Genomic DNA, 69,924 nt, shown 5'->3' with positions numbered 1-69,924 from the left:
GTCTCTATTTAAGCCTAAATTGATTGTATCTAGTTTGCATATCAAGTTCATCAGTTTCTCGTTGGAGTCTGTTTTTGATGCTTTCTGTTGCAAAATTGCCACCTTTAAATCTGTTACTGAACGGCCAGAGGTTGAAGTGTTCTCCTACTGGTGTTTGAATGTTATATTTCCTGACGTCTGATTTGCATCCCATTTATTCTTTTGCACAGAGACTGTCTGGTTTGGCCAATGTACATGGCAGAGGGGCATTGCTGGCACATAATGGCATATATCACATTGGTAGATGTGGAGGTGAACGAACCCCTGATGGCATGGCTGATGTGATTAGGTCGTATTATGGTGTCACTTGAATAGATATGTGGACAGAGTTGGCATCAGGCTTTGTTGCAAGGATAGATTCCTGGGTTAGTGTTGTTGTTCTGTGGTTGCTGGTGAGGATTTGCTTCAGGTTTGGGGGTTGTCTGTAAGCAAGGACTGGCCTGTCTCCCATGATCTGGGAGAGTGAAGGATCATCTTTCAGGATAGGTTGTAGATCTTTGATGATTCGCTAGAGAGGTTTTAATTGGGGGATGAATGTAAAGGCCAGTGGTGTTCTGTTATTTTCTATGTTGGGCCAGTCTTGTAGTAGGTGACTTCTGGGTACTCTTCTGGCTCTGTCAACCTGTTTTTTCACATCAGCAGGTGAGTATTGTAGTTTAAGAATGCTTGATAGAGATCTTGTAGGTGTTTATCTCTGTCTGAGGGATTGGAGCAAATACGGTTGTATCTTAGAGCTTGGCCATAGACAATGGATCATGTGGTGTGTCCTGGATGGAAGCTGGAGGCATGTAGGTAAGTACAGCGGTCAGTGGGTTTCCGGTATAGGGTTGTGTTTATGTGACCATCGCTTATCAGCAGAGTACTGTCAAGGAAATGGATCACTTGAGTGAATTGATCTAGGCTGAGGTTGATGGTGGGATGGAAATTGTTAAAATCACAGTGGAATTCCTCAAGGGCTTCTTTTCCATGAGTCCAGATGATGAAGATGTCTTCAGTGTAGTGCAAGTACAATAGGGGCATTAGGAGACGAGAGCTAAGGAAGCGTTATTTTAAGTCAGCCATAAAAATGTTGGCATACTGTGGGGCCATGTGGGTACCCATAGCAGTGCAGCTGACTTGAAGATATATATTGTCCTCAATGTGAAATAGTTGTGGGTGAGGACAAAGTCGCGAAGTTCAGCCACCAGGTTTGGCATGTAACTAGTTCACAAAACTAGGGGGGGGTGTTGGGAAATCACTGCTCATGCCCCTGGGCAGCCTATTTCCCTTTACCGCTCTGAAATGTGCCCCCACATGCAGACCCCGAAGCTGGGCCCGGGGGCGGAAGGACAGGACGAGCGTGTCCTTGCGAGGTAATTGTCTCTCTGGAGGTGAAAGTCATCAGTGCGGGGTGCGAAGGGAAGTGGCCGTCGAAGGAGAATGCAAGGCATGTGGCGGGCAGGCCAGGGATTTCTTTGTCCCCCTTTCAAAAGGGGTCACACTCCCCATCGGGGAATCAAAGCCCGGTCTCCTGCATGACAGGCAGGGATACTCATCACTATACTAACAAGGAAAGGGGCACATTGAGTGGCCCTAACTCCCACAGACTAGCTATGGTCAGCGTACACCTACACCGTCGCATGGGCCCCAGCAGGCAACAACACCCCTGGCCCTCTTCTGCTTCCCAAAGGCTTTGGCCGCAGCAACAGCCCTGGCCCTCCTCACCTGCCCTTCCCCAGCAGGACGCCTTTTCGGGCCTACACAGCTCCTCACACAACACCCGCCTGGGACCTTGCCCTCCCCTACCAGCTCAGCAGCACCTTTTTTCCTCTCAAAACCTCCTCTTGCCACCCTCCCCCTTCCACACTTCACACTCACCTCATCACAAACTCACCCACGGCCCCTTTGGCTTCTCAAGCGCCTCTGGAGGGACACAGCTTCCCTGGCACGCAGACCCTTCCCTTCAACGCGCACTGGACGGACATTCGAAACACAGCCCTTTCAAGGAGGGAATGCGCTGCTTTTGGACCCTGGCGCCCAGCAAGAAGTCCTGGGACTCTTTTTCTGACCGATGGACCCCACTGACTTGCCTTTACCAAGCAGAAACTGAGGACCGGCTGATGGCTCTCTTTGCAAACGGACGCCATCAGACTGAGCCACGAGGCGTGCTGCAGGATAGCCCTCCCACCAAAAAGCAATGCCGTGACCCGGATTTGAACCGAGGTTGCTGCGGCCACGGCGCAGAGTACTAACCACTATACGATCACGGCCAGGCGCTGGGAGCAGCCCACCGGAAAATGCTCAGCTCTGCGCTCTCGGGGCGGCCACCTACCTCGCCAGCGGCCACAGGTCTTTCTCAAGTCTCCCCATTACAGTCACAGGTCAAAAGCTGAGCAAAGGAAAAAAGACAGGAAGCCAATCCCATGCCTGTCCCTTTTTCTGTCTTCCTCCACCCCTGGACCAAGTCCCTCCCCGTTTGTCTGGGCCATTATCCTCATGGCCCTGGCCAGCCTATTTCCCTTTGCCGCTCTGAAACGTGCCCCCACGTGTAGGCCCCGGGGGAGGCTTTGGCTAGGGCGAGCATGTCCTTGCGAGGTAATTGTCTCTCTGGAGGTCAAAGTCATCAGTGCGGGGTGCGAAGGGAAGTGTCCGTCGAAGGAGAATGCAAGGATTGTGGCGGGCAGGCCAGGGATTTCTTTGTCCCCCCTTCAAAAGGGGTCACCCTCCCCGTCGGGGAATTGAACCCCGGTCTCCCGCGTGACAGGCGGGGATACTCACCACTATACTAACGAGGAAAGGGGCACGGTGAGTGGCCCCAGCTCCCACAGACCAGCTACGGTCAGCGTACACCTACACCGTCGCATGGGCCCCAGCAGGCAACAACACCCCTGGCCCTCTTCTGCTTCCCAAAGGCTTTGGCCGCAGCAACAGCCCTGGCCCTCCTCACCTGCCCTTGCCCAGCAGGACGCCTTTTCGGGCCTACACAGCTCCTCACACAACACCCGCCTGGGACCTTGCCCTCCCCTACCAGCTCAGCAGCACCTTTTTTCCTCTCAAAACCTCCTCTTGCCACCCTCCCCCTTCCACACTTCACACTCACCTCATCACAAACTCACCCACGGCCCCTTTGGCTTCTCAAGCGCCTCTGGAGGGACGCAGCTTCCCTGGCACGCAGATCCTTCCCTTCAACGCGCACTGGACGGACATTCGAAACACAGCCCTTTCCAGGAGGGAATGCGCTGCTTTTGGACCCTGGCGCCCAGCAAGAAGTCCTGGGACTCTTTTTCTGACCGATGGACCCCACTGACTTGCCTTTACCAAGCAGAAACTGAGGACCGGCTGATGGCTCTCTTTGCAAACGGACGCCATCAGACTGAGCCACGAGGCGTGCTGCAGGATAGCCCCTCCCCACCAAAAAGCAATGCCGTGACCCGGATTCGAACCGAGGTTGCTGCGGCCACGGCGCAGAGTACTAACCACTATACGATCACGGCCAGGCGCTGGGGGCGCAGGCAGCAGCCCAGTGGAAAATGCTCAGCTCTGCGCTCTCGGGGCGGCCACCTACCTCGCCGGCGGCCACAGGTCTTTCTCAAGTCTCCCCATTACAGTCACAGGTCAAATGCTGAGCAAAGGAAAAAAGACAGGAAGCCAATCCCATGCCTGTCCCTTTTTCTGTCTTCCTCCACCCCTGGACCAAGTCCCTCCCCGTTTGTCTGGGCCATTGTCCTCATGGCCCTGGCCAGCCTATTTCCCTTTGCCGCTCTGAAACGTGCCCCCACGTGCAGGCCCCGGGGCAGGCTTTGGCTAGGGCGAGCGTGTCCTTGCGAGGTAACTGTCTCTCTGGAGGTGAAAGTCATCAGTGCGGGGTGCGAAGGGAAGTGGCCGTCGAAGGAGAATGGAAGGCATGTGGTGGGCAGGCCAGGGATTTCTTTGTCCCCCCTTCAAAAGGGGTCATCCTCCCCGTCAGGGAATCGAACCCCAGTCTCCCGCATGACAGGCGGGGATACTCACCACTATACTAACGAGGAAAGGGGCACGGTGGGTGGCCCCAGCTCCCACAGACCAGCTATGGTCAGCGTACACCTACACCGTCGCATGGGTCCCAGCGGGCAACAACACTCCTGGCCCTCTTCTGCTTCCCAAAGGCTTTGGCCGCAGCAACAGCCCTGGGAAAAGCCCTGGCCCTCCTCACCTGCCCTTGCCCAGCAGGACGCCTTTTCGGGCCTACACAGCTCCTCACACAACACCCGCCTGGGACCTTGCCTGCTTAGATAAAGATTGTAACTCTATGAAGTTAAGTTTTAGTCACTAGAAAGCTTGTTTTGTTTGTTTTACTTGTAATGATATCTGTGCCTTCTGTTCTTACTGATTATCATGTAAGCCTGCCTGCCCGGCCCGGGTCCAGCGGGGCAGGGGCGCGGCTCCTGCCTGCCCGGCCCTGGGTCCAGCGGGCCGGGGGGGCAGCTCCTGCCTGCTCGGCCCCGGTACACCCGCGGGGGGGGGGCGCGGCTCCTGCCTGCCCAGCCCCGGGTCCAGCCGGGGTGGTGCGGCTCCTGCCTGTCCGGCCCCGGGTCCGGGTCCAGCCGGAGGTGGGAGGGGGGCGCGGCTCCTGCCTGCCCGGGGCCGGGTCCAGCTGGGGGGGGGCGGCTCCTGCCTGCCCGGCCCCCGGGTCCGGGTCCAGCCAGGCGGCGCGGCTCCTGCCTGCCCGGCCCCGGGCTGGCCCGGGTCCAGGTAGGACGGTAAGGGAACAGGAGGGTGTGTTGGATAGAGGGCAGGGAGTTGGGGAATGGATTAGTGTCGGAGCGGTCAGCGGGCAGGGAACAGGGGGATTGAACGGGGCAAGGGTCGGGGAGGCAGTCAGAAAGGAGCAGGGGTTGGATGGGGCAGTGGGGGGGCAGTTAGGGGTAGGGATTCCAGGGACAGTCAGGGGACAGAGAGAAGGGGTGGTTGGATGGGGTAGGGGTCCCAGGGTGCCATCAGGAATCAGAGAAGGAGTTGGATGGGGTGGCAAGGGGCAGTCGGGACAGGGACGGGGGTGGATAGGGCATGGGTCCTGGGGTGGGGGCTGTCAAGGAACATGGCGGGGGTTGGATGGGGCAGGAGTCCCGGTGGGGGGCATGACCCCTCATGGGGTTAGGAGGAGGAGGAGGGAACCGGTTGTTAGCATTTTGGCAGCTCATCACTGGTGAAAACTATCAAGAAATGCAAATCCTCGAAGGAGCCTGTGCCAGAAACCGGGTGGTGCAGAAACCACAGCCCTATCCCCACCTCTGATCCACCCTTGGCTGGCACTGGATCGTGCCCCCTGTGCCCCCAATCGGCCCCGTGAGCCCTGGGGGGCAGGGAATAGCCATGGTGCTGGGCCCCCCATCCAATTGAAGTATTCAATGTCACAGTGACCCAAGGTGTGTGCACAGAATGGGGATGGGGTGTGTGGGTGTCAAGAGTGGGGCTGGGGGGAGTGAGGATCAACACTTTGTCACTGGCAGATCATGCTGGTCCCAGGGTAATTTCGGGGGGCTCTGATTCCCCACTCAGCCGGGGGGCTCCCCTCTGGGCTGAGGAGCCCTGGGGTGGGGCGGGTGCAGGGGCTGGGTGTGTGTGTCAGGCTGGGGGAGCTGCCTGGGCAGAGGGGCTGGAACCAGGGGCGGCTCCAGGCACCAGCACACCCAGCGCGTGGGGACAAGCTGCAGGGGCTCTGCTGGTCACCGCGAGGGCAGCAGGCACCCCAGCCCCTCCCCCACTCTACTCCCCTCGCCCCACTCCCCTCCCAGAGCTGGGGGAGAACCCAGGAGTCCTGGCTCCCAGCCCTGCCCCTCCCCCGTATTTCCATATGGCTCCATCCGACAGCCCCGCCCCCGAGTGGGGAGAGACGAGGCCAAGGGACACGCGAGTTCTCGTCACGAGCAGGAGAGGGGCGGGGCCGGGGCTCTCTGGGGGCGGGGCGGGATGAGGAGTTGAGTTGGGGGGGGAGGTGTCAGGTTGACCCAGGGACCCGCCCTTACCTGGGCTGGAGAGGACGGAGGCGCCCCGGGGCAGGCTGGGAGTTGTAGTTCCTGGCTCCTCTCAGAGCGGAAGTGACGCGACGGTTGCTCAGGCAACGTGCCCCCTCCCGGTGCACTCTGGGAAGCGTAGTTCTCTCTCTCTCTCTCTCTCTCTCTCTCGCTCTCTCACACGCGGCCTCTATTGGAGGAGGGGCCGTAACTCGTCCCTTCGCCGCGCCCCTCCCCGCTCCCTGATTGGCGGAGAGAGCGCGGGACAGAGACTCGGCGCGTGGGGGGAGGCCCCGGTTCCCTCGCCCCAAGGCTTCGCTGCCCCCCGCCCCCTCCCAGGCGCGCGCTGCGGCCGTTCGGATTCGGGCGGGGGGGGGGCACAGGGCAGAGGCAGCGCGGAGTGAAAGGGCTTCACCCCCACCCAGCTGGGCCTGGGGGGCAGCTCCGGGGGGGGGGGCTGAGCTGCCTGGGAGCAGCCCCACAAGCGGCAGCCTGGGGCCGTGGGGCCCCTTAGCCCCCCCCAACCTTCCCCCGCAGTGTCCCCCCCCCGCTGTGACCCTCCCGCCAGCCCCGCCCCCGGCGGCCCCTCCCCCCCCCCGGCTGCTCGGCCCGGCCCGTCCCTTTGCCCCCCACTCCTCACTTCCCTGGGGGGAGGGAGAGCTCAGTGGTTTGAGCATTGGCCTGCTAAACCCCAGGTTCTGAGTTCAATCCTTGAGAAGGCCCCTTAGGGATCTGGGGCAAAAATTGGTCCTGCTAGTGAAGGCAGGGGCTGGACTCAATGACCTTTCAAGGTCCCTTCCAGCTCTAGGAGATTGGTATATCTCCAATTATTACCTTTATTGCCCCGACCTCCTCCTCCCCCTCCTCACCACTCCACCCTCCTCCTCCCCCTCAGCGTCCCACCCCTAATTGCCTCCAGCCCATTTCCCCATAGCTGGGCCCCACTTTCCCATCCCCCCACCGGCCGAGTCCATCCCCAGGGTGTGAGGTTCCTCAGCTCCAATCTCTGCTGCCCCCCAACCTGCCGGGTTCCCCTTTTCAGCCACTGTAGGGTCCTCCAACCCACCTCCACCCATCCACTCTGGGCTCTCTAAATCCCACCTTCCCACAATGCACCTTGGTAACCCCACCCTCCTCTATCCCTAATCCCCCTAGTCCGCAGTCGAGAACCGGGGCTGGGAGTGGGGCCGTTGCTTGCTGGGGAGAGGGGTGCAGACAGGGGAAAGGGGGTCGAGGCCGAGCTGGAATCCAGGGGCCCAGGCTGAGGGTGGGGTTGGGGAAGAAGTGGGCCTGAGTGGTGCTCCCTCCATAGGGGCTGGCTCAGGCCCTGAGGTGCCCCCATGCATGTTCCTCTGTCTCCCCCTAGGAGTCATGCCCCACATTTTGGGAACTACTGAACCCTACTCGCTAAGCAGGGGCTAGTGATGCCAAAGCCCAGGGAAAGGGAGAACAAGCGTGGGGCCCCTAGCACTGGAGCCATGTGAGGGGCTGCAGAAGCGGGGCAATGGCTGGTGGCCCAGGGAGTTAAGGGCAAAGGGGGCACAGCAGGGGCAGGAGTTAGGGGTGAAGGAGGTGCAAGGGCTGGGAGTGCAGGAGCTAGCGGTAAAGGGGGAGTGGGATCGTCCAGGGGCAATGGGGAAGTGCCAAAGTACAAGCTTTGCCCAGGGCACCATTTTCCCTAATGCTGGACTGAGCAAACAATTGGAAATGACCCTTCAGTGAGACCAGAACCATAGTGTAGAAAAGCCCCTTTGTTAAGTGGTGGTGGCTGAGGGCTTAGGGAGATGGGTTAAACAATAACAGGCATTTTTCTGTGGAGGTTTGATTCTTGCCTGTTAGGCAAGGCTGGTGTGTGGTGTCTCCATGGCTGTACTTTCAGTGTCTGATCTGCCACAGGGAGCCAAGTCTAGACATATTCAGAGGTTCTATGCCAGGGTTTCTCAAACTTCCTTTCACTGCAACCCCCTTCTGCCAAAAAACCTCACTACATGGCCCTGGAAAGAGGATCAAGCACCAAGCCCCTCCCACTGAGCAGAGGCAGGGGAGACAAAGCCTGAGCTCTGCCCCAGTTAGGGGAGGGCAAATCCAGAGCTTGAGGGATTCAGACCTGGGTGGTGGGGCTCAGACTTTTGGCTTCAGCCTCAGGCACCAACAAGTCTAATGCCAGCCCTGGCAATCCCATTAAAACAGGGTCACATCTCACTTTGGGGTCCTGACACACAGCTTGAGAACCACTGCTCTATGTTGATGGGAGAGAGTTTTCTGTGGGTGCAGTTAATCCACTTCCCAAGAGGTGGCAGCTATGTCAGTGGGAGAAGCTATATCGGTGGGTGTGCAAGCTGTGGTGTTTACCACATTTAAGAAGTTTAATCAAACCCCATTTTTAAAACCACCTGTGGTCTGGGAATGGCAAAGGACCTCGATGAAGCAGGGTTTGTCCTTCAAAGTCCTGAAAATCACAATTCTCTATTCAGCTCATTGTGCTGGTATAGCTCAGTGGTAGAGTGGTTGATTGCAGCTCCAGTGATCCTCAGTTTAAACCCCAGTGTTCTCTTATAACCTTCTTTCCTTTTTTTAAAAAAAAGGAAAACATTTTCATTTCCATTCTCCATTCTGTTCAGGGGCTCCTCTATACGGGAGTGCTTGATATGAATGTAAACACTCAAGATTTCGCTGTCCAAATGCATAAAAACCTAGCGAAGCTGTCCATCAGCTGAAATCAGTTCCAATCCTCTAAGTGTCTAGTTTATTTTTTCATCAATTAAACAAAGGTATCATATGAATGCACATTTGCAGATCCCTCTTCTCCAGGAGCTGTGCTGTGCAGAAGAACAAGAACCACATACAGCTGTAGTTCAGGAGTCTGATGACAAATGTTCTGAGGGCTGGAAAAAATGCCTTCTAGTGAGCTATTGAACAAGTTCAACCTGTTTAGCTTATCAAAAGAAGATTGAAAGGTGACTTCATTGAAGTGTTGAAGGGCCTTAATGGAGAGAAAAGGTTGTGTATTAAAGGGCTCTTTCATCTAGCAGAGAAAGGAATAACAAGACCCAGTGGCTGGAAGGTGAAAAGAGACAAATTCATATTACAAATAAGACACAAATATTCAACAGCGAGGATGATTCACCACAGGAACAAGCTACCAAGGAAAGTGGTGGATTCACCATCTCCTGATGTCATTCAATGAAGACTAGATGCCTTTCTGGAATGTGTTTGCCCCAAAAGTAGCTCTTGTGTCATACAGGAGGCCTGTGATATGCAGGGGGTCAGATTAGATGCTCTACTGGTCTCGTCTGGCCCTAAAGTTGACTAATTTCTGAAAAACTGAGTGTAGCATTGGGAGCAGTGTCTGATGTTTTCCTGTCTAGCCGGCTTGTTGCCTAGAACGAACGTTTCTTGAGTGGGGTGATCCACAGGGAGTAGCTCAAACCTCCAAAGTGCCTGGCCAGGGGCAGGACATTAGCCCAGCAAGGGAGGGGTGTGGCAGTGACATCACAAAGACTTTTGCAGGACCTCAGACTGTTGGTCGAAGGTGGTGGGGAGGTGGTGACCTCACAGAGAGATGCTGACATCAGCCAGGCAGCATGGGTGGCAAGTTTGTAGAAATTTTGGTGGTGCCCAGAACCCGTGCCCCCCCAAACTCTGCCCCCACCCTAAGGCTCTGGGTGGGGTTTCGGGGGGAAGTATGAGGTGCAGGTCCTGGGCTGGGGGTAGGGGCATAGGAAGAGGTGAGGGGTGCAGGCTCTGGGAGGGAGTTTGGGTGCTGGGTGCAGGCTCCGGGCTGGGGCAGGGGGTGGGTGTGCAGGAGGGGGTGTGGGGTGCCGGCGTTGGGATGGTGTTGGGGTGCAGGCTCTGGTGTGGGGGTGGGGGAGTAGGAAGTGCATGCTCTGGGAGGGAGTTTGGGGATAGGAGGGAATGCAGGGGTGAGGGCTGTGGGGCTGCGGCTGCGGGGTTCATGCTGTGGGGGGGGTCTCAGGGCTGGGGCAGAGGATCAGGGTGCAGGGGATGAGGGCTCTGGCTGGGGCTGAGGATTAGGTTGTGGGGATGAGGGCTCCGGCTGGGGGCTGAGGATTAGGGTGTGGGGATGAGGGCTCTGGCTGGGGATGAGGATTAGAGTGCAGGGGGGATGAGGGCTCTGGCTGGGGCAGAGGATTAGGGTGCAGGGGGGATGAGGGCTCTGGCTGGGGCAGAGGATTAGGGTGTGGAGGGGATGAGGGCTCTGGCTGGGGTGAGGATTATGGTGCAGGGGGGATGAGGGCTCTGGCTGGGGCTGAGGGTACAGAGGGGATGAGGGCTCTGGCTGGGGCAGAGGATTAGGGAGCAGGGGCGATGAGGGCTCTGGCTGGGGCTGAGGGTACGGAGGGGATGAGGGCTCTGGCTGGGGCAGAGGATTAGGGTGTGGAGGATGAGGGCTCTGGCTGGGGTGAGGATTATGGTGCAGGGGATGGGGCTCTGGCTGGGGCAGAGGATTAGGGTGCAGGGGATGAGGGCTCTGGCTGGGGCTGAGGGGCCGGCGGGGATGAGGGCCCTGGCTGGGGATGAGGATTAGGGTGCAGGGGGGATGAGGGCTCTGGCTGGGGTGAGGATTAGGGTGTGGGGGGATGAGGGCTCTGGCTGGGGCTGAGGGTACGGAGGGGATGAGGGCTCTGGCTGGGGCAGATGATTAGGGTGCAGGGGGGATGAGGGCTCTGGCTGGGGCAGAGGATTAGGGTGCAGGGGGGATGAGGGCTCTGGCTGGGGCAGAGGATTAGGGTGTGGAGGGGTTGAGGGCTCTGGCTGGGGTGAGGATTAGGGTGCGGGGGGATGAGGGCTCTGGCTGGGGATGAGGATTAGGGTGTGGAGGGGATGAGGGCTCTGGCTGGGGTGAGGATTAGGGTGCGGGGGGATGAGGGCTCTGGCTGGGGCTGAGGGTACTGAGGGGATGAGGGCTCTGGTTGGGGCAGAGGATTAGGGTGCAGGGGGGATGAGGGCTCTGGCTGGGGCAGAGGATTAGGGTGTGGAGGGATGAGGGCTCTGGCTGGGGTGAGGATTAGGGTGCAGGGGATGGGGGCTCTGGCTGGGGCAGAGGATTAGGGTGCAGGGGATGAGGGCTCTGGCTGGGGCAGAGGATTAGGTGTGGGGGATGAGGGCTCTGGCTGGGGTGAGGATGAGGGTGCGGGGGGTTGAGGGCTCTGGCTGGGGCTGAGGGTACGGAGGGGATGAGGGCTCTGGTTGGGGCAGAGGATTAGGGTGCAGGGGGGATGAGGGCTCTGGCTGGGGCAGAGGATTAGGGTGCAGGGGGGATGATGGCTCTGGCTGGGGCTGAGGATTAGGGTGCAGGGGATGAGGGCTCTGGCTGGGGTGAGGATTAGGGTGCGGGGGATGAGGGCTCTGGCTGGGGCTGGGGTACGGAGGGGATGAGGGCTCTGGCTGGGCAGAGGATTATGGTGCAGGGGGGATGAGGGCTCTGGCTGGGGCAGAGGATTAGGGTGCAGGGGGGGATGAGGGCTCTGGCTGGGGCAGAGGATTAGGGTGCAGGGGGGATGAGGGCTCTGGCTGGGGCAGAGGATGAGGGTGCAGGGGGGGATGAGGGCTCTGGCTGGGGCTGAGGGTTTGGGGTGTTGGAGAGGCTCAGGGTAAGGGCAGCCTGCCTCGCCATTAGTGCGGGCAGGCACTAGGACCCTGGGGCAGCAGACAGCAGTTCTCTGGCAGCACAGAGCAGGCAGGGGAGGGGGGCGCGCTGCTTTCTGTCAGGCAGGGACGTGATGCTGAGCGGCGGGGGGGATACGTGCGAGGGGGTGGCAGGTGGGGGCTGGGACCTGCTCCAGGCAGGGTCGCGGCAGCGGGGAAACGTGGGGGCCGGGGCGCGATCCAGGCAGGGCCGGGGGAGAGACCCAGTTCCAACTGTTGCTGGAGCAGGGCACCCGGCCCTGAATATTCCTGGAGCCCGGGCACCGCACACAGATATAACCTGCTGCCCATGTGCGGAGCGGGCAGGACCCATGTGGGCGGGGGGTGGAGACACACGTGGGGCAGACACGCTCCTGCTGGGAGGGCCCGGGCCCGGCTGCCTGGTTCGCCCCTTGCCCGGGAGCTGCAGGAGGGACCTGGAGCGCGGCTCGGCTGCAGAGCTCAGAGCCCAGGCTGGGCCCAGGAGCGAGGGGATGGGGGAGCTGGGGGTGTATCGGGGGTTGGAGCCAAGAGTTGGGTGGAAATGGGGCTGTGCCACTGCTGCCTGGTGGGGGGGAGCCGCCGGCTTTTTTTTTTTTTGGCTCCGCCCTCCGCGTCCCGATATTTCATCTTTGACATCTGGTCACCCCAGCCTGGTGTGAATGAGGATGTCTGGACCAAGGGGCCAGGGACTGGCCTTTGCTAGAGAAACCACTGTCAAGTTTGAGCCAATTAGGACAAGTCAGTAAATAAGAACAACCTCAGGTCTCAGTAACTGCTGCAGGTAGCAAAGTCCTACAGGGAGCAGTTTCTGGCACTACACCTGCACAGCTCTGCTCCCCGGCTCTTCTCGGGCTCCTGCTCTCTCCTTAGCTCCGCCCCACTCTGGCCCAGGCAGTTCCAGCTCCCACGGAGGATGGGACCCCCTGGCCCAGTGACTCCCTCATTACACTGCCTGGCCTGTCAGTGTGGCTAACTTGGAGCTTTGGCCTCTCCCCATTGCCCAGGGGCCTGTCAGTCTCAGGGGCCTGATTTCCCATTGGCCCTTTCCCCTTCTATTGGTGCTGGGAACTAGCCAACAAAACCCCCCCCCCCCCCCCACACACACACTCACTAAGTTTTAGTAAAGGGCCAAGAGCCCCTTACACAAACCAGCCCCATGAGGGTCACCACTGTGCAAAGAAGGCAGTATGAGCTGGTCCCATGGTGTAATGGGCAGCACTCAGGACTCTGAATCCTGCAGTCTGAGTTCAAATCTCAGTGGGACCTTGTGTTGGTTTGTGGTAAAGCCCTGGAGCTCCCAGTGCTCAACTTCCCTGTCTCCAGCTGTGCAAGAGCAAATCTTTCCCCTCCTGCTGGGTGACTCACCCCTCCTAGAGCCAGGTCTGTGGCTGGGGTGGCCACAATGGGTTGGGGCTCTAGAACTTGCTACCCTGATGGTTGGGATTCTTGCTGCTTCACCTGGTGCCCACAAGTTTGGCCCTGGTGCTTCCTGCCACACTTTTCCTGGGGCCCACATGGCGCTTGAAGAAAGAAGGGCCAGGGTGGGGATTGATAGTCAGGGCTTGGCAGGAGGGAGGAAGAGCCCCAGGCTGGAGCCCCACACACCTTCCCTCCTCCTCTGGGCACCTAGAGCAGAGGCAGCCCAGCTCTGTCTGCTGGACACCTCGGCAGAGTAGGTGAGTTCATGTAAATACAGTCTGGTCCCAAAGCCTCCCCCAACCCTGGCTCATCACTAGCTGTCAGGGGAGAGCTCATTCACACCTTGCTTCCAAATCATCATTTGAAATTCTGAGGTTGGCCAACATTGCTGAAGCCAATGCACCAACATTGTCAGCAAACACAACAGCAAACACAACCAGGCTTTGTCCAGACTTTTCAATCCTATTTTACTTTCTCAGGTACAGGTATTTTTCATACGTTGGATCTGCTTTTAAAGTGTGTGTTAATGTTTCAATTTCCATTCAAATTTGAAACCACTGACAACATTGGCAGCGCTGCATGTAACTACCTGACCACTGGGGTTGGAGAAATTCGGGGAGGGTGCACAGCCCCTGGCTGGGGGCGTATAGGGAATGCCGGTTTCACTGAATTGAGACTCCTACTGCAGCACCTCAGTAGGTCACATCAGAGAGGAGCTGCAGTGTCTAGGCAGTGGGATGCCTGTGCCTTTAAGAGCCCAGCCCTGGGAAGCCCATGCTGAGAGGTGCTGCCTGTGGGAGGGGAAATAGAAAAGCCCCTCTGCTCCCCCCACCCTGTTTTTGCAAACACTGGACTCTCAGCCCCCCGGGGTAACTGTTACCCCTCTGCCCCTGCCTGTGCCGGGGTTTAACCCTCTGGCAGCGCCTCCCCCTGGGCTTAACTCCGGCTCCTTCCCCCCTCCCGGACTGTGCCCTTCAGCCCCTCTCCGAACTCTGCCTCCCGCTGCTTGACCCCCCGACGAGTCAATTTCCACCCCCTGCTCAGACCCTGGCCACCCCCCTCCTCTGATTTGCCCCCCTTTGCCCCTCTTTAATCCCTGTAAAAAGTAAGGGGGGGCTGGGTCCCATTCTCGGGGCGGGGGGGCTGGGATCCTGGCCCCTGCCTGCCCAATGCTCAAAGCGCCCCACGATCTTGCGGATGTTTGCCGAGTGCTGCAGGGTCACCTGCAGGGAGAGAGACATGCGGTTAGGAGGTGATGCAGCCAAGGGTGCCTCACCCAACACTGAGATGCAGCCACCTCTGGGGTGGGTTGCACAAGTCAGCAAATGAATTTGGAACCGGAAACGCACTGAAAGGACCGAGGCAGTTGCAGGAGATGGAGAAAACCAGAAAAAGCAGGAGCCCTGGATCCCAGCCCTGTCCCTCCCCCACTCTACCCCCTAACCCCGACTCCCCTCCCACATTTGAGGGGAGAACCCAGGAGTCCTGGTCCCCAGCCTTGCCCACCCCCATATTTCGATATGGCTCCATCCAACAGCTGCCCCCACAATTGCAGGGCAGCGCCATGGGGCACACCAGGGCCTCCCTGTTTGCACAGGACGGGTGATGTCAGTGACCCAGGGTGGGGAGAGATGATGCTAAGGGAGAAGCAGGCAGCAGACACCCCCACGACAGAGTAAGAAGTGCTAGGGGGCGCCGTGCTGCAAGGAGTGATGGGGGCTGGCAGGGAATGGGAGGATCTCCCCTCACAGCGGGTGCATCTGTCCCCCCCGCAATTCCTCCCCAGCCCTACCCCGGCCCAGGCTAATCCCGGCCCAGCTACCTTGGTTACATTTGGCCTGGATTCCCCAGCTGCTGTGGGAGGGGTGTGGGGCTGGGGAGCATGAGCCTCGACTCCCCCTTCCCCCGACACAGCTGCATGGGAACTGACCAAAGGAGCCTGCAGCACTGCTGCCTAGAGGAAACTGAGGCACCAGCCCATGACAGGCCTTGACGACAGATCACCAACAGATGGCAGGGCAGACTTCATACTGACCCTGCTTCAACTAGATTGTGGCAAAGATTCAAAAACACTGAACGTTAAAACTCACCAAACGCGGGTCAATCCATCCTCATCGTCGTATCCGCTCATTATACTCCACACCTGAACGTAGCCCTCATATGGACAACATACCCTCCTAACTCAGTGTCTGTACGTTAACCTTTTACCCCCAGTCAGGGCTATTGCAGATGACGTATTCCTTACGCCACCCGATCTTAAACCGAACTTTGCACCCCTTGGGTAAGCTGTACGTTGTTCCCTGAGCACCAGAAATTCTACGCCGAAACTCTGTACCGTACACTTTTTTTTATCTTTGAGCATCATCTTAATAAAATGTTGACTTTTGTTCGAGATCCCAGCTCCTGTTCCTTTGCAAGGTGTGTGCATTTGCTCCGGGTTTTAGTCTGCTAATACAGCGGGCGGGGGCGGGGATCATGCCAGACGCGCTTGCCTGCTGCAGACACGGATCCAAGGCTGAAACTTGTCCCCCCACAAGCTGAAGGCTTAACTGAAAACACTTTAAGAAGTGCTCCCGTCTCTGGCACTCAGCTACCCAGCTCCCAATGGGGTCCAAACCCCAAATAGATCCTTTTTACCCTGTAGAAGCTGTAAAATCCTGTGACCAGGGTAGCTGCCTAGCAGCCTGCGCATCTGCCTGCCAGCACGAGAGCGCGTAAGGCACTAATCCGGATGGCAGGCAGCACCAAGCACCCACAGAGTGGTGCAGTGGGAGCATACTGGGCCCATAACCCAGGGGTCAATGGATCAAAACCATCCTCTGCTACGTGTGCGCTTGTTTCTTTTCCCTCTGGGCCTTCAAGCGAGCCGGTGACCAGCAGAGCACCGAGAGCCTAGGCCATGAGGCAAGAGGTGGCTGAGGCGAAGCGGCCTGCCAGGGAGCTCCCTGGCACCTCTGGCTGCCTGGGCTGAAGGCAAGAGGCAGGCCTGGGCGTGGCGAGGGCCTCCTGTCCTGGAATGAGGCTGCAGTGCTTCCTGGTCCCCTTTTCCCACCCACACCGGCAGGCGGCTGCTGCGGGAGAACACGAGGGAGGCTCTCGGGGCGCTAGGCAGCGCTGTGTGTGTGGCTGTCGGGGGAAAGAGCCGAGGCTCCGGACTCGACCTGCCATTGACTCGCGTGGCTCTGCGCGGCCGTCAGCCGGGGCGGGGCGGGCCAGGCCGCGGACGTGACTCAGGCTTGGGCCGCATGGCCGTGCTTTCCTGACGAGGCATGAGGCAGGCCAAGAGCTTTGCACAGCGTACAGGGAAGTGGGAGGGAGACGTCTTTGAGCCGGCGTGTCTTCTCCGCTTCTCCCTTGCCGCTTGGGCGGAGGCGGGAAGGGAGCGAAATGTTCCCGGCTGAAAGTTTTTGTGCTCGGCCTTGAGGATTAAGCCTGAGCCTCCGGCACGGCTGCTGGCAGATGGGTTTCTGAATGGCATCCAGCCTGCTCTTCGGGCCACCAGCTGAAAGCACTGAGGCCAAGAGGCAGCAAAATGGGATCTTTGAGGCTCCCCCCAGGCCTCGGGGAAGTAAGGAAGTAGCACAGGCTTAGCACCATCCCTGGGTAGGCTCAAACCACCATCCTTTCGGTTAACAGCCGAACGCTCTGACCCACTGCGCCACAGAGACACAAGGCTGTTTTGAGCACAAAAGTCGGGAATCAGCTCAGGGTACAGTCTAGCACACGCATGCAGCGGTTAGACAAGCAACAGCAAGGCACTGGACTGGTATGGAGCGAAAGTTCTGTGGGAAGGAACCGAAAAGAGCACCGGGGCTGTGGTACAGCGCTCGCATACACTTTCTTTGGCCCGTTTTGCTGGAAGAGTTAGCAGAGCGAGATTGTTAGTCACAGGACAGTGGGTGGGTTTGTGCAAAGTAGGAGTGTACAGGGAACTGTCTTTGAACAGAAGGAAGGAGAGGAACCAGCGAGAGGAGGGAGGCTGAACTACTTCTCTCTTTGAACAGAATTCTGTGTTAATGGTTCTTGCTTTGAATTCCTCAGTTGGAGTCATTTCAGGGAAGTGATCCTCACATAAGTTACCTAATTTTCAAAGTCATGTGAATGGTGTTTGGTGCGTGTCTGGGAGCTCATCATGGTGAGGTAGAAAGCAGTGGGGGCAGAGAGGCTGTGTAACAGCCAAGGGTGTCAGCTTTGTTTTTCAGCTCTTTAGAACTCAGATCCAAGGGTATATTACTTCTGTTCACTGGATTGTTGGGTAGTAAGTCATCTATTAGACTTTGATTTATTGTCTTTTGTCTGCAGGTAGTAAATCAATCACCAAATGTGCTCCTGTTGATTCTGCAACTTTACCAGGGTAAGAGGTGGGAGTGGAGTGGATGGGGGAGCCCCACCTCTCAATCCTGTGCTGTGAGGACAGGAGGTAAGTCAAAATAAGATATATCAACTTCAGCTACACTATTCTTGTTGCTGAAATTTTGTGTTTTACATTGACCCTGTTCCCCCCCCCCATTGTAAACCAGGCCAAAGTGTAAGCAGTCTCTTAGCCTATCCATGCTGTGATCAAGTGTCTTGGGGTCTATCTACACTATGAAATTAGGTCAAATTTATAGAAGTGGTTTTTAGGAATTGTTTTTATACAGTCAATTGTGTGTGTCCCAACACAAAGGGCTCTAAGTGCATTAAGTCAGTGGACTGCGTCCACAGTACCAAGGGAGTGTCGACTTCTGGAGTGTTGCAATTTGGGTAGCTGTGGGTAGCTATCCCACAATCTCCGCTGTCCATTGGGATTCTGGGTTGAGATCCCAATGCCTGATGGGGCAAAAACAGTGTCGCGGGTGATTCTGGGTACATGTCATCAGACCCTCCTCGCCCTCCCTCCGTGAAAGCAACAGCAGACAATCATTTCACACCTTTTTTTCCTGGGTTACCTGAGCAGATGCCATACCACGGCAAGCATGGAGCCTGCTCAGCTCACCGTCACACTGTACGTCTCCTGGGTTCTGGCAGACATGGGACTGCATTGCTACACAGCAGCAGCTCATTGCCTTTTGGCAGCAGAAGGTGTGTGTTCTGATTAGTAGCCATCATCATCCTAGGTGCTCTTTTAGCTGATCTCAGTGAGATCAGTTGGGGTGCCTGGGCAGACAAGGGAGTGACTCAGCCAGCTCATTCCCATCTTCTGCCAAGCAGCCAGGCGATGACGATGGCTAGCAGTTGTACTGCCCCGTTTGCTACCAGCCTAAGATGTAAAAGCTAGATGGATCAAAACAAGAAATTGACCTGATTTGTTTTGTGAAATCAACGGCCTGCTAAACCCAGGGTTTTGAGTTCAATCCTTGAGGGGGCCATTCTGTGTGACAGTTGTTTGTGTTTCTTCTTGATGCAAAGCCACCCTTTTGTTGATTTTAATTCCCTGTAAGCCATGCCGTCAGTCGCCCTCCCTCCATCAGAGCAATGGCAGACAATTGTTTCACACCTTTCTCAGCGCAGAACCAGAAGCTGCAAAAGCAAAACCAGGCAAGGAGGCGACAGCAGTGCGGTGACAAGAGTGATGAGGACATAGACATGGTCATAGACTTCTCACAAAGTATGGGCCGGGCAATGTGCCCCGGCAATGTGCACATCATGGGGATGAACTCTGCATGGTCACCTGTGCTGATCAGCACACCACGCTGGCCAAACAGGAAACGAAATTAAGAAGTTTGCAGGCCTTTTCCTGTCTATCTGGCCAGTGCATCTGAGTTGAGAGTGCTGTCCAGAGCGGTCACAATGGAGCACTCTGGGATAGCTCTGGAGGCTAATACCTTCAAATTGTGTACACCACTACCCTAAATTCGACCAGGCGAGGCTGAGTTCAGTGCTAATCCCCTCGTCGGAGGTGGAGTAAAGAAATCGATTTAAAGAGCCCTTTAATTTGAAAAAAAGGGCTTTGTCGTGTGGATGGGTCCAGGGTTAAATCGAGGTAACGCTGCTGAATTCAACCTAAAGTCATAGTGCAGACCAGGCCTCCGAGAGATTTTATAGCTACTGGCTGGCTGGGTGTCCAAAAAAGGGAGCAACCCTCCCCCCCGCTTCCATTGATCACACTTGGTAACTACTAAGCAGAAGCACAGAATCATAGATTGATTTGCTGCGTCTCCTGCAGGCTTCCTAACAGCACAGCAGGGCTGCTCTTGGATCTGCACAATGTTGTTTCGTTTAGCAGTGACTGTGAAGGCACTTCCAGCTATTTGGCCGTGGGAACTCTGGTATTAAGTGGACACCCTGTGTATGGCTGTATTGCTTGTAGATTTATATATTCTGTATTGATGTTACCAAATGGAGTATTTTGTAGCTGTCTGCTATAATTTGTTTAACTTGTATGAAATATGAATATGCTCCTCAGACTTAACTACCTGCCTTTCACACACTCCCTGTCCCTCGCTCTGGGGTGGGAACAAGCCACCAGCATGTGTGTCCATTGGATTTTTATTTAATTACTTCTCATTGTTAAATTATTTATGAGTGGTTTTTAAATTTCATTGCAGTGCGTTTTCTTCCTGCCACTGTCACCTGGCAGCTCAGGGATGTGAGATTCTCCTCCATTGCGTTTCTGCCCATGGAAAAAGAAGAGAGACCACACGTCAGTACCTTTGGAAATAAAAGCAACCTGGAAACAAACCAGCTGTCTCCTCAGTGTGCAGTTTGTGTCTCTTTGCTGCAGTTGATGTGTGTGCAGCATGTGTGGTGGACAGGGGCACTGTGTGCTCACATGGGAATTCACCACCCTTGGTGCAGGATTTGACTTGTTCCTGGAGTGAATGTAGCGCTGTGGAGTGTCAGGCACAGGCTGCATGACCCCCTCCATTTATCCTTGGTGCAGATACAGCCCAGGCAGCGCTACTGCAACCTCCCATCCTGCTGCCCTCCACCATCATCTGCACAGCCCACCTGTCAAGGCAGGCGGGGAATGTTGCTCCATGGATCCTGGTTCTCAGATGGGACTGCCCTGGGATGGGCGGGGTGTGGTTGCATCCATTAGGTCACCAGACTGAGCCTTCTAATATCCTTGGTGACTATTCCCAAGATCCAGGACTTTGTGCTCAAACAAAGAAACATCTCCCAGCTTCCTGGTTGAAAATAAGGCCCTTTCCTTGCAATATACAGGAAAGAAGTAGATCTTCACCCCAGATTGGACTCGAACCCACAATCTCTGGCTTCAGAAGTCAATGCTTTATCCATTAGGCCACTGGAGCCTTGATGTACAGCTCCTCAAGAGATGGAAATTTCCTCTCATAAATGCACATTCCTCACATTTGCTTCAACACTAAATAGCCCCTTTATGTGCTTTACAGAAACATCTGCATCCCCTGGCAGCGAGGCACCTGGGCAGGTCGCTGACAGAGCTGAGCACCACCTTTCTGCCAGCCATCTTTAGAGAAAAACCCCACCCTAGAGTCACCCCTCCCTCCTTCAGCACCTCCACGGCTGTGGCTCTGAGTGGCAGTAGGATGATTAGGGGGCGAATCCGGGGCTGGAAGGGGGGTAAGGTCGGCCTGTAAGGAGTAACCAGGTGGGGCAGACCCAGGGGGAGGCTGTGGGCTGCTGGTTGGTTGTTGGGATCCGAGCTCTAGATCAAAGCTGCACAGTGACCTGACCCCAGGGTTATAGGGCCGACATAGTGACCCCCTTACTGGCCTCGGTGACCCTCAAACCCTTGTTACTAAGGGCATTGAGGAGTCTCTGTCCCTTAAAGCTTCTGGGAGCTCCCCAGCAGGCTGCGGGCGTCAGCCGCCTCCTGCCTCACAGGTTAGACTCTTGGCACCGTGCCAGCCACCCCCTCGCTTGCAGGCCCAGTGTAAGAAGCAGGAGGCCTGGTGCTGGCAGAAGAGGGTTTTGATTAATCAACCTCTGTGTGATGGGCACAGGACGCTTCCACTGTGTCCCTCTGCTGGCTTTTCTTCAGCAGCGCCTAGCGGCCCTGGCTCCAGGCTAGTGCCTGGTCAGCTCTGGCACTGGCAGGAAGCGCTGCAGGGTGCTGGGCAGCGGCCCTGGCAAGCCAGCTGCTGGTAGGTGTCTCTCTGGTATCATGGGTCAGTGAGTGCAGCTGTTAATGGAAAGGAGGGGGGGTTATGCTCCCCCAGGGATGCCACTGAAGGCTCCTCATGGGCTCCTCAAGGTCTGCTGGGAGCCGTGATGTCCCCCTTTTGCCACGTTGAAGGCTCCCTCCTGGACACAGTGGGGTCACCTGCTGCCTACAAGAGTGTGGGGGCCGCGCTGCAAAAGCGCATCTCCCAGCAGCCACGCCAGAGCCTCAGGTTTAATCCTCAAGGCCGAGCGCAAAACCTTCAGCCGGGAACATTTCGCTCCCTTCCCGCCTCCGCCCAAGCGGCAAGGGAGAAGCAGAGGAGACAGGCCGGCTCAAAGACGCCTCCCTCCCACTTCCCTGTACGCTGTGCAAAGCTCTTGGCCTGCCTCACGCCTCGTCAGGAAAGCGCGGCCATGCGGCCCAAGCCTGAGTCACGTCCACGGCCTGGCCCGCCCCGCCCCGGCTGACAGCGCGCAGAGCCACGCGAGTCAATGGCAGGTCGAGTCGGGAGCCTCGGCTCTTTCCCCTGACAGCCACACACACAGCGCTGCCCAGCGCCCCCAGAGCCTCCCTCGTGTTCTCCCGCAGCAGCCGCCTGCCGGTGTGGGTGGGAAAAGGGGACCAGGAAGCACTGCAGCCTCATTCCGGGAGAGGAGGCCCTCGCCACGCCCAGGCCTGCCGCTTGCCTTCAGCCCAGGCAGCCAGAGGTGCCAGGGAGCTCCCTGGCAGGCCGCCGCCTCACCCAGGAAATAAGGAAAAGGCGATGAATGACTAAGTCAGGCAATAACAAGGAAATGAAGAGGTTTGTCGAATGGGTTTCTGCCCGATTTAACATCTTCTCAGCTACCGCTCAAAGTTAAAGACCTAAAGTCGACCTATCGGCATAAGTACAGATGGTTGGATGGGAATTAAAAGGAGCTGCTGTCACAAGTGTTAGGTTCCTGCAAGCAGCATGCAAAGCGTTTAAAACCACCGCAGTTAGAGGCTCAGATGAAACGTTTGCCCTAAATCAGAAACGACAATAGGAGGACCAGCAGAAAGCCACTCTAGGTAAACGTCAGAGTAATGGAGGCCATTAGAGGCAAAAAGTCATTCCTTAAAATTTGGAAATCAGATCCTAGTGAGGATAATAGGAAGGTGCACAAACTCTGGCCTGTTAATTGTCAAAGACTAACAAGTCAGGCCAAGAAAGAATCTGAGAAGCAACATGCTAAAGACACAAATGCTAAGCATAATCCGGTCAGTGCGAGTCCTGGTCTGTCCCCGCAGAAAGGTGAACCCCCTCTGTGGCTGGAGTGAGCTCCTCCAAGCCGACCTCACTACAGACCTGCGCCAGGTAGTGCTCATTGTAAAAATGTTTCCTCTGAAGGTTGGGAAAACGGGACCAGCGGTGCTCAGGCCGGCTGACATAATTAACCCCCAACAACAAACACCATGCAGTCAAGAGGAAGGGAGCCTTTGATCTTCCCTCTCATGCCTTAACTGGGGACCATACACACTAATATAGCAGTAACCAGTGCCACAGAGCACAAAGCCCACCAGTAATGCCCTCCCTGGTCTAAGCTCCACCACCTTCTGTACTCGCACCGTGAATGTGAAGAACAAAACTCCAGCCCCATCATTCTTCCCTGTCCAGGAGGCCTTTCCTCCAATCACCCTCTGCCTATTGAGCTACCCTAGAATTGTTAATGTGCATTTCCTGAACACCCACCATGGCCAAGTCCAGCTGCTCCAAGGCACTGAACAGCAAGCACCTCCTCCTGGGCCCCCAAATCCCTGCCACCTTCCACATGGCCACTTTCACAGATGCCCCTTCCCTGGTACTGCCCTTGCTCAACTGCGCAGAGGAGTTTTCATCCCCAATGCCTGCCTGCCACTGCCCAGCAGCCCTCTGGCACCATTCCTGAGGGCCACCACATTCGGAAAGACAGCTCTCATCTCTCAGGGGCCCCATGAGAATACAGTATTGCAACTTTTTTAATGGAAAGGGCCCCCAAAATTGCTTTGCCCTAGGCCAGCTCTGCTCACCTTGGGTGCAGGCACCGCTGTGCTTCCAGAGAACAAGCTGCCAAAGGACTTGCCAAAGGCTGGGGTTAAACCAGGGACCTTTAAATCTTCAGTCTAACACTCTCCCAACTGAGCTACTTTGGCAGCTGCTTAAAAGTGTTTTGGCCTGCTGCTTCTCTGCTCAGGATGTTTTTGCAGCAGTTGAAAAGCAGGTAGGCAAGCAGGGCCAGCCCCCGAGTGGGGCCTCTGACCGTTCCCACTCAAGGGGCTCCTTTTGGCAGTGGGGCACGAGATATTTCCCACAAGAGGCTCCTACGCTGCCTCATCCCCCAAGACCCCTCCTCCCGCTCACTGCTCTCCGTCCCCTCCCCACCCTCACTCGCCTTTATGGTCATTAGAAAGTGGCAAGGCAGAGCCCTCCCATTTTTAAAAGCCCTGGGGTGTTGTTCCCCCCTGTTCCGGCACCCCTGGGGCCCTGCACTTCACACAGCTCTCCCTGATTTCAGTTGTTAGTGAGGGAGCCTCACTGCTAGCGCAGACTGGGCAGTTTCTTGCAGGAGAGACACTGTCCCAAAGCAGGACTAATGCTTAGAGCTGGTTATCAGTGATTTCAGATCTGTTGGGCTGCAGCAAGACTCTCCATTGAGTCTTAACCAGCTCTGCTATTACACAGGGAAGAACAAAAGGGTGAAATGGGGCCTGGAACCCTTAAGAAGAATCCACCCCACCAAGTACAACACTTGTCGCTACCTGCTCCCAGCCCCACTGAGAATGTTTTGGGGGTCACGCCTTGGCTTTATCAGCCTAGGGGGGGTTCAGAAAATACTATTCCACAGGTGCTCCAGTGGTACAATTGGTTAGTGCACAGTGCTTATAGGGCAGTGCTGAGAGGAGCTATGCTGAGGTTGTGAATTCAAATCTCACCTGGAGCACTGGTTTTCATTAACCACATGGCATCACCCCCTCATTTGGCCCTGTGGAATGTAGAATTCCAGCCCTGGGACACTGAGGAGGGGAGGAGTGGGAAATGCCCCCTTCAATTATTACCTCCTCTCCAGAGTGCAGGTGAGAATCTACAATCCTTTCTCCTCCTCAGCCCTGTGCCAGGATCCTCAAGCAGAGCCTGGAGTCCTGCCCTGGCGTCTGTACTATTGACAAAGACTAAGTGACAAAGACAAAACACTCAAATCCCGCCTGGTGCGGGAGCCAGGTTTGTTTCAGATTCTGTCGTTGGTACATTTCCAGGCCTGGGAATGTCCCACAACAGCATTGAATGGGAAGCTGCCTGCAGAACAGTTACACTGCACAGAGCTCCTGGAGGAGGGTGGGAATTAGTAACATTTTGAGGATCGTTTGGGAAATGAGCCTTTGCTGACAAGGTTTGTCTCTGTTCATATTTCACCTTCAGGTGTTATGTTGAGGATCTTTAGTATATTTTTGGGAAGTTAATAACTATCACGTCAACTTTATTTACTGAACTTAAAAATTGGTGTCACTTGATTTTTGCATCTCCTGTGAAAATACAACTGACACGTGTGGCTTTCTACACAGGGTCATGATGTTAAAGTTGGGGAATTCAGTCTTTGTACTTCTGGGGGGGGTGTTGCTTTTTTACAGCTGCCTCACTGCCAGGCACACCGGGCTGTTAGCTGCACCCACTGTCCTTGCCAGGGGCTCCTGCTGAACCCTGGGCAGCTGCACTGCAGTGCTGGGGTGACTGCAGGTGGAGAAGCTGCTGTGGAGCAATGTAGAGCAGGTGCAGGAAGGAGATGGGGTCACTATTCACATTCTGAGCTGCACAATTTTCCAAATTTGGGAATAGATTCATCGATTCATAGACTTAAGGTCAGAAGGGACCATTATGATCATCTAGTCTGACCTCCTGCGCAACGCAGGCCACAGAATCTCACCCACCCACTCCTGTAACAAACCCCTAACCTATGTCTGAGTTATTGAAGTCCTCAAATCGTGGTTTAAAGACTTCAACGTGCAGGGAATCCTCCAGCAAGTGACCCGTGCCCCATGCTGCAGAGAAAGGTGAATGTCCGATAACAATTCTAAGGGGAAGGTGAATGCAGAGCTGTGACATTGGAGATGCCCAGACCTCCAATGGGGGCAGCGTGGAAATTAATAATGGGAAGATCACTTGCAAAATTAGTCATCACTGACAAGCTTTGTCTCTGTTCCTATTTCACGCTGTGGTGTTAGTTAGAGGAATCAGTACAGATTTTTACTATATTAATTAAACACTTAATTTTATTTAACCAAGACAAAAACTTAGTGTCACTTATTTTTTCTCTGTCCTAGCAAGAATGAATTGAATTTTGTGACTTTCTGGAAAGTGCAGCGAGATTAAATGTGGGGAATTCAGTCTCTGTGTTTGTGAGCTGATGTTTTCCTCTCACAGGTCAGTGCCTGCATTGAAATACCAAAAGGGATCTAAGGGCTGGTGTACGCTGGGCACTTCACTGGCAGAGCAACGTCTCTCAGGGTATGAAACCCCCCGTCCACCCATATAGTTACAGTGACCTAAACCCTGGTTAGATAGTGCTAAAGAAAAGGAAGAATTTTTCTGTCAATGCAGCTATTACAGGGATGGGAAAACCTCTCCACTGACTGTCTACTCCAGAGTGCTATAGCAGTGCCACAGCAGCATTTTAAGTGTAGACAGAGTGAAACTAGATTTAGCTCCAGTTTGCACTGTGAATGCTCAGGCACTAAAACTACAGTAATCATAACAACAGTACAGAGCTTGCGTAGTTGGCAGGATTTGAACCTGCGCGGGGCAACCCCAATGGATTTCTAGTCCATCGCCTTAACCACTCGGCCACAACTACTTGAAGTATAATTGTTTTACTACACGATAATTCAGTTCTCACTGAATTGTCTCTTCAAATTGTTTGCTCAGACCAGCTTCCCCAGCACATTCATGGCTGTGCATCAGTGTAAGTGTGTCCTTGGGTGAACAGCGAGAATTCCTGCCCATTTCCCTTCCGGCTGGAGCAGGATGAGAGTGTGTTTGTGTTAATGACATTGCTGTAGATTGTTGTTCATTCCCCACTCTGACAACTCAGCCAGTCCCTTTCCTAGTCAAATCTCCAGCACATCATTCCAATATCAGGTGGCAGGATTTCTCTGGGGCACTGAAATTTTTCAGGGGGCTGTTACATGAACTGAGCCTTGCATTCCACCCTTGATGTTTCATGGACTAACAACAGCAGCAGAAAGAAAGAGCCGAGCCAATATCTCCCTGGCAGGGATGCAGGTGCCACGTCCCCTCTGTCTGACCATCACATTGCAGGAGAGAAGATTTCACTGGAATCGAATGCCCTGGCTCAGACCAGAGACACAGGGAGGTTTTGCTGTTCATGGATCTGTGCAAAGGAAATTGTGTCTCTGTGGGAAATGGAGGCAGGAAATGAAACACCCAATGCCCTAAGGAATGTGGGTGAAGGACTGGGCTGAGCAATGATTTAACAGGGTTTGTTTCAATTTATTGGCCTGATTAAAACTATGGCTAAAAGCCCCCTGTAACAGAGGTTGCGGGACAGGACAGGCAGTTCTGCGCACAGTGTTCAGAGCTGCCCCGTATCTGCCCTTTCTCTGCCCCGCCCCTGCTCCCAGAATGCACCAGGCCCTGGACTGAACTCTTCCCTGCCGGCCGAGCTGGTTTCGTTTGCTGTGATCCTGTTGGCTTGGCAGGGGGGGAAGTGACAGTCCCACCCCAGAGCCAACGCCCCCCTGTCACCCAGCCCCCTGACCCCCAGCAGGGCAGGTCAGCCAGGAGCTGGGCCCTGCCAGGCACTCAGGGCGTCTCCTGCAGCTGGGGGCTCTCCCCAGCGTGGTCTGTGGGAGCTCGCGCACTAACGGGGCAGCGGCAGCAGCCGCGTGGTGGGTTGGGCTGGTGACCCGGGTCCATCTCCTGGGGTTGGCTGGGTTCATGCTCAGGCGACTGGCCCCAGCCACCGGCCGAGCCCCACGGCCACGCTGCTGCTGTTACCGCACTAGCCCCTCACGCCCCCATTCCCTCACTGAAGCCAGGAGAAGGTTTGCAGGGAGGAGGGGGGGTTGACCCCAATATCCCAGAGCTGATTCTCCCCACAAAGGGGTGTGTGCATGTGGTGGGTGCCGTGTGCAGCGCCCTGTGCCCATGAGGAGGGGACCGGGGCTCTGCCGGCAGGAAGATTTATCCTGCAGGAGCCCTGCCTCCCTCCCCCAGGGGTTCCCCTGGAGCAGAGAAGCTTTGAATCCTCGCCGGAGACTAGAGACGCCTGAGCAGCACAAGCTGCCTGGCAGAGGTTCTGGATCAGGGCCTCACGGGCACATGGGGTTCATTCCCTCAGGGCTGCCCTGCCCAGTGCCAGGGCTGCTCTCTCCTCCAGCACAGAGGGGGCTGCCGGCTCTTTGCCAAGCTGGGTCCCAGCTCAAGGCAGATTTAACACTCAGCAGGGGCCCAGGTATGTGCTGGTGCCGCTCAGGGAGGGAATCTGGGCCAAAGACTGATTAGAAATTGGGTAACACTGAAGTGGAACTAGAAAGACCCTTGATGGGACGTGGCGGGTAGGTAGCCCCCATTGTGTATCGTGCCCTCACCGAGAAGTCTCTGGGAGTGTGGATTCTTCCTGATGCGCCACCAACACGACTCGTTGGTCCTGATGTCGGCTGCTCCTTTCTTGATACTGACAAGCTAGTTGTGGGCGTTTCCCACTCACCCCATAGCTCCGGGATGCACAGACAGCAACACTGGTGTGGAAGAAACGAACTCCACTCTCAGGTTTCAAGATCCTTGAGATCACTGACTTGCCAATGTAATTGTCAGGGGGTATAGCTCAGTGGTAGAGTGTTTGACTGCAGATCAAACGGGCCTTGGTTCAAATCCAAGTACCCCCTTAAAAGCCTAGCCCTTCAACAAAAGTAATTGCATATCCATTTCCATTATGTTCAGGAGCTCCACTGACTAGGGATGAATGGAAACACTCAACATTTTCCTGTGCAAATGCATAAAAATCTAGCAAATATGTCCCCCAGCTGAAATCAGTTCCAATCCTCTAAGAGTCTAGTTTATGTTTTCATCAATGAAACAAAGGCACATGAAGACACATTTGCAGGTCCTTGGCCTCCATGGGCTACAATGTGCAGAAGAACAAGAACCACATCCACTTGGGAAGCATGGACTAGTCTGTATTACATTTGGTAAGTAAGTTGCCATTGGGACTGAAAATTCTATTGGAGGTGGACAGGAGCCTGTTGAAAAAATAAAATAACCAAGATTTACCAAACTCCCTGTTACACATTCAATCCTCTCTTTTTTCTATTTTATTAACCTGGGAGCAAGTTACCAGTGACCCAGGGCTGGGGTGGAAGTAGGTGCAAGTGTGGGAGGAGCCCAGGGCTGGGGCAGCAGGGGTGTGTGGGTGGGGGAGCACTGGTAGGGGGGAAGGGGAGAGTCGAGAGCTGGGGCAGCACAGGGTGTGTGTGGGGGAGAGCCCAGGGCTGGCTTGGCAGGGGAGTGAAAGTGGTGGGAGGCCCAGAGCTGGGGAGGCAAGGGGTGCAGGTGTAGGGAGGGGAGAACCCAGGGCTCGGGCAGCAGGGGGATGGGAGGGCAGACAAATTTTTTTTTGCTTGGGGAGGCAAAAAACCTAGAGCCAGCCCTGCCTCCACATACCGTAAGGTAGGTCGGAGCGGATCATTATTATCCCTACTTGAAAGAGCGAGAAGCTCAGGCTGAGACAGGAGAATTGACTTGTCGTAGGTCACACGGCCAGCCAGTGGCAGAGCTGGGAATAGGACCCAAGACCCCTGATTTTCAAACTAACCATTGGATCTTGAATTTCATCCATTGAATGACCTGAATAAAGTGCTCTCAGATGAGCTCCAGACCAACAGTGCACAGTAATTATTCAGCAAGTATTTGAGGAGAACTGCAATGTTAGAGAGAATCATGACCTGCTCAGAGACCATTAATGCAGAGAAGCAGCAAAATTCATCAAACATATGACTGGTTCTGACTTATTTCCTTGGTCTTAAAAGAGAACAACAAGGACCTGAGTCTCTCCCTGTCAATAACCCCTGCTCAGCCAATCAGGTAGAGACTGAGGACGGGAGGCTGAGGGTTCTCAGCAGGGAGCCCAAAGGATGGTTCAGGTCACTGGTGGGGATCACTGCCTGAGCACTATTTCAGCCCCACAGTTTTGGTGGACCTCCCACAGTGGGAGCTGCCAAACACTCCCCACAACACATACACACACCCCGCTCTTGGTGTTGGGAGGAAACAGGTGAAAGGACAAAAGAAGCAAGAGAAGAGAAAGGAGGAAGGGATGGAGGAAAAGGTGAAACACAAAGGATAAACCCTAATGTCTCCAGTAATTTAGGGGACAAAATCCCTGGTGCGGAATAAAATTCTGCCTCCTTAAGCTCGTGTTTTCCATGCTTAGATTTCATCACCAGATGGATCAGACTGAACAGGTTTCAAACCTCAAGGAGGCTCTTAGCTTCTAAACAGGGACGGCTGGTCTCTAGTAAACTCCCTAAAAGGGAAGGAGAAAAGTCGAAAGAGGTTCCTCCTGGCGCTCAAGTACGTGAACCCGAATACTCCCTCAGTCCTCAAAGAGAGACCTGGAGAAGGAGACTTGCTGAAGCAAAGCCACAGGGTCTCTGAGGTTTCCCTGGCCCCTCGCTCCTGTCCTGCCTGGCTGATGTCAGCATCTCTCTGTGAGGTCACCACCTCCCCACCACCTTTGACCAACAGTCTTTGTGCAAAAGGCCTTTGTGATGTCACTGCCACACCCCTCCCTTCCTGTGCTAATGTCCTGCCCCTGGCCAGGCACTTTGGGGGTTTGAGCTACTCCCTGTAGATCACCCCACTCAAGGAGCGTTCGTTCTAGAAAGCAAGCCGGCTAGACAGGAAAACATCAGATGCTGCTCCCAATGCTACACTCAGTTTTTCAGAAATTAATTAACTTTATGGCCAGAAGAGACCATTAGAGCATCTAATCTGACCCCCTGCATATCACAGGCCTCCTGTATGACACAAGAGCTACTTTTGGGGCAAACATATTCCAGAAAGGCATCTAGTCTTCATTAAATGACATCAGGAGATGGAGAATCCACCACTTTCCTTGGTAGATTGTTCCTGCGGTGAATCATCCTTGCTATGGAATATTTGTGCCTTAGTTGTAATATGAATTTGTCTCTCTTCACCGTCCAGCCATTGGGGCTTGTTATGCCTTTCTCTGCTGGATTAAAGAGTCCTTTAATACACAACCTTTTCTCTCCATTAAGGCCCTTCAACACTTCAATGAAGTCACCTTCCAATCTTCTTTTGATAAGCGAAACAGGTTGAGCTCGTTCAATAGCTCACTAGAAGGCATTTTTCTCCAGCCCTCAGAACATTTATTGGCTCTTTGGTCATCAGACTCCTGAACTGCAGCTGGATGTGGCTCTTGTTCTTCTGCACAACATAGCTCCTAGAGAAGAGGGATCTGCAAATGTACATTCGTATGATACCTTTGTTTAATTGATGAAAACATAAACTAGACACTTAGAGGATTGGAAGTGATTTCAGCTGATGGACAGCTTTGCTAGGTTTTTATGCATTTGGACAGTGAAACGTTGAGTGTCTATATTCATATGAAGCACTCCCGTATAGAGGAGCCCCTGAACATAATGGAGAATGGAAATGAAAATGTTTTCCTTTAAAAAAAAAAAAGAAAGAAGGTTCTAAGAGAACACAGGGTTTTGAATCAAGGACCACTTGATCAGCAGGCAAGTACTCTACCACTGAGTTATACCCCCATGACAACAGGAATATAGGATTGTGATATCCAGGACTTTGAAGGACAAACCCTGATTCATCAAGCTCCTTTGCCATTCCCAGATCACAGGCGCTTTTAAAAATGGGGTTTGATTAAACTTCTTAAATGTTGCAAACACCACAGCTTGCGCACCCACCGATATAGCTTCTCCCACTGACACAGCTGCCACCTCTTGGGAAGTGGATTAACTACACCCACAGGAAAACTCTCTCCTCAGCACAGAGTGGTGATTCTCAAACTGTGAGTCAGGACCCCAAAGTGGGATGTGACCCTGATTTAATGGGGTTGCCAGGGCTGGCATTAGACTTGTTGGTGCCTGGAACTGAAGCCAAAAGTCTGAGCCCCACCACCCAGGGCTGAATCCCTCAAGCTCTGGTTTTGCCCTCCCCTCACTGGGGCAGGGCTAGGCTCTGTCTCCATTGTCTCTGCGCAGTGTGGAGGGGCTTGGTCCCTCATGTTCTCCCCCTGCAGCTGCCGGGCGGTGTGGGTGGGAAAAGGGGACCAGGAAGAAGTGCAGCCTCATTACATATCTGCCAGACAACCTTCCTCCCACTCCCTCCACACAATGTTCTTATTTGGAGGTGAAGCCAGGGAAACCACATGGAGGATTCTTACCTGGGGAACTGGGGGGACCCACTTACCACCAGAGATTCTTAAGGGCAGGAGGAACAGGGACTCCCACCTCTGTAGCATGGGGGTGGGTCACCTGCTGGGATCATCTGGGCATATTTCACCTCATCAGCTCCCTGCCATTGCCTTGGGGGCCCCTTGTTCGCTGCCTCTGGTACCCAGTTTGGCCTCCTTCCTGAGGGCTGAAACGCTTTGATCTATCTAAGGTCTGTGGGATCAATACGTGTCATGGTGTAATTCTGTGTTATTCGGGGGTCAGACTAGCTGAGCTAATGGCCCCTTCTGCCCTTAAACACCATGAAAACATTTCCCTGGTTTCTCCTTGCGTCTGACAGACACCACAGTGAGGGGCCCAATAGAAGATCCTGGACACAGCGCTCTGGCTCTTACGTTACTTGGGGACGTCAGCGCTTTCCTAGCAAAGCTGCTGCTAAAGCGCTGGATTTGGGGAACGGTTCGGCCCGGTTCAGAGATCTGCCTGCGGGGTGTGAACCTGCCACGAGGAGTGGGAAACGCAACCAGCAGCGGGAGGCGTTGGCTGAGCTCCGGGCTGCCCCCGTGTGGCCAAAGCTTAGAACTGAGCAGCAGAGTTTAAAGCTGGCACTGGGAGGGACCAGAACACGTGGGGCACAAAGGCTCCTGCGTGCAACGCTTGTTGGGTGAGCAGCTGAGCGTAGCTGATAGCTGGAGTTCAGGGCTGCACCCCGGGGTGCTGAGCAGGTGTCTGTGCTCAGGTTGGCCTCGCTATGATGGTTTCTGGGAAGTTTGGGGTCGCCAGTCCCCCTAGAGAGAGGGGAGCCAGCCCAGGAAAGGAGGCTTTCAAAACTCTGGTACCAATTGGCAGTGGGACTGCGCCTGTGAAGAGCCGCTGCAGCCCCGCCAGGGAGAGCCGGTCTCTTTATGCAGCCCCCGCCCCATTCCTCAGGACAAGGGTTGTGCTCAAAGATCTGTGCCCCGTGTTTTCACCTCCATGTGAACTGCACAGTGCAAATAACCCTCAGCGCATCAGCTCAGTGCCAGGCTCCACTTCCACCCGCTCAGAGCGCAGAGCTCCCAGGCTGAGCCTGAAGTTGGAAGCGGGAGACCCTGTAACCAGCCGGGCCCCGTGGCTGGTGCCTGTGATCCCAGCGCCTGGGGAGGCTGAGGCCGGCGGATCGCTTGAGCTCAGGAGTTCTGGGCTGCAGGGGGCTGTGCCGATCGGGTGTCCGCACTAAGTTCAGCATCAATATGGTGATCCCGGGGAAGCTTGGGGTCCCCAGGTTGCCTAAGGAGGGGTGAACCGGCCCAGGTTGGAAACAGAGCAGGTCAAAACTCCCGTGCTGATCAGTAGTGGATCGTGCCTGTGAATAGCCCCGCGGCGTAGCCTGGGCAAGACAGTGAGACACGGTCTCTTTTTATACAGTCACCCCCTGCAGAGCCTGGAGGGGGGGATGGGAGCACCCACACGCTGGGGATTCTGACCTGGGGGGAGGGACGCCCCCCTGCAACATGGATCTTGAAAAAGGGAACAGAGACAGCCACAGCTCCCGGATGGGGGCAGGCAGGGGAAACCACACACGGGAGCTAGTTCATGGGGTGGGGGACAGAGACACCCACCAGAGATCCTGGATGGGAGCACCCACATGATGGGGATCTTGAACTGGGAGCATGGAAGCACCATGTACCAGAGGTTCTCAAGGGGGAACAGAGACACCCACACACCAGGTGTCTTGCAGCAAGAGCTGCGGTCTTCATTTACACACAGCAGTGATGGGGAATTAACCACGTCCCTTGCGGAGCTTGTTCCACTAGATGATTAGCCTCATTGAAGTACCCAGACCTTTTTAACATTAAGAAGTGAAATGAAATGGCCACATGATGGCAACAGAACCTAAGAAACGTGTTAGTCTCTAAGGTGCCACACGTACTCCTGTTCTTTTTGAGGATACAGACTAACACAGCTGCTCCTCTGAAACCGAAGAGATGAGAAGCCATGTTCTTGTTCAATGTGCATTGAAGCTGAAAAGGGAGATGTTTCCTCTTTGATTCCTAAGCCCCCAACTCTAATCCACTAAACACCCCTTTCCTGCCACAGCCAGGACTAAAACCCAGGAGTCATAACTAGTGGCCCCCCTTAACCTTCTCTCTGTGAGGAAGAAGAAGCTCTGAGACCCTGGGCTGTCCCTTGCCACCCTGCCTGGGCTGCCCTTGAAACCCAATGGGGTTTCCTTGGGCAGTTCTGAATCTTGCTCCCAGGAAGGGTGTAATTTTAGGAGCAGGTTCCAAATAGTGCAATTAACCAGCCAGAAGGGGCAGCAGGTATCGGTGTAGGAGCCATTGAAATAATCACAGCAAAGTAGTTCAGGGAAACTGTTATTAATGAAGTGTGAGTGAAAGATGAGAATCTGATGGTGTCAGTGTCACACTAGAGGGCGCTGAGATGGTTTTAAATTTGTCATCCAAACCCAGCCACCACCTAGTACATGGTTTAACCTCTTCTTCTCTTACCGTTGCTCCTTATCAGGGAAGGGGAGAGAGCAAACGAGCAATAGAAACAGAGACCTAGTGACCGGAGCAAACATTTCTTTGCTCCTTGCTTGGCGCTGTCAGTTATTTGGGTACAAACTCACCCCCCACCCACGGTCTGGGCTGGGCTCAGTGGGCAGGAAGAGGTCAGCTGTCAGTGGGACTTGGGGAGCTCGGGACATTACTGGGAGCTGCTTGAACGTTTAGGTGAAAACCACCTAAACACGGACACAAGGTCTAGGCTGCAGTAACTCATCTTGCATCTGTGGCTGTTGAAGCTACAAGGCAGAGGACTAAGTACAACATTTAAACTGATGTTTGACCTCAGAGAATAAAACAAATGTGTCTGTGAAAAGAGGAGTCGAGTTCAATCCCTTGTCACCATCAATGTGCAAACCAGGAATTTGTTGCTTTGCATTCCTGATGTGTCACCCTCATGTGGCTATTCTCAGAGACTTTAAGGGCAGAAGGGACCATTATGATCATCTAGTCTGACCTCCTGCACAACGCAGGCCACAGAATCTCACCCACCCACTTCTATAACAAACCCCTAACCTATGTCTGAGTAACCTATTCTCTTTCAGTCCCTTTAATTAAAAAATTGTGTTTTTTTCATAGAAACTATATTTTCCTTGTAGCGACACAGGGGCAGATTAATCTACAAAGGAAGGTGATTCCAAGGCAGTTCTGGAGGAGAAGAGAACGTTTCCAGCATCACTAAATTATTTCATTGTGCCTCACAGAGAGAGAAGAGAGAGAGAAAATAAACCTATTAATTTGAGCTACCGACACAGTTCACAGCATGAAATACACAATTTTGTGTTCAATGAGTTGTGTTAATTTACATAATATGAAAAATATGTATTAGGCAATGCATGAAAACCTCACTGCATTGAACAACCCACTTGATGTAGTCAATGTACTACAGAATATTTAAAGATATTAAGAAAGATGTGCTTATAAATTAACATGCCATTTACACATGCACAAGGCACAGCAGAAACTGAATTATTTGAGCTACTAAAATTTCCACTTTCTCACAGCATTTTAGTTCTCAAGGTTGTTTTAATTTGCTTATTTTTGGAACTAGAAATGGGGAAAGAGCACATTGAAGTCAGTGGAATTACCGCAATGAGGATTAGTCTCATTATTTGCCACTAACAAAACCTTTGTTAACAGAGAGTTAACTTTGACTGTGACTATCTCTTACCTTCCAGAACATGGAGTTCAGTAAAACTCAAACTCTGGAGAAACAGGGAATACAGAGTGAGGGTACATGCCCAGATAACCTTAACTCTGCCCTCTAGAAGAGAATCCCTGATAGCATATGAGAACAAGGAAAGGTTTGGGGACAAATTACAGCTATTTCCCAAGAGTTTGTTTCTTCTGTAATTAATTGATCCTGGCCCCATCAATTGATCCTGGCCTGGTGTCTGGCTGTGGAATTTACTATTTACTATTTTTATCCCAGCATATTTAAAGATGAAACTGCTTTACAAAAGCTCCTTTATTCTAGGTTATACAAACAGGTCACTTCCCAGCTATTTCAAGGAGATGGAATTTTCCTGACCCACAGGGAACTTAAACTATCATGCTCAAGATCACACATTCCTTGGGAGAAAACGAAGGAGGAAAAAAAACCCCACCAAACCGTTGCTGTTTCTACCCAAATGATCAATGAGACCAGAAAGTGAGACTGTGCAATTAACTGTCTGGGACTACACTGACTCTGCAGTTACTTGGATGCAGACACACCCAGCTCTATGGTTGGTAAACGTACAGAGACTCTGCTGCTGCTCATGAACTAGCAGCACATGACCTCTAAACAGCTGCCATTCGAATGTATCTGAAAGTCACAAGGAACAAAGATCTGTGTTAAAGGAAGGCTGCCATTTATTAGAGCCCCAGTTGATGCCGTGTGCACAAAGAGAGGATTGAATGTGTAACAGGGAGTTTGTAAATCTTGGTTATTTTAGTTTTGTAACAGGCTCCTGTCCACCTCCAGTAGAGTTTTCAGTCCCAATGGCAACTTACTTACCAAATGTAATACAGACTAGTCCATGCCTCCCATGTGGATGTGGTTCTTGTTCTTCTGCACATTGTAGCCCATGGAGGCCAAGGACCTGCAAATGAGTCTTCATGGGCCTTTGTTTAGTTGATGAAAACAAACCTAGACACTTAGAGGATTGGAACTGATTTCAGCTGGGGACATGTTTGCTAGGTTTTTGTGCATTTGCACAGGCAAACATTGAGTGTGTCCATTCGTTTCAGGGATCCCTATTTATGAGAGCTCTTGAGCATACTGGAAACAGAATTATTTTTATTTAAGAAATTGGGACACTTGGATTTGAACTAAAGACCACTTGATTTGTAGTCAAACACTATACCACTGAGCTATACCCCCATGACATTTGCATTGGCAAGTCAGTGATCTTAAGGATTTTGAAGGACGGGCTCTGCCTCAGAGAGCTCCTTTTCTATTCCCAGGCCACAGGGGTTTTAAAAATGGGGTTTGAGTAAACTTTATATACACATGTAGATACCACAGCTTGCACACCCACCAACATAGCTTCCCCCACTGACATAGCTACCACCTCTCGGGAGATGGGTTAACTGCACGGATGGGACAGTTCTCTTCCCTCCGCTTAAAGCATCTTCATTATTTATGAATAGGTGGGAAATAACCTCCTGACTGGACAGGAACCAATGTATCAGATATTGCTGTGTCTGCATTCAATATGGGTAACTGGTCATATTGGGCTGGATTAGTAGGAGCATTGCAAGCAGATAGAGGGAAGTGATTATTCCCCTCTATTCAGCACTGGTGAGGCCACATCTGGAGCATTGCATTCAGTTCCCCCCCCCGCACCCTCTCTGCCCCTCCCCTGAGACCCACCCTGTCCATCCAAACAGCGTCTGATGTTTTCCAGTCTAGCCAGCTTGCTTCATAGAACGAACGCTCCTTCAGTGGGGTGATCCACAGGAGTAGCTTAAACCTCGAAAGTGCCTGGGCAGGGGCAGGACATTAGCACAGCAAGGGAGGGATGTGGCAGTGACATCATAAAGGCCTTTGCAGGACCTCAGACTATTGGTCAAAGGTGGTGTGGAGGTGGTGACCTCACAGAAAGATGCTGACATCAGGCAGGCAGGACAGAGGCGAGGGGCCAGGAAACCTCACAGACCCCTGTGGCTTTGCTTCAGCAAGTCTCCTTCTCTAGGTCTCTCTTTGAGGACAGAGAGAGTATTCGGGTTCACATACGTGAGCGCCAGGAGGAACCTCTTTCGAGTTTTCTCCTTCCCTTTTAGTGATTTTACTTGAAAACAGCCGACCCTGTTTAGAAGGTAAGAGCCTCCTCGAGGAAGGGGTGTCATGGGGTGTCATAGTTTGGATGCCAGTGCCTCCCCAATGTAAGGAAGTTCCTGCCACCCTGCTCTGTGTTTGCAGGGTGGGAGAGAACAGCATCCACGGCAGTGATTTGCTCCTGGCTGCCAGAGCAGAGCAGCAGGCTCAGCTGTCAGAACTTCCCAGAGCGATGAAAGGGGAGGGGCCCATGGCTCTGTAGCAGGAATGCAGGGCAAGCGAGTTCACAGCGGGCATTGTGGGATACTGGGGGAGGCCAGTTATGGTGATATAATGAACAGCAGTGTCTACACTGACACTTTAAGTTTGCTGCAAAAGCTCTAGACCTCTCATCGAAGTCATTTTATTTTGTCACCAAAACAGGGTAATTTTGTCGCCAGACATGGCATTGCCGTGTGTACACCAGCCACAAGCTGCCGACCGAAGGAGCAGTGTGTGTTTTTCACACACCTGAGCAATATAATTCTGCTGAAACAGCTTTGTAGTGCAGACCTGGCCAAAGATTCACTCACACACAACTTGCAAGGAAAACGTCACCTGCTCCTCTGCTTTGCAGAATCCAAACACAAGCAAAGCTTGTCATGCCCTGATAGCACGGAGTCATGTGTGAGATGACCCTATATTTTAGCTATCCATAGGCACCATGGCTTAGCTGGCTAAAGCGTTTGTTTTGTAAACAGGTGATCCTGGGTTCAACTCCCAGTGGTGCCTGGTTGTTGGGGCACCTGCCATTGGCTACTGTCAGAAGACAAGGTTCAGAGCTAGATGGGCCTTTGGTCTAGCCCAGTGAGGTTTTTCTTATGGTTTAAATTACACTCACAGGCACTGATAACAGAGTTACTGAACGTTTGGGAGTTAGGAGCGGGTAGGTCAGTGCTCCAGTCCCCACACAGATGACCCCTGTCTCCCTCTGGGACAGGGGCAGGTCTGAGCTCTCACCCAAATGCTCATTGTGGCTGCCAGAATCTGTGAGCAGCTTGTTTAGTTTACGCCAAAGGTTGAGTCCTGCTTTGTGCACCGTGTGTGAGACTGAAAATCCTAAACCGCCCTTTGAAATCACGAATGCAGCAGGACGTGTTATTGTCCCTGCCCCAAAGCAGACAGACCAATGGGGAAATGCCGTCGAGTCCAGGGTAATACTCCCCTGCCATTTTACCTTTTTTGCTTGCTAAACTCCTTCTTATCTGCCCGGCCCAGGCTGTCCTCTGCCTCAGCTGCTGCTCCGGCCTGCTCTAGAGTCAAACACGCAGGGCCCCAGGGGAACAGAGGCTGGGACAGGGCAGCAGCCTGGGCTGGGCTGGGAAGATGCTGGGAGTTCTCGTTCCCTGAGAACTGGCCTGGCTCCCTTCTCAACAGCAAACAAATCAATTCCACGTCCCCTCCCCAGAAAAACCAGCCTGGAGCCAAGGGCAGCAGGGGACGATTCCCTGCAGTTCCCACCGAGGCAGGAGAGAACCCAGGGTGTTTCTAGCAGAGCTTATGGAACTGACGTGGGAAACCAGCCTTTAATAACAGGCAGTTCCAGTTGAAGCTAAGTGTTTTTAACAATTTCTACAACATTAAATAACCCTTTAATCGTAGTGTCACCATCCATAAAATTGCTTCAGCCTTACAGGTTCCCAAGTGCCCAACTAAACATCTCTTCAAATCCAAGGGAGTGGAGATCAGTCAATGTTCAGAGTCATCCCACAAAAAAGAACCATGTTGTGGTACATACTGGCCCCATCATGTGGCCATGGCCTTTCTCTCCTCCTCCAGAGTCAGAATGTGACCAGCTCTCACTGAAGGGGTGCAACATCCCTGCCTTGGTCTCTATGCCAGAGCTCCTATCAGCTCAGCGTCCTTCCCACAAGAGTTGGCTGCTGAGAGGGTTGTGATGGGGTAAATGAAGGCAGAGGAGGATTGTTCCTCATGGGTTTTCTTTGTGTGGCTCTGTGATCCTGATGGAGGAAGCATCATTTGTGCTTGTTTCAGTAGCTTGAGTTGGGCTCAGGTTGTGACCCTGAGTACAGGGATTCCTGCACTCTCTGCTCTTAGTCCCTCAGGGAATGGACAATGGAGCAACTTCAGAAATTGGATAGAAAGTAGCCTAAGAAAGTGTAACATAAGTGAGAAGAAAAACAGCATCTGCCCCTCCCTGGTGGTCTAGTGGTTAGGATTTGGCACTTTCACTGCCAAGGTCTGCGTTCAATTCCCAGTCAGGGAAAAGTGACTTTAAACCAAAACTGCTTTTGTTTCTCTTCACTTACAACATAAACGAAGCTGTGGTGTTTTCCTGATTCCCCCCATCTTCCCAGTGTCTCCATGGCAGGGCTCGCTCCAGGCACCAGCCCAGCAAGCAGGTGCCTGGGGCGGCCAATGGAAAGGGGAGGCTTCAGCAGCAATTGGTCCCTCTCAGAGGGAGGGACTTGAGGCCAAAAGCAGCAGAGGTAGAGCTGCAGTTGATTGCAGCTTTTTTATTTTTTTTTCCACTTGGGGTGGCAAAAACACTGGAACTGGCCCTGCTCCATGGAAGACAATTTGTTAAATCCCAGATGAGTGGAGTTAAATCAGTTCTCAGCCTGAGTTCTTAGGTCTTAATCCTGAGGATATTGTCCCACCATGAGGCCATTTCCTGCCTCTCTTTCATACAGAAGCACAATTTTCTTTCAACAGACACAGGAACAGCAAGATCTTTCTCTGTCCCTTGTGCAAAGCAGGGGCCAAATTCCAGGAAACAATGGACAAGCAGGGGCCCTGGGCACATCCAGCCCTGGCCGTGAGATGTTCCTCCCTCTTTCTTTATGCTCCTGTTGTTATTTCATGGATAGTCTGGGATGGGGAAAAGCTGAGTTCACTCCAGGTGGAGGAAAAAGGACCCTGAAAATCTCAGGCCCCAACCCCTGCTACCAGGATCACTGAGGTGCTGGGGCTTTGAGTAGGAAAGGGACTGTGTGAAGTGTCAAGGGGCGGAATGAATAACAATCTACAACTAGATCCACCTCATTAATCACTGACACAGGCTAATCCTGCTGCAGATAGAAGGGCTCTTCCAAGGCTCTATCTTGCTTTCTCCAATGCCATGAAAGCCTGTCTTTTGCCCGCTAGCTGTTGTGACTTGAGCACAAGAGGGACGTTTGATCCAGAAGCCTGGCCATGCCTGGAGTCCTGTAGGTAGGGATGCGAGCTCCATTTCCTCTGAGTCCTGAAGCTGGGCTGCAGCCTGGCCTGGGAGGCAGCCCTATTGGTTGACCTACTGGCCCAAAGTCACTTGGGCAGTGTTGGTCTTCCCCAGGGATGCTGAAGGGCCTAAGGGAGGGAGGCTTAATAATCCTCCCTATCAGTCAGGGTGGAAGAGGAGGGCTGCAAGAGTGGGCAGGTTGATGGCTGGGCCTTCTAGCGTTCGGTTGGGGTTGAGGTGGGGACGCGAACTGGGAGAAATGGTTGCTGGCCTGTGAGGAGTGGCTCAGCCGGTGGCGTAAGTGGACCTTGTCATTACCTACAAAGTTGTGATGCTCAAGACCCATCTGTGGGGAATTTCCTCAGCCAGGTATTTCCCCCTGCTCCACGAGTGCTACTGAGACTGAACACGATGGCCTTCCACTTCTTGTGGGGCACTAGGACGTCCCTACCTAGTCAGGAGAAGTTCGGCTTTTCTGCCATATTAGAAGAGCGGTTGGGCCTGGTGGGCTTTGAAGCCTTGTACGGCTCTACTGTTTTGTGTTTCAATTTTCAGTGGTGGCTGAGCTGGAGGGCAGGTCAGACCTGAGGGGAATGGCAGGGTAACCATAAAGAATGCAACTGACTCTTCCGATATGGCCGTATTTTCTTTTTGCCCCACTGGGTGCAGCACCGGGTATGGGATGGCGAATGGTGGGGGAAGGGGGAGGCCCCCCCTAGTGTTCTTCTACCCACACCTTACATCCTACAGGATTTTCAGTGGGTGGCTAGGTGGAAGGTGCTTCCAGGATGGCTTCATCCGCAACAGTGGCCACCCTCACAGCAGCGGCGGCCACAGTGGCGAGCCCCACCCCCTTTTGACTCAGTCTGAACAGAGGTCAATGTACCACTGGGTGAGACAGGCCAATTTTAAGGAGCTTCCTCTGAAGGTGAGCAACTGTCCCCAGAACTTACTGACAGGAGCTTTAAAGTATTTGCAAATGTGCACGGCCGGCATGTGCAGAGCAAAGGCGGCCCGGGGCACTGTGTCAGGCTCTGGCACCGCTTGAGACAATGGACCAACTTCAGCCACCAGGCGACCCAGGATCTAAGGCAGGAATGGGGTGAGGAAGCAAGTCAAGCTGAGCATGGCAGGCAAAAATTCATCTTGCCTTCGTGGGCGCTCGCAATGATGCCCTTTTTGTGTGCCAGGGCTGACAAAAACCTCCCAGACAGAAAAGCAGCAGGCCAAAAAGCCCTCTACACCAACATTCCACACAAAGATGGACTATGAGCCGTCAGGAACAGTATCCCCGATAATGTCACGGCAAACCTGGTGGCTGAACTTTGTGATTTTGTCCTCACTCATAACAGATTTGGGGACAATGTATACCTTCAAGTCAGCAGCACTGCTATGGGTACCCATGGCCCCACAGTATGCCAACATTTTTATGGCTGACTTAGAACAACACTTCCTCAGCTCTCATCCCCTAATGCCCCTACTCTACTTGCGCTACACTGATGACATCTTCATCATCTGGACCCATAGAAAAGAAAACCCTTGAGGAATTCCACCATGATTTCAACAATTTCCATCCCACCATCAACCTCAGCCTGAACCAGTCCACACAAGAAATCCACTTCCTAGACACTACAGTGCTAATAAGCGATGGTCACATAAACACCACCTTATACCGTAAACCTACTGACCATTATACTTACCTACATGCCTCTAGCTTTCACCAGAGCACACCACACAATCCATTTTCTACAGCCAAGCTCTAAGATACAACTGCATTTGCTCCAACCCCTCAGATAGAGACAAACACCTACAAGATCTCTATCAGCTGTTCTTACAACTACAATACCCACCTGCTGAAGTGAAAAAACAGATTGTCAGAGCCAGAAGAGTACCCAGAAATCACCTACTACAGGACAGGCCCAACAAAGAAAGTAACAGAACCCCAAAGAGCTTTGCGAACAGGGGCTGCTAACAGGGAGTTTCGCAAGGGAGTTCTCCAGGTGAAGGAGGAGCTAATACAGCATCTGTGGGGTAAGTGACTGTCTGTAGTGTGTGTTTGTTTGTGTTTGGGGGTTACTTGCTGTGTGCTGAGCTTGTGTTTGTCAGTCTGTTTGTTTGTTTGGTTGTTTGAGGGACCGTGTGCTCTGGCTGGCAGTTGGAGGCAGGTTTGAAAGCTCAAAGCCTCTGGTAATTGGCTGAGCCTTAATCAGTGGGCGGAGCATTCACTCAGTCCAGGGCTTTATAAAGCCGCGCACAAGCGACCAGGGGCTGCTAACAGGGAGTTTCGCAAGGGAGTTCTCCAGGTGAAGGAGGAGCTAATACAGCATCTGTGGGGTAAGTGACTGTCTGTAGTGTGTGTTTGTTTGTGTTTGGGGGTTACTTGCTGTATGCTGAGCTTGTGTTTGTCAGTCTGTTTGTTTGTTTGGTTGTTTGAGGGACCGTGTGCTCTGGCTGGCAGTTGGAGGCAGGTTTGAAAGCTCGAAGCCTCTGGTAATTGGCTGAGCCTTAATCAGTGGGCGGGGCATTCACTCAGGCCAGGGCTTTATAAAGCCGCGCACAAGTGACCAGGGAGCTTTGCGACCAGGGGCTGCTAACAGGGAGTTTCGCAAGGGAGTTTGGCAGGGGAGTGGGAAGGGAGTGGGAACTCCTCGCCAGCCCTAACCCCTTCCCCGTGCCCCCCCCTTCAAACCTATAAACCGAACCACATTCCAAAACTACTTTCCGTAAACCACCCTTTCACTAACTGGCAGGGTGAAATTAAAGGCTGGGCAGAAGCCCAGCAGCAGAGTGGGGGCTATCCAGTTTATTGCACTGACTGTCGCATGTATGATTACCTGCCCTGTGGGCGGGTGGCGTATGTGTGCAGTCAGTGCAAGGAGCTCCTGACCCTCAGAGACCATGTACGGACTTTGGAGGCCAGGGTGGCGGAACTGGAGGAGCTGAGAGAGGCAGAGAGGTATGTTGATGAGGCTTTCCGGGACACTGTAGAATTGTCCCACCTCTGCTTAGACAGCTCCTGTGCTGTTGAGGAGGAAGAAGGGCCCAGGGAAGTAGAGCAATCAATGGGAGCAGAGGGAAACCTTCCCGTAGTTGGGACCCTCCTTCCAGATGGTGCTGGGGTTGCCTCTCGCACTGAGGTTGCCTCTCCGGGGGAGGGAACTCCAGTTTCTAGGAAAAGGCAGGTGTTAGTAATGGGAGATTCGATTATTAGAAATGTAGATAGCTGGGTCTGTGATGACCGGGAGAACCGTATGGTGACTTGCCTGCCTGGTGCGAAGGTTGCGGATCTCTCGAGGCATCTAGATAGACTTATGTGTAGTGCTGGGGAGGAGCCGGTGGTCGTGGTACATGTAGGTACCAATGACATAGGGAAGGGTAAGAGAGATGTCCTGGAAGCCAAATTTAGGCTGCTAGGGAAGAGACTGAAATCCAGGACCTCTATGGTGGCATTTTCACAAATGCTCCCAGTTCCACGCGCAGGGCCAGGTAGGCAGGCAGAGCTTCAGAGTCTCAATGTGTGGATGAGACGATGGTGTAGAGAGGAGGGTTCACGTTCATTAGGAACTGGTTAAACTTCTGGGTTGGGTGGAGCCTATAAAGGAGAGATGGGCTCCACCTAAACCTAAGTGGAACCAGACTGCTGGCACTAAATATTAAAAAGGTTGTAGAGCAGTTTTTAAACTAGAAGATGGGGGAAAGCCGACTGCTGCGGAGGAGCGTGTGGATCGGACACAGACTTCTCTTAGGGGAGAGTCTGATGATAGAGAATCTCCGGGTTATAGTCAGGAGCAGAGGAATGAGAAGTATAATGTAAGGGCCAGATCAGATGATAAACAGTCACATAAAGAAATCTGGCACATCAGAAAAGGCAGGCTAATAAACAGGGACAAGTTTTTAAAGTGCTTGTACACAAATGCCAGAAGTCTAAATAATAAGATGGGTGAACTAGAGTGCCTTGTGATAAAGGAGGATATAGATATAATAGGCATCACAGAAACCTGGTGGACTGAGACCAATCAATGGGACACAATCATTCCGGGGTACAAAATATATCGGAAGGACAGGACAGGCCGTGCAGGGGGAGGAGTGGCACTATATGTTAAAGAAAGTGTAGATTCAAATGAAGTAAAAATCTTAAACGAATCCACAGGTTCCATAGAGTCTCTATGGATAGAAATTTCATGCTCTAGTATAAATATAACAGTAGGGATCTATTATCGATCACCTGACCAGGACAGTAATAGTGATGATGAAATGCTAAGGGAAATTAGAGAGGCTATCAAAATTAAGAACCCAATAATAGTGGGGGATTTCAATTATCCCCATATTGACTGGGAACATTTCACTTCAGGATGAAATGCAGAGATAAAATTTCTTGATACTTTAAATGACTGCTTCATGGAGCAGCTGGTACAGGAACCCACAAGGGGAGAGACGACTCTAGATTTAATCCTGAGTGGAGCGCAGGAGCTGGTCCAGGAGGTAACTATAGCAGGACCATTTGGAAATAGTGACCATAATACAATAGCATTCAACATCCCTGTGGTGGGAAGAACATCTCAACTGCCCAACACTGTGGCCTTTAATTTCAAAAGGGGGAACTATACAAAAATGAGGGGGTTAGTTAGACAAAAGTTAAAAGGTACAGTGACTAAAGTGAAATCCCTGCAAGTTGCGTGGGCCCTTTTTAAAGACACCATAATAGAGGCCCAACTTCAATGTATACCCCAAATTAAGAAAAACAGTAAAAGAACTAAAAAAGAGCCACCGTGGCTTAACAACCATGTAAAAGAAGCAGTGAGAGATAAAGACTTCCTTTAAAAGTGGAAGTCAAATCCCAGTGAGGCAAATAGAAAGGAGCACAAACACTGCCAACTTAAGTGCAAGAGTGTAATAAGAAAAGCCAAAGAGGAGTTTGAAGAACGGCTAGCCAAAAACTCCAAAGGTAATAACAAAATGTTTTTTAAGTACATCAGAAGCAGGAAGCCTGCTAAACAACCAGTGGGGCCCCTTGACGATGAAAATACAAAAGGAGCACTTAAAGATGATAAAGTCATTGTGGAGAAACTAAATGGATTCTTTGCTTCAGTCTTCACGGCTGAGGATGTTAGGGAGATTCCCAAACCTGAGCTGGCTTTTGTAGGTGACAAATCTGAGGAACTGTCACAGATTGAAGTGTCACTAGAGGAGGTTTTGGAATTAATTGATAAACTCAACATTAACAAGTCAGCGGGACCAGATGGCATTCACCCAAGAGTTCTGAAAGAACTCAAATGTGAAGTTGCGGAACTATTAACCAAGGTTTGTAACCTGTCCTTTAAATCGGCTTCGGTACCCAATGACTGGAAGTTAGCTAATGTAACGCCAATATTTAAAAAGGGCTCTAGGGGTGATCCTGGCAATTACAGACCAGTAAGTCTAATGTCGGTACCGGGCAAATTAGTTGAAACAATAGTAAAGAATAAAATTGTCAGACACATAGAAAAACATAAACTCTTGAGCAATAGTCAACATGGTTTCTGTAAAGGAAATCGTGTCTTACTAATCTATTAGAGTTCTTTGAAGGGGTCAACAAACATGTGGACAAGGGGGATCCGGTGGACATAGTGTACTTAGATTTCCAGAAAGCCTTTGACAAGGTCCCTCACCAAAGGCTCTTACGTAAATTAAGCTGTCCTGGGATAAAAGGAAAGGTCCTTTCATGGATTGAGAACTGGTTAAAGGACAGGGAACAAAGGGTAGGAATTAATGGTAAATTCTCAGAATGGAGAGGGGTAACTAGTGGTGTTCCCCAAGGGTCAGTCCTAGGATCAATCCTATTCAATTTATTCATAAATGATCTGGAGAAAGGGTAAACAGTGAGGTGGCAAAGTTTGCAGATGACACTAAACTACTCAAGATAGTTAAGACCAAAGCAGATTGTGAAGAACTTCAAAAGATCTCACAAAACTAAGTGATTGGGCAACAAAATGGCAAATGAAATGTAATGTGGATAAATGTAAAGTAATGCACATCGGAAAAAAATAACCCCAACTATACATACAACATGATGGGGGCTAATTTAGCTACGAGTCAGGAAAAGATCTTGGAGTTAACGTGGATAGTTCTCTGAAGATGTCCACGCAGTGTGCAGAGGTGGTCAAAAAGCAAACAGGATGTTAGGAATCATTAAAAGGGGATAGAGAATAAGACTGAGAATATATTATTGCCCTTATATAAATCCATGGTACGCCCACATCTCGAATACTGTGTACAGATGTGGTCTCCTCACCTCAAAAAGATATTCTAGCACTAGAAAAGGTTCAGAAAAGAGCAACTAAAATGATTAGGGGTTTAGAGAGGGTCCCATATGAGGAAAGATTAAAGAGGCTAGGACTCTTCAGTTTGGAAAAGAGGAGACTAAGGGGGGACATGATAGAGGTATATAAAATCATGAGTGATGTTGAGAAAGTGGATAAGGAAAAGTTATTTACTTATTCCCATAATACAAGAACTAGGGGTCACCAAATGAAATTAATAGGCAGCAGGTTTAAAACAAATAAAAGGAAGTTCTTCTTCACGCAGCGCACAGTCAACTTGTGGAACTCCTTACCTGAGGAGGTTGTGAAGGCTAGGACTATAACAATGTTTAAAGGGGACTGGATAAATTCATGGTGGCTAAGTCCATAAATGGCTATTAGCCAGGATGGGTAAGAATGGTGTCCCTAGCCTCTGTTCATCAGAGGATGGAGATGGATGGCAGGAGAGAGATCACTTGATCATTGCCTGTTAGGTTCACTCCCTCAGGGGCACCTGGCATTGGCCACTGTCGGTAGACAGATACTGGGCTAGATGGACCTTTGGTCTGACCCGGTACGGCCTTTCTTATGTTCTTATGTTCACTAGCAGTCATCTTCAGCCCCCAACTGAAACCTCTCCAGTGCATCATCAAGGATCTACAACCCATCCTGAAGGATGATCCCTCACTCTCACAGATCTTGGGAGACAGGCCAGTCCTTGCTTACAGACAGCCCCCCCAACCTGAAGCAAATACTTACCAGCAACCACACAACAAAAAACACTAACCCAGGAACCTATCCTTGCAACAAAGCCCGTTGTCAACTCTGTCCACATGTCTATTCAGGGGACACCATCATAGGACCTAATCACATCGGCCACACTATCAGAGGCTCGTTCACCTGCACATCTACCAATGTGATATATGCTATTATGTGCCAGTAATGCCCCTCTGCCATGTACATTGGCCAAACCAGACAGTCGCTACGTAAAAGAATAAATGGACATAAATCACATGTCAAGAATTATAACATTCAAAAATCAGTTGGAGAACACTTCAGTTTCTCTGGTCACTCATTTACAGACCTAAAAGTCGCAATATTACAACAAATAATCTTCAAACCCGACTCCCGAGAGACTGCTGAAGTGGAATTAATTTGCAAAGTGGACACCATTAAATTAGGCTTGAATAAAGACTGGGAGTGGATGGGTCATTACACAAAGTCAAACTATTTCCCCATGTTTATTTGTCCCCCTACTGTCACTCACACCTTCCTGTCAACTGTTGCAAATGGGCCATCCCAATAATCACTACAAAAGGTTATTTTCTCCTGCTTATAATAGCTCACCTTAACTGCTCACTCTTGTTATAGTGTGTATGGCAACACCCATTTTCTCATGTTCTCTGTGTATATATCTTCCTGCTGCATTTTCCACTGCATGCATCTGATGAAGTGGGTTTTAGCCCACAAAAGCTTATGCTCAAATAAATTTGTAAGTCTCTAAGGTGCCACAAGTACTCCTCTTTCTTTTTGCAGATAAATGAATGGAGGTTAAATCCATGAATGGCTATTAGCCAGGATGGGTAAGGAATGGTGTCCCTAGTTTCTGTTTGTCAGAGGGTGGAGATGGATGGCAGAAGAGAGATCATTTGGTCATTACCTGTTAGGTTCAGTCCCTCTGGGGCACCAGGCATTGGCCACTGTTGGCAGATAGGATGCGGGGTTGGATGGACCTTTGGTCTGACCCAGTATGGCCATTCTTATGTTCTTCTGAAGGGAGAGGCAGTTCCCTATGACAGAGTTTCTGTAGTGTAGTGGTTATCACGTTTACCTAACACGCAAAAGGTCCCTGGTTCAAAACCAGACAGAAACATGCTAGCTTGTTTTTCTCAGCTCCTACTGGCCTGTCCTTGCTGTTGTAGGAGCAGCAGTGATTTCTATGCTCAAAAGGTCTCTTATACTTCCCCTGCTCCCACTTTTGTCTCCTGTCCCTCTCTGAATGCCTGTGAAGTGGCTTTCCCCCTCCCGCTCCCTCCTGGAATGCTGGTGGGATGAATGGGCTGGTTGAAGAGCAGAAGAGCTCCCAGGTAGACAAGGTGTCTGGGACGCTAATTAGGCAGCACTCACACACCCAGAGCATGGACACTGCCCAAGGTGGAGTGTGACCAACCAGATGCAGCCAAGTCATCTCTAGTCGCAGGCCATGAGGTGCAGGCCCTTAAAAGGGGAAGGGACCCTGTGCTCAGGAGAGCACTCACAAGCTTGTACCTCCAGTGAATACCCTTCGCCCGGACCGTCTGGCCAGTGGTTCTCTGCGTTGTATTTCATTGTGCCTCAGGAAGATTTACCTTCATCGCACCGTCCATAGCTGCGCTGTGGGACACTTACCTTGCCGAATCCTGACATCTCCAGTGCTGTGCCTGTCCAGGGAGCGTGAGTATACAAGTGTGAGTGTGACACCCCCCACTTCTTCTTTTGAGCTTAGCTGTCAGTATAATAAATGTGCTGCTTTCTGCCAAACTCTGGTGGGTCATAAGCGTAGGGAGCACTAACTAGCTGGCCCAATTTTGGGTAACACCTATGATAAACTCAACCCCTGCAGGGCAGAGGGTGGTGAAATGAGCTGAGAAAAAGCCTTGGCATCAGCAGGGGAAAGCTAGTGGATCTGGGCTGGTCACCTTTTGAAGCCTTGTGGCTTGGTCTCCTCTGCACTTGGAGGTTGACCAATGGCGGCCGGCTCTTGCTGCTGGCCTCCTATGTGTGACTTGCCAAAGGAGGAAGTGAGGCAGGAATGGGGCAAAAGAGGAAAGTCGAGCTGACGAAGAAGCTAAGTGCCTCAGTGCGGCTAAGTGGGGTTAGTAGAGCGTCACCAGTCGTTCTGCAAAGCCTGGGGAGGTGCGGTTGGCTGCTGGGAGGTAGAATCCTGTGCCTGCGTCTTGGCTTCCCAGGGGTGGCTACTTGCAGCCCAGGAGAAGAAAGACGGTTCTGGGTGAAAGGAAGACAAGCAAAGCTCTGTGAGGAAATTTGGGTGTGGGGTGCTGGCTCTGCCCTGGGGGAGGGGCTTGGGGTAGAGGAGGGGTGGTGCTTACCCCGGGCAGTGCAGCTCCCAAAGTGACCGGTACACACAACCCTCTGGCAGCAGCTCCTAGCTGGGCCGTGCCAGGGGGTCTCTGTGCACCGCTGCCTGCAGGCACCGCCCCCAGAGCTCCCATTGGCTGCAGTTCCTGGCCAATGGCCGCTGCAGAGTTGGTACTCAGGGCAGGGGCAATGAATGGAGACACTCTCCCCGCCCCGGGGATGGGGACATGCCGGCCACTTCTGGGAGTGGCACGGAGGGACGGAGGCAGAGTGGGCAGGGAGCCACCCTACTGCTGTTGGCACATCTCTGCACACCCATTGGGGGAGGGGAGCAGAGGGCCTCCATGTGCTGCCTGGGGTAGGGGCAGTGCACAGAGCTGCCTCCCCTCCCGGGTCTATTACAGGAGTGGGTGGGTGGGGTCTTTTGGCCTGCAAGGTGCAGCAGGTCGGACTAGATGATCACACTGGCCCCTTCTGACCTTAAAGGCTCTGAGTCTAAAAGGGAGAGGGAATTAAAGGAAGTTTTTTAAAAAAATAAACCAAACATTGTAATACCAGGATAACTCCAACAGCTCATTGTATAGTCCCGCCCCTTTCTTCCTCCATTGTGTGTTGAATGACCTGCAGGACATTGATTCTTTCATTCCATTGCTAAACTGATACAATGTGACTGAAATTAAACCAATTCCCAGGGGAGAAAACATCATATCTCTGCATTGGCTGGGAATTGAACCCAGATTAACTACTTGGAAGGCAGCTATGCTCACCACTATACCACCAGTGCATCTGGCAAAAATGCTCCTTATGCTTGCCTAATGAGGCTAGAGTAGCATTGAGGAGATTTTCTGCCTGTTAAAATGTACTGGATTCTCATCACTAAAAAAAAAACACCTCCATCTTCACTTGGGTTTGAACCATCAGCCTTTCAATTAGCCAATCAAAGTTGTTAATCACAGGGTATGTCTACACTATGGGATTATTCCAATTTTACAGAAACCAGTTTTTGGAAACAGATTGTATAAAGTCGAGTGCACGCAGCCCCACTAAGCACATTAATTCGGCGGTGTGCATCCATGTACTAAGGCTAGCGTCAATTTCTGGACCGTTGCACTGTGGGTAGCTATCCCATAGCTATCCCATAGTTTCTGCAGTCTCTCCCGCCCATTGGAATTCTGGATTGAGATCCCAACGCCTGATGGGGCAAAAACAGTGTCGTGGGTGATGCTGGGTAAATGTCGTCAGTCAATCCTCCCTCTGTGAAAGCAATGGCAGACAATCATTTTGCTCCCTTTTCCCTGGATTGCCCAGGCACACGCCATAGCATGGCAACCATGGAGCCCGTTCAGCCTTTTTTCACTATCACCATATGTCTACTGGATGGTGCTGACAGACGCAGTACTGCAGCGCTACACAGCAGCATCCCCTTGCCTTTTGCAAGTTGGGAATGGTTGGGTCATTACACTAATTGAATCTATTTCCCTATGTTAAGTTCTCCTCACACCTTCTATGGGCCATCTCAATTATCACTTCAAAAAGTTTTTTTTTCCTCCTGCTAATGATAGCTCATCTCAATTGATTAGACTTTTCCTGTTGTTATGCATACTTCCAGCTTTTCATGTTCTCTGTATGTATAAATATCTCCTGTCTGTATGTTCCATTCTATGCATCCGAAGAAGTGAGCTGTAGCTCATGAAAGCTCATGCTAAAATAAATTTGTTAGTCTTTAAGGTGCCACAAGTACTCCTGTTATTTTAGCAAAGATGGTTACCAGCCATACTGTCCCGTCTGTTGCTTTGCAACTTGACAATGACAATTGCCAGTTATACTGTACCGTTTGCTGCTGTCATGGGTGCTCCTGGCAGGCCTTGGTGAGGTCAGCCGGGTGCGCATGGACAAAAATGGGAATGACTCCCCAGGTCATTCCCTTCCTTAAGTTTTGTCTAAATGGAGAGTCAGTCCTGTCTGGACTATCAGGCAAGCCTACTAAAGAACCAGAGAGGCAAATGGCCGCTCCAGGTCAGAGCCCCAGACACCCCACAGAAATGATGAGCTGCATGCCATTCTAGGAGGTGCCCCTGCAACAACCCCACCCATTGCTTCCCTCCTCACCCACCCTTCCTGCGCTACTGTGGCAGTTATCCCCCCATTTCTGTGATGAAGTAACAAAGAATGCATGAATTTGAAACAACACTGACTTTATTGCCTCTGCAAGTAGAGCTCAAAGGCGGGAGGGGAGAGCAGCCTCCAGCTGCTATGATATTGCAGGCAGGACTGAATCTCCATTAGACAAAGCTTAAAGAAGAGAATGACCTGGGAGTCATTCCCATTTTTGCCCAGGCGCCCCTGGGCGACCTCACCGAGGCCAGCCAGGAGCACTCACGGGATGACGATGACTGATACCAGTCCTACTGTACCGTCTGCCGTCTGGAAGGGAAGGGAAGGGGATGCTGCTGAGTAGCGCTGCAGCACCGCATCTGACAGCAGCATCCAGTAGACATACGGTGACATTGAAAAAGGCGAAATGATTTTTATCCTTTGCTTTCACGGGAGGGGGGAGGGGGAGAACGACATATACCCTGAACCACCCGCAACAATGTTTTTGACCCTTCAGGCTTTGGGAACTCAGCCAAGAATTCAAATGGTTTTCGGAGAGTGTGGGAACTGTGAGATAGCTACAGACGTCAGTCGCCCCTCCCTCCGTGAGTGTCCATTTCATTCTTTGGCTTTCTGCTACGCTTGTCTCAGCTCCTTAAGTTTCAGCACTGTGTTGAGTCCCTGCTGTGGCCTCTGTCTATCATGGCCTTGGAGATTTTTTCAAATGTTTTGGCATTTCGTCTTTTGGAATGGAGTTCTGATAGAACAGAGTCATCTCCCCGTACAGAGATCAGCTTCAGTATCTCCCCTATGGTCCATGCTGGAGCTCTTTTTGGATTCTGGGACTGCATGGTCACCTGTGCTGATCAGAGCTCCACGCTGGGCAAACAGGAAATGAAATTCAAAAGTTCATGAGGCTTTTCCTGTCAACCTGGCCAGTGCATCCGAGTTCAGATTGCTGTCCAGAGCGGTCACAATGGTGCACTATGGGATAGCGCCCGGAGGCCAATACCGTTGAATTGCGGCCACACTAACCCTAATCCGACATGGCAATACCGATTTCAGCGCTACTCCCCTCGTCGGGGAGGAGTACAGATACCGGTATTAAGAGCCCTTTATATCGATATAAAGGGCTTGTTGTGGACGGTGCAGGGTTAATGCGATTTAATGCTGCTCAATTTGATATAAACTCGTAATGTTGAGCACAGGGCCGGCTTTAGGCCGATTTGCCCGATTCCCCCGTGGGCCCGCGCCTGAGGGCCCCGCGCCGGCAGCGTCTCCCGGAAGCAGCAGCTGTTGTTGCTAGGCAACGAGAGACGCTGGCGGGCAGAGGGCTGAGGCAGAGGCAGCCGCGAGTGGGTGTTGCAGGTCAGGAGGGGGGGGGAAGGCACATGTGCTTTGCAGCCTTCCTTCCCCTCCCCCACCCCCAGCACTCACCTGGAGGAGACGCCAAGGGAGCTTCCGGTCCGGTGGGAGACAGGAATCTCTGCAGTGCACCTCACTCACCTGAGCAGCTGCTGGGGCTTCCAGCCGTGAGTGTCTGAGCCTGTGATTCCCCGGAGGGTTGTAATATTGGGCTGGTTTTGTGGTTTTCGTGGTGTTGCTGTTTGAGGGTGAGTTGGTGCCTGCCTGTGTCTGGTTCCAAACTAAAGTCGGGATCATGTAACCCAGGAAAAAAGCCCCGAGCCGGTACTTAGTGCTGTGAACTCCAGGTGAGAGAGAGAGGGAGGTTTGGAGGAGGAAACCAAATACATCAAGAGGGAGAATGCGAAAGGTCTGCAACACGGCAGGCTGAGACTTCTCTCCCCCCCCACTTCCTGGCAAGAGGGGAAACTGAGGCACGGGGTGATCTGATTCCCCTCTCCAAATTATTTTGCAAACGAAGGGGACTGGGGCTCCTATCCAGACCAGTTCCCTTCCCATAAACTCTGCTTTCCCTGCTGCAAGATCGCTGTAGGGGCTGAATATTTCCATTAAACTATGGCGCCTTCATTTGCCCTACAACAATAAATTAGACCGGCTTGGTGGAGGGGCTATTCCCCCCTCAAAGCTGTGTGGATATTAAGGGTTTTTTGAGGGGGGGGCATGATAATATTCCAGATCAATCAAATGCCCAGCTCAGCTTTCTAGCTATCCAGCAGCTCTAGGGCAGGGAAGGGAGGTGCTATTGGTGCAGAGTGGTTGCAAATCAGGGGTGAATTTAGCAGGGGGGGGGCATTGAAATCCTGCCTGATGCAGCCATACAGAATCGCTGGCAGCGCTGGGAGAGGCCAGGAGTGGAAGCAGGTGGCCTGGGGGTGGGGGGACATTTGACCTCAGTCCTGGGCTCTGGGATGGACTAGGCTGGGTGGTGGGTTCAGTCTAGTCTTCCAGCCTGTTGCTCTCGCTGGGGTTTGTGGTTTTCATCTGGCTCCACCGAAAAGATCAAGCAAGCCCAGTAGAAAAGGGGGGTGAGAGATGCGGGAAAGGGTGTGTAATGGGTTAAAGTGACCCATCAACGAAAGAGTAAAACCCGAGTTTGACTGGGTTTCCCCCCAGCCACCACTCCTGCAAACACTGGGCAAGGGGCAGCCCCATTCCCCACCGAGGCTATGGTGAGGGGCAGCAGAGGAGAAAGCAAGCCACATGTGATGGCAATCCACTCCCAGCACCCACCACCCCTCTCCGGCCCCAAACTCTGTCCCAGAGCCTGCACCCAGCTCTCCACACTCCCTCCCAGAGCCTGCACCCTCCACCCTTCCTGCACCCCACCCCGTGCCCCAGCCCAGAGCCTGCACCCAGCACCCAAACTCCGTCCCACTCAGCCTGGGCAAAGCTCTCCTCCATCTGGCTCCCAGCCCCTCTCCAAGGGTTGCAGGTGTCTGGAAGTGCTGCCTTCCACACCTTCCTAATTCACAACTCATTCATTCAACAGGGCAACTGATTACAAAGTGGGGGGAAGATCTTATTCTACTCCAAGCAAAAAGACATTTTTCTTTTACCTTAATTACACTACCTTTAGGGCCTGCTATAACATATTACCAAGGTTCAATACAAACTCATATAAAAGTTATACAAAAATGCATAATGCAGAGATTTATCTACAACTGCATTGATTGACTTCTGTGTGCAGTAATACAGTGACCCCTGGGGCTTTGAATGAGGCTTTATACTTGGGGGGAAGGGTGAGGGGGCAAGTGGCGGGTGGGCACAGAGGCGAGCAGTGAGCCAGCAGGGGTTCTAGGGGCAGGCATGGGGGTTTCTGGCAGGGGAGGGAGAAGGTGAAAGGAGGCAAGTGGTGGGGACTGACTAGGAGGGATGCAGCAAGCCCGCGGGGTGCCCGGGGGTGACGAGGGGGGTGAGGGTGGGGCTGAGCAGGGAGGGGGCAGGTCCTATTTTACTGCTGTGATCTGGTCACCCCATGTGTGCTGTTTCTTCCTGCCCCCCGCCCCGAACCTTGTTTTGATGGGGCAGAGCTGAGGAAGGAGGGTTTTTTTCCACGGGGCCAGGCAGCGCTGGGGGCAGGAGGGGCAATTTTATATTAATAAAGAAATATTTTATAAATTTTAATAAAATAAACATTAGTGAAGTAAATCAGTTGTACAACTATCAAAACAAATTATTTTCCTCATATGAAAGTGCAAATCAGCTAATTAATATATGATGCAATGTATGTAATAGATAATTTTGTTATTTATATAGTCATGGAAAGTAAATAATACATGGAAGAAATGAAAGGTTTTTATGAAGGGTTTTTTTTGTTTTAGTCATCCCTGCCGGGGCCCCATCGAAACTGTTCGAATTGGGCCCCGCACTTCCTGAAGCCGGCCCTGGCAATGAGGCTAATCATCTAGTGGCACAAGCTCTGCAAGGGACGTGGTTAATTCCCCTTCACTGCCCTGTGTAAATGAAGACCGCAGCTCTTGCTGCAAGACACCTGGTGTGTGGGTGTCCCTGTTCCCCCTTCAGAACCTCTGGTACATGGTGCTTCCCTCCTCCCAGTTCAAGATCCCCATCATGTGGGTGCTCCCATCCAGGATCTCTGGGGGGTGTCTCTGTCCCCCACCCCATGAACTAGCTCCAGTGTGTGGTTTCCCCTGCCTGCCCCCATCCAGGATCTATGAGTGTCTCTGTTCCCCTTTTCAAGATCCGTGTTGCAGGGGGGCGTCCCTCCCCCCAAGTCAGACTCCCCATCGTGTGGGTGCTCCCATCCCCCCCTCCAGGCTCTGCGGGGGGTGTCTGTATAAAAAGAGACGGTGTCTCACTGTCTTGCCCAGGCTACGCTGCAGGGGCTATTCACAAGCATGATCCCACTACTGATCAGCATAGGAGTTTTGACCTGCTCCGTTTCTGACCTGGGCCGGTTCACCCCTCCTTAAGCAACCTGGGGACCCCAAGCTTCCCAGGGATCCCCATATTGATGCCAAACTTAGTGCGGACACCTGATCGGCACAGTCCCCTGCAGCCCAGAACTCCTGAGCTCAAGCGATCCACCGGCCTCCGCCTCCCCAGGAGCTGGGATCACAGGCACCAGCCATGGGGCCCAGCTTGTTTTGCAGCCTGGCAGCTGGAGCTTTAAACTCTGCTTGTGAGCTCTGTGCCTTGGCCAGATGGGGACAGCCTGGAACTGGGAAATGCTCCTTCTCCCCTTGCCCCCATCTCATGTCAAGCTGCAGGCGCCGCTGTCCTCCCAGGTAAGATCCCGGATGTTTCGGTGCCCCCTTCCCCCGCCCAGGTGTCCGGGTACCTCTGCCCCCCATACAGAATCCTGGATGTGTGGGTGTCCGTCCCTCTGCAGAGGATCCCGGAGTGTGGATGCCCTTGTCCCCCCCTACAAGATCCTGGGTGTGTGGGTGCCACTCTCCCCCCCATAGATCTCTGGTGGGTGGGTCCCCAGGGTGTGAGTGCTCCCATCCCCCGATACAGGCTGGGGGGGAGGGTATAACTGGCTCTCCCTGTCCTGCCCAGGCAGTGCTACAGCAGCTGCTCCCAGGGGCAGCAACCCCACTGTCACCCTGCAGCTTTAACCTGCTCCAGGGGTGACCTGCTTCACCCTCCTGTGGGAGCCCAGGGACCGCGAACTGCCCAGAATCACCTGATTGATGCCGAGCTTAGCACAGACACCGGCTCAGCCTGGCAGGGAGCTGCCCTGAGCCCTGACAATCAGCTTCCCTCCGCCTCCGGCTGCACAGCGAGGGTCCCACGCGAGAGGCTTTGGGCCCAGTTTGTTCAGGAGCGTCCCAGGCTCCAGCTGTAAACTCTGCTGGTCAGTTCTGATCTTTGGCCACACAGGGGCGGCACTAACGGTCCCATCTAAACGCTGTTTGCGTTCGACCCTTCGGATCGCAGATTGTAACCCGTGGGCAGATCTCTGAGTGCAGCCAGATCCCTCCCCAAACTGAACATTGAAGCAGCAGCTCCCATTGGAAAGATCAGGATTTTTGCCTTTAAAAACAAGGAAAATGTCTACAGCGAGAGACTGAAGAAGCTCAATTGATTTCATTGACTGGAGGTTAAGAGGTGATTTAATCACTGGTTTAAATACGTTTTACAAATTCCCAGAGGGGGGAATATGTGATTTGAAGTGTTCTTTAATTCACCAGACAAAGATTGAACAAGACCCCCTTGGCTTGCAGTCGATGCCAGAAAATCCCAACTGGAAATGACCATTTTTTAACCGTGAGGCTAATTATCTAGTGGCACAAGCTCGGCAAGGGAGGTGGTAAATTCCCCATCACTTGCAGTTTGTAAATCAAGACTGCAGCTCTTGCTGCAAGACACCTGGTGTGTGGGTGTCCCTGTTCTGCATTTCGGGATCCCTGGTACATGGTGCCTCCCTCCCACCAGTTCAGGATCCCCACAGTGGGTGCTCCCATCCCCCCACCCAGGCTCTGCGGGAGGGGGGGGGTGTCTAAAAAGAGACCGTGTCTCACTGTCTTGCCCAGGCTACGCTGCAGGGGCTATTCACAGGCGCGATCCCACTACTGATCAGCACGGGAGTTTTGACCTGCTCTGTTTCCGACCTGGGCCGGTTCACCCCTCCTTAGGCAACCTGGGGACCCCAAGCTTCCCTGGGATCACCATAGTGATGCCGAGCTTAGTGCGGACACCTGATCGGCACAGCCCCCTGACCAGGGCAGAGAGAGCAGCAGGTTTCTCGTATTGTTTCCTGCTCTTGTTTTCTTGACTAGTTTCTCCTCTGCACCAACGTGCTCTTTTGCTTTGGGAACCTGGCTAGCTCAGTTGGCAGAACATCAGACTTTTAATCTGAGGGTCCAGGGTTCAAGTCCCTCATCAGGTAATAAACTATTCACCAAGATCTTCAGCTGTCTTGCTGGAGTCCTCTTTGATGTTACTTTTTCTTTGCAGGATTTTCCCTTTCCTCAGAAGGGCCTTTTTGTGTGTGGGTTTGAAGGGGCAACTTCCTGACAGCCCCTCTGTCCTTGCAGCCTGGAGGAATAAAGGTCTCTGGGCATAGAGCATGTTCCTTCCCTGCACACACACACACACACACACACACAGAGAATATCCCTAAGGAATTAGAATCACCTGCTGCCTTCCCCTTTCCTGCTGGATCCCCAAATGAAGATGCTCTTCAGCCTAAACCCATGTCCCCTCTTTTCCCAGTGCCCCTCAATCCCAACCCTCAGTCCCTCCTATGCTCACTGCTCCTCACTCCCAACCAGAGCCTGCTCCTCTTCACCCTTCTCCTCTGTCCCAACCCACAGCCAACTCCTATTCCCGGTGCCCCTCAATCCCAACCCACAGGCCCCTCCTCCTCACGCTGCTCCTCAATTCCAACCCACAGCCCCCTCCTTCCCTCCAGCAGCAGGTGCTTCAGACCCCCTCAGGAAGATTTTCTTGCAAGGTTTCGTGTAGGAGTCTGCATGTGGATTTTACAGTATGTTGGAAATAGGTTGGGTCGCTTGCCGAAATGATCACTTGTGGCTGGTGTTGGATTCCCAGTCTCCTTGTTACAGGGGCAGGAGTAAAATAAAGGGTTGTTATCCTTGTTGTGTGACTCGAGGGCAGCAGAACTGGGCTTGGCAGACCCTGATGGAGGGACTCACCCTCAATTCAATACCACTTGCTAGGCATGGGACAGGGGTTCCAAAGCCAAAGGGGTTGTGTCCTGGGTCGTAATACTAAAATGTAGGTGTTAGACCAACCCTAACATAGAGTGGCAGTGGAGGGATGAGTGAGTCCCTAGACACCATAGTGAGTACGGTGCCTTCTTATTTTCCCCCTTTTCCACCCAGGATGTGGGGGTGAACTGTACAGAGGCACCTCTGGGCTTGCACTGACTAAGAACAACAGCTGTGAGTGGGGTGCAGAGAGGGGTTGGCTCATGTTAAAGGACGTTTGGTTGCTGGACTTATGAACCGTAGGGAGAAGGACACTGCCCAGCTTATTTGGGGGTGGGTCTTTCCCTCGTGGTTTATGTTTATGTTTTGGGGCTGCTGACATGACTTCTGCTAACCCTGGGCTTACATTGCAGTGTAGACATACCCTGAGAGGGCATCTAGACTGTGACAAAATCCCGCTGGCCCGGCTGGCCTGGATGATCTGATTTGGGCTCCTGGGGCTCAGACTGGAGCCCAGGCTCGGAGCCCCTCACCCCTCGTGGGGTCTCGGAGACTGGGCTCAAGCCCAAGTGTCTACACTGTAATTTTACAATCCTGTAGCACAAGCCCCACAAGCCTGAATCAACTGACCCAGGGCTTGAGAACAGTGACGTGGGTGTGTTAATGGCAGTGTAGACATAATGCTAGGCTGTGTCCACACTGCAATGAAACACCCACGGCTGTCCCGTGCCAGTGCAGGCTCCCAGGCTAGGGCCGTGGGGTGGTAAATTTGCAGTGTAGACATCTCAGCTCAAGCTCAAGCTCTGGGAGCCCTCAAGGTTGGGAGGGAGTTTAGCAAGCAAACAAGGTAGAATGGCAGTGGAGTATTACCCTGGACTCAATGGCATTTCTCCATTGGTCTGTCTGCTTTGGAGCAGGGACAATAACGTGTCCTGCTGTTTTCGTTATTTCAAAGGGCGGTCTAGGATTTTCATTCTCACACACGGTGCACAAAGCAGAACTCAACCCTCAGTGCAAACTAAATGAGCTGCTCACAGGTTCTGGCAGCCACAATGAGCCCTTTGGTGTGTGAGCTCAGACCTGCCCCTGTCCCAGAGGGAGGGGGGTCATCTGTGACAGGCTGGGCCACTGACCTATCAGCTCTTAACTCCCAAACTTTTAGTAAGGCTGTTATCAGTGCCTCTGAGTATAAATTAAACAGCCATACTGGGCTGGACCAAAGCCCATCTAGCTCTGTGCTTTGCCCTCTGACAGTAGCCAATACCAGGTGCCCCAAGAGTTCATCAACAATGTACCACTGGGAGTTAAACCAAGGATCTCTTGTTTACAAGACAGGTGCTTTAGCCAGCTAAGCCACAGTGCCTGCCTGTGGTTAAAACAGTGTTTGCCCACACCTGATTCCCTGACATCCCCACTGGGGCCTGACAAGCTTTGCTTGTGTTTGAATTCTGCAAAGCAGAGGAGCAGGTGAGGTTTTCCTTGCAAGCTCTGTGTGTGTGTGTGTGTGAGAGAGAGAGAGAGAGAGAATCTTTGGCCAGGTCTGCACTACAAAGTTATTTCAGCATCATTATATTGCTCAGGTGTGTGAAAAACACACAACGCTCCCTCGGTCAGCAGCTTTTGGCTGGTGCACACACTGCAATGCCACATCTGGCGACAAAATTGCCCTGTTTTGGTGTCAAAAGAAAACCACCTCGATGAGAGGCCTAGAGCTTTGTGCGGCAAACTTAAAGTGACAAATTGTCAGTGTAAATGCTGCTGGTCATTATATCAACATAACTGGCCTCCACCAGTATCCCACCATGCCTGCCATGAACTCACCTGCCCTGCATTCCTGCTACAGAGACATGAGCCCCTCCCCTTTCATAGCTCCAGAAAGTTCTGACAGCTTAGCTGCTATCTACACCGGATTTAGGATGATATAACTGCATTGCCAGCCTAAGTAATGTAATTACACCAACCTAATTTTGTAGTGTAGACCTGTCCAAAGCATCACACACACACCTTGGGAGCAAAACTTCATCTGCTCCTCTGCTTTACAGAATCCAAACACGAGCAACACTTGTCAGGGCCCAGTGGGGATTGGTGGAGAGTCAGGTGTGGGCAGACACAAGGCTTTAAGTAACAGCAGGCACCATAGCTTAGCTGATTAACACCCATGTTTTGTAAACAGGAGATCCTGGGTTCAACTCCCAGTGGTGGCTTTTGGGGCACCTGGTATTGGATACTGTCAGAAGACAAGATTCAGAGCTAGATGGACTCCTATGCTGCCCCTGCTCACTGCTCTCCGCCCCCTCCCTTCCCTTATGGTCATTACAAAGTGGCAAGGCAGAGCCCTCCCATTTTTAAAAGTCCTGGGGTGTTGTTCCCCCCTGTTCAGGCACCCCTGGGGCCCTGCACTTCACACAGCTCTTCCTGATTTCAGCTGTTAGTGAGGGAGCCTCACGGCTAGCGCAGACTCGGCAGTTTCTTCCATGAGAGACACTGTCCCAAAGCAGGACTAATGCTTAGAGCTGGTTATCAGTGATTTCAGCTCTGTTGGTCTGCAGCAAGACTCTCCATTGAGTCTTAACCAGCTCTGTTATTACACAGGGAAGAACAAAAGGGTGAAATGGTGCCTGGAACCCTTAAGAAGAATCCACCCCACTGAGTACAACACTTGTCACTACCTGCTCTCAGCCCTACTGAGAATGTTTTGGGGTCACCCGTCGCCTGTATCAACCTAGGAGTCTCAGAGAATCCTACTTAACAGGTGCTCCAGTAGCACAATTGGTTAGCGCACAGTACTTATAGGGCAGTGCTGAGAGGAGCTATACTGAAGTTGTGAGTTCAAACCTCACCTGGAGCACTGGTTTTCATTAACCAAGTAGTGTCACCCCCTCATTTGGCCTGTGGAATGTAGAATTCCAGCCCTGGGGACCCTCAGGAGGGGGCTAATAAATAAATGCCCCCTTCACTTATTACCTCCTCTCCAGAGCACAGGTCAGAATCTACCATCCTTTCTCCCCCTCCTCCCCCCAGCCCCTGTGCCAGGATCCCTCAAGCAGAGCCTGGAGTCCTGCCCCTGGCATCTGTACTATTGACAAAGACTAAGTGACAGGGACAAAACACTCAAATCCCGCCTGGTGCGGGGAGCCAGGTTTGCTCTTCAAATTCTGTCGTTGGTACATTTCCAGGCCTGGGAATGTCCCACAACAGCATTGAATGGGAAGCTGCCTGCAGAACAGTGACACTGCACAGAGCTCCTGTGGAGGAGGGGTGGGAATTAGTAACATTTTGAGGATCGTTTGGGAAATGAGCCTTTGCTGACAAGGTTTGTCTCTGTTCATATTTCACCTTCAGGTGTTATGTTGAGGGATCTTTAATATATTTTTGGGAGGTTAATAACTATCTCAACTTTATTTACTCAACTTAAAAATTGGTGTCACTTGATTTTTGCATCTCCCTGTGAAAATACAACTGACACGTGTGGCTTTCTACAGGGGGTCATGATGTTAAAGTTAAGGAATTCAGTCTCTGTACTTCTGGGGGGGGGGGTTGCTTTTTTACAGCTGCCTCAGAGCCAGGCACACCGGGCTGTTAGCTGCACCCACTGTCCTTGCCAGGGGCCCCTGCTGAACCCTGGGAGGCTGCACTGCCGTGCTGGGGTGACTCTGCAGGTGGAGAAGCTGCTGTGGAGCAATGTAGAGCAGGTGCAGGAAGGAGACGGGGTCACTATTCTCATGCTGAACTGCACAGTTTTCCAAATTTGGGACTAGATTAATAGACTTAAGGTCAGAAGGGACCATTATGATCATCTAGTCTGACCTTCTGCACAATGCAGGCCACAGAATCTCACTCACCCACTCCTGTAATAAACCCCTAAGCTATGTCTGAGTTATTGAAGTCCTCAAATTGTGGCTTAAAGACCTCAAGGTGCAGGGACTCCTCCAGCAAGTGACCCAAGCCCCATGCCGCAGAGGAAGTCGAATGTCCAAGAACAATTCTAGGGGAAGGTGAACGCAGAGCAATGACATTGGAGGTGCCCAGACCTCCACTCGGGGCACTGTGGAAATTAATAATGGGAAGATCATTTGTGAAATTAGTCGTCACTGACAAGATTTGTCTCTGTTCCTATTTCACGCTATGGTGTTAGTTAGAGGAATCAGGACAGATTTTTACTATATTAATTAAACACTTAATTTTATTTAATCAAGCCAAAAACTTAGTATCACTTATTTTTTCTCTGTCCTAGCAAGAATGAATTGAATTTTGTGACTTTCTGGAAAGTGCAGCGAGATTAAATGTGGGGAATTCAGTCTCTGTGTTTGTGAGCTGATGTTTTCCTCTCACAGGTCAGTGCCTGCATTGAAATACCCAGAGGGATCTAAGGGCTGGTGTACGCTGGGCACTGAACTGGCAAAGCGATGTCTCCCAGGGTGTGACCCCCCCCCCCCCAAACCCATATAGTTAAGGTGACCTAATCCTGGGTTAGATAGTGCTAAAGAAAAGGAAGAATTGTTCTGTCCATGCAGCTATTACAGGGATGAGAAAATCCCTCCAGTCACTGTCTACTCCAAAGTGCTATAGCAGTGCCACAGCAGCATTCTAAGTGTAGACAGAGTAAAACTAGATTTATCTCCAGTTCGCACTGTGGATGCTCAGGCACTAAGACTACAATAATAACAACAGCGGCGCAGTGCTTGCATAGTTGGCAGGATTCGAACCTGCGCAGGGAAACCACAATAGATTTCTAGTCCATCGCCTTAACCACTCGGCCACAACTACTTAACATGCAGCCATTTTGCTGCATGATGATTTTGTTCTCACTAAATTGTCACTTCAAATTGTTTGCCCAGACCAGCTTCCCCAGCACGCTCACGGCTGCACATCAGTGTAAGTGTGTCCTGGGCTGAACAGCAAGAATTCCTGCCCATTTCCCTTCCGGCTGGAGCAGGATGAGAGTGTGTTTGTGTGAATGACATTGCTGTAGATTGTTGTTCATTCCCCACTCTGACAATTCAGACAGTCCCTTTCCTAGTCAAATCTCCAGCACATCGTTCCAATAGCAGGGGGCAGGATTTCTCTGGGGCACTGAAATTTTTAAGAGGGCTGGTGTGTGAACTCAGCCTTGCATTCCACCCTTGATGTTTCATGGACTAACAACAGCAGCAGAAAGAAAGAAAGAGCGGAGCCAATATCTCCCTGGCAGGGATGCAGGTGCCATGACCCTTCTGTCTGACCATCGCCATTGCAGGAGAAAAAGGTTCACTGGCATCGAATGCCCTGGCTCAGACCAGAGACACAGGGAGGTTTTGCTGTTTATGGATCTGGCTGCTGGTTGGGAGTGAGGAGCAATGGTAGAGCTGGGGGGAAACCAGGGGGCTGCGGGTTGGGAGTGAGGTGCACCAGAAGAGCTGTGAGTCTGCAGGTGTGGACTGGTATAGTAGGGGCTGCGGGTCGGGAGTGAGGGGCACCAGCAGAGCTGTGGGTCTGGAGGTCAGGACTGGGACAGCGGGGGCTGCGGGTCGGGAGTGAGGGGCACCAGCAGAGCTGTGGGTCTGGAGGTCAGGACTGGGACAGCGGGGGCTGCGGGTCGGGAGTGAGGGGCACCAGCAGAGCTGTGGGTCTGGAGGTCAGGACTGGGATAGCGGGGGCTGCGGGTCGGGAGTGAGGGGCACCAGCAGAGCTGTGGGTCTGGAGGTCAGGACTGGGATAGCGGGGGCTGCGGGTCGGGAGTGAGGGGCACCCGCAGAGCTGTGGGTCTGGAGGTCAGGACTGGGATAGCGGGGGCTGCGGGTCGGGAGTGAGGGGCACCGGCAGAGCTCTGGGTCTGCAGGTCAGGACTGGATAGCGGGGGCTGCGGGTCGGGAGTGAGGGGCACCGGCAGAGCTGTGAGTCTGCAGGTCAGGACTGGATAGCGGGGGCTGCGGGTCGGGAGTGAGGGGCACCGGCAGAGCTGTGAGGCTGCAGGTCAGGACTGGATAGCGGGGGCTGCGGGTCGGGAGTGAGGGGGGAGCTGTGAGGCTGCAGGTCAGGACTGGATAGAGGGGGCTGCGGGTCAGGAGTGAGGGGCACCGGCAGAGCTGTGGGTCTGGAGGTCAGGACTGGGGTAGCGGGGGCTGCGGGTCAGGAGTGAGGCACACCAGCAGAGCTGTGGGTCTGCAGGTCAGGACTGGGATAGCAGGGGCTGCGGGTCGGGAGTGAGGGGCACCTTATCACCATGAGCTGCTCCCCGCCAGGCACCACACCCCATTCACACCCCTTTAGTCACTATGTAGCTCAGTGGCAATCACTGCCCCGAAGTGACTCCGGCGCAGGCACCCACAGCACGAACTCCCCACACCGGATTCTGTCCACACGCAGAGAATTCTCTCCGCCGGGCTCCTTCGGTTCCTCTCGCTGCTCCCCGTCCTGCCGCCAGACACTGCTCATCTGCATAACCCCGCCCATGGACACGTGACACCTTCTGTCCTTTTAGTCTCCAGTGAATGAGTTGCCTGCAGAGAGTGAACACGTCAGAACACGTCACAGCCCCAGCGCACGTCACAGCCGCCGGGCGGGGATTGTCTGTGAGCCCCGCGCTGGGGGCGGGGCTTCAGGGAGAGACCCAGCCCCATAGACAGCCTGGGGCAGGGAGATATTGGGGGAAGGGATGAGGGGATGGGGAAGGGGGCAGGGGGTAGCGCACCCCCGTAGACCCATACGGGCAGGGAGATATTGGGGTCAGGAGGGGAGAAGGGGGGTTGGCAGAGACCCAGCCTGGGGTGCAGGAGAAATGGGGTGGGGTGGAGGGAGACATGTCGGGTGGGGGTGGGGTGTGTGAAATGTTGGTTCAGGGAAACTGAGTCACTCCCAGGACATTGTGTGCAGGGGGGAGCACAGGGGCAGGGAGAGAGCCCCAGCCCCACAGAGCCCCAGAGGGATATTGGGGGCAGGGGAGGGGATAGAGGGAGGAGAGACCCAGCCCCATAGACCCCTAGAGGCAGCAGAATATGTGGGGGCAGGCGAGGGGATGGCAGAGGAGACACCCATCTCCATAAACCCGCAGAGGCAGGAAATGATGGGAGAAGGGGGGTGGGAGGGATCCCGCCCTATAGACCTGTAGGGGCAGGGAGATATTGGGGGCAGGAGGGGAGAAGGGGGGATGGCAGAGACCCAGCCCGGGGTGCAGGGGAAATGGGGTGGTTTGGAGGGAACTGGGGAAGAGAAGAGACACATTGGGGGACACATGTTGGGACAGGGAAACTGACTCACTCTGAATACATGCGGAGCAGGGCAGGGCGGAGGCAGATCATGCTGGTCCCAGGGTAATTTCGGGGGGTTCTGATTCCCCACTCAGCCGGGGGGCTCCCCTCTGGGCTGAGGAGCCCTGGGGTGGGGCGGGTGCAGGGTCTGTGTGTGTGTGTCAGGCTGGGGAAGCTGCCCGGGCAGAGGGGCTGGAACTGGGGGGGCTGCAGCAGCCCCTGGCTTGACGTGGTTTCCATCACACCCAGGGGTTACAGTTGGTTCAGTGGCTCAGCGCCCCCCACTATACAGACTGTTCTGGCACCACTGGCCTAGGGTCACCGTCTAGTGCTCAGGGCCTGCCTGGCTCTCCTAGAGCAGGGCGAGCGCCCAGCTCTCCTGGGGCAGGGCTGGCGAGAGCTCTGGACAGATACTAACAGCGCCGGGGAGCCTGGACGAATATTAGTTGGGCAGAGGAGCCTGGGGCAGTTTATCAGAGAGCAGAAATGAATCCCGAACACAGCGCTGGAGCTGCAGTGCTCAGCGCGTGGGCCTGGGTCTCCTGCACAGTCTCCCTGCACCCCCTCGTGGCATAACAAGTTCCCTGCAGAGAAGCAGAGGAGCGGGACCGAGGGCTGCGGCGGGGGCTGCAGCACCCCCATGTCTCACTGTGCAAAGCTCCAGGTGCTGTGGGCACAAAGCCAGCATTATTGTGAGATTCCAGAGAACCCCGGAGCTGTGCTGCCCCTGTGCAGTGTGAGCAGGAATTGCACGTTTTCACAATGCTTGTGAACACCAGGGCCCGTGCAACCATTTGGGCAAACTAGGCGGCCGCCTAGTGGTTGGTGGCGCCTAATAGCCCCCTCAGGTGAGGAGGTGGAGCAGAGATTAGCTGGGGGGCGCGCGGGGAGGGCTGTCCCCAGTAATGGGGGATTGGGGGCACACAGGGGAACTGCTCCCCACCCCAGCTCACCTCCGCTCTGCCTCCTCCGCCGAGCACACAGCCCAGCTCTAATTCTCCTCCAGTCGGCGTCGCAAGCCTGGGCGGGGACGAGAATTAGAGCGATGCCGGCGTGCTCAGTGGAGGGGGTGGAGCCGAGGTGAGCTGGGGCGGGCTCCCCAGGCAGGCTTAGCTTCCGCAGGCAGGGGCGGCAGGTTATATCTGTGTGCGGTGCCCGGGCTCCAGGAATATTCAGGGCTGGGGGCCCTGCTCCAGCAATATTTGGAGCTGGGTCTCTCCCCGGCCCTGAGCCTCCCCAATGCCCCAAATCCTCATCCCCAGCCAGAGCCCTCATCCCCCTGCACCCTAATCCTCTGCCCCAGCCCTGAGCCCCCCTGCACAGCATGAACCCCTCATCCCCCTGCACCCTAATCCTCAGCCCCAGCCAGAGCCCTCACCCCTGCACCTTAATCCTCAGCCCCAGCCCTGAGCCCCCCTGCAGCATGAACCCCTCATCCCCCTGCACCCTAATCCTCAGCCCCAGCCAGAGCCCTCATCCCCCCGCACCCTAATCCTCAGCCCCAGCCCTGAGCGCCCGCAGCATGAACCCCTCATCCCCTGCACCCTAATCCTCAGCCCCAGCCCTGAGCCCCCTGCAGCATGAACCCTCATCCCCTGCACCTAATCCTCAGCCCCAGCCAGAGCCCTCACCCCTGCACCATAATCCTCTGCCCCAGCCCTGAGCCCCCCTGCAGCATGAACCCCTCATCCCCCGCTCCCTAATCCTCAGCCCCAGCCAGAGCCCTCATCCCCCCGCACCCTAATCCTCAGCCCCAGCCCTGAGCACCCCCGCAGCATGAACCCCTCATCCCCCTGCACCCTAATCCTCAGCCCCAGCCCTGAGCCCCCCCCTGCAGCATGAACCCCTCATCCCCCTGCACCCTAATCCTCAGCCCCAGCCAGAGCCCTCATCCCCGCACCTAATCCTCAGCCCCAGCCCTGAGCGCCCCGCAGCATGAACCCCTCATCCCCTGCGCCCTAATCCTCATCCCCAGCCAGAGCCCTCATCCCCCCGCACCCTAATCCTCAGCCCCAGCCCTGAGTCCCCGCCGGCCTCATGAATCCCGCATCGGCAGCCCCCCAGCCCGCACCCCTGTATTCCCTCCTATCCCCAAACTCCCTCCCCACAAGGTGCACCCCTCCCCCTTCCACATACCCCTTCCCAACCCCAAACTCCATCCCAAAGCCTGCACCCTTCACCCCCTCCTGCACACCCACCCCCTGCCCCAGCCCCGAGCCTGCACCCAAACTCCATCCCAGAGCCTGCACCCCTCCTGCACCCTAATCCCCAGCCCAGGATCTGCACCCCAGACCTCCTCCCGAGCCTCCTCCCAGAGCATTAGGCAGGTGGGAGCAGAGTTTGGGGGCAGAGTTGGGAGTGGGTTCTGGGCACCACCAAAATTTCTACAAACTTGCCACCCATGTCTGCAGGAGGTCTCCCCAGGCAGGGTAAGCTGCCGTGGCAGGGGGTGGGGTGGGGAGGAAGTCTCCCTAGGCAGGGTTAGCTGCCACAGGGGATGGGGGTGGTTGCTGCAGGGGCTCCCGGTGGGGGCTGAGTTAGCTGCGGGGTGGGAACGCAGGGCCGCCCAGAGGATTCCGGGGCCCAGGGTCTGCGGTGGCGGGGGGCCCTTCCGTTCCGGGACCCGCCGCCGAAGCGCAGCCCGGTCTTCAGTGGTAATTCGGCGGAGGGGGGCCCCCGCCGCGGGTCTTCGGGGCACTTCGGCGGCGGGTCCCGGAAGGGAAGGGCCCCCCGCCGCCAAAGACCGGGCTGCGCTTCGGCGGCGGGTCCAGCTCCGTCTTCAGCGGTAATTCGCCAGCGGGGGGTCCTTCCGCCCCGGAGCAGAAGGACCCGCCGCCGGCGAAGACCGGGAGCAGAAGCAGCTCCTGCGCCCGGCCGCGCAAGAGTTTGCCCGGCCCCCCGGAGGGAGTGAGGGACCCCGCTCCGGGGCCCCGAAAAACTCTGGTGGGGGCCCCTGTGGGGCTCGGGGCCTGGGGCAAATTGCCCCTCTTGCCCCCCCCTCTGGGCGGCCCTGGGGGAACGGACAGACGTGGTTAGCTGGGTGGGAGGGTGCAAGGTGGAAGTTTCACCTAGGGCCCAAAACTTCCTTGCACCCGCCCTAGGGCTTTCCGCACCCTGACAGGCTGATTAGGGCACCTGCAGCCAATCAAGGCAGAGCTAATCAGGGCACCTGGGTTTAAAAAGGAGTCACTTCAGTTTGTGGTGTGTGTGTGAGGAGCTGGGAGTAAGAGGCGCAAGGAGCTGAGAGGGAGAGGGAGAGGGAGAGGGAGAGGGAGATGCTGTGCTGTGCTGTGCTGTGCTGTGCTGTGCTGCTGGAGGACTGAGGAGTACAAGCGTTATCAGACACCAGGAGGAAGGTCCTGTGGTGAGGATAAAGAAGGTGTTGGGAGGAGGCCATGGGGAAGTAACCCAGGGAGTTGTAGCTGTCATGCAGCTGTACCAGGAGGCACTATAGACAGCTGCGATCCACAGGGCCCTGGGCTGGAACCCGGAGTAGAGGGCGGGCCCGGGTTCCCCCCAAACCTCCCAACTCCTGATCAGACACAGGAGGAGTTGAC

At 53.4% G+C, this 69,924-nt stretch overlaps 9 non-coding genes across 9 annotated transcripts; 5 read left to right on the top strand and 4 right to left on the bottom strand.

Moving 5' to 3' along the window:
• Positions 1–2,741: 2,741 nt before the first annotated feature.
• TRNAD-GUC lies at positions 2,742–2,813 on the bottom strand. The gene has a single exon. It is a non-coding gene; the product is annotated as a tRNA-Asp (tRNA).
• Positions 2,814–3,974: 1,161 nt separating this feature from the next.
• Positions 3,975–4,046, bottom strand: TRNAD-GUC. Its single transcript has one exon. It is a non-coding gene; the product is annotated as a tRNA-Asp (tRNA).
• Positions 4,047–12,857: 8,811 nt separating this feature from the next.
• Positions 12,858–12,929, top strand: TRNAQ-CUG. Its single transcript has one exon. It is a non-coding gene; the product is annotated as a tRNA-Gln (tRNA).
• Positions 12,930–25,912: 12,983 nt separating this feature from the next.
• On the bottom strand, positions 25,913–25,994 carry TRNAS-AGA. The gene has a single exon. It is a non-coding gene; the product is annotated as a tRNA-Ser (tRNA).
• Positions 25,995–27,975: 1,981 nt separating this feature from the next.
• On the top strand, positions 27,976–28,047 carry TRNAC-GCA. The gene has a single exon. It is a non-coding gene; the product is annotated as a tRNA-Cys (tRNA).
• Positions 28,048–38,104: 10,057 nt separating this feature from the next.
• TRNAT-UGU lies at positions 38,105–38,178 on the top strand. The gene has a single exon. It is a non-coding gene; the product is annotated as a tRNA-Thr (tRNA).
• A 1,423-nt stretch (positions 38,179–39,601) lies between these two features.
• Positions 39,602–39,673, top strand: TRNAE-UUC. Its single transcript has one exon. It is a non-coding gene; the product is annotated as a tRNA-Glu (tRNA).
• Positions 39,674–50,695: 11,022 nt separating this feature from the next.
• On the bottom strand, positions 50,696–50,767 carry TRNAG-UCC. Its single transcript has one exon. It is a non-coding gene; the product is annotated as a tRNA-Gly (tRNA).
• Positions 50,768–61,895: 11,128 nt separating this feature from the next.
• Positions 61,896–61,989, top strand: TRNAI-UAU. Its single transcript has 2 exons — positions 61,896–61,933; positions 61,954–61,989. It is a non-coding gene; the product is annotated as a tRNA-Ile (tRNA).
• Positions 61,990–69,924: the final 7,935 nt, after the last annotated feature.

The sequence above is a fragment of the Mauremys reevesii genome, linkage group 12 (assembly GCF_016161935.1).
Source record: "Mauremys reevesii isolate NIE-2019 linkage group 12, ASM1616193v1, whole genome shotgun sequence".
Taxonomy (NCBI): domain Eukaryota; kingdom Metazoa; phylum Chordata; order Testudines; family Geoemydidae; genus Mauremys; species Mauremys reevesii.
Note: the sequence above shows the minus strand (reverse complement) of the source record. Positions and strands in the feature narration are given on the sequence as shown.